The following is a 71,859-nucleotide window of genomic DNA, read 5'->3' on the forward strand; positions in this document are numbered from 1 at the left end:
ACATTCCCAGGACATGTGGAGGTATGTGCCTGTGGAGGTGCAGTCTCTCCAAAATTTTGGTGAGGTTCCTGGGCATATCAGCACCAGTTTATGTGGTGTTAAGTACCACCTGCAGGTGAGTTTCGGAGTGAGTGCCCTTCTTTTGGCTGAGATGGATTTAAAGGGAGGTTTAGACCACATTCTAGTCAATTGAGTGGGGTTAATTTCATAACTTATGTCCTGAAACTAATATGCCGTAAGGGAAATTAAACACAGCACAACTGCCCCTCAACCCTCTGCAAAAGCCTGGACAAAAAGGAGCATCTTTGCCTGCCGACAATGTCAGATTTAGATGCACTGCATAGACAGCAACCCACAGTCTCTCCCACCCTATGGTCCAATGGAATGTTGCCCCCTCTGCCTCCCAGGAAGAACATCATGGCAGGGGAAGACCAGACTGGCTCCATCCATTGGCTAAAAAAGGAGCAGCGTGGCAGGAAAGTTGTTCTCCCTATGCTTTCCAGGGTACTCTGATCATCATTGTAATAAACAAAATCTGCCCTTATTCCCTTAAGGGGCATACAAGAGCCCTTGTAGAGTCCTTTGGAGGTTCTCCATCGGTAGGAGAAAATAACAGAGGCCAACCAGAGAATATTGAGAAGCAAAGCAGCTAATAAGCTTGATTTTTATAGACTGTTGCAACAGGGTGTTCTCTCTCACACAGGAGAAAGGAGAAGGACCCAGAACAAAAGTGTGCCTGCCCTTATACAGTATAGACATTAAAAATTGCCTACCCTCCAGTCCAAGGCCACCCCCAGAAGCATCATACATACATCACAGAAGGGGTGTAGCCCAAGACCACCACCCCCCAGACACTCATACCTGCATCACAGAAAAGGGTGGTCTACAGCAGAAATCTGAATACCTTGTTTATCTCCTGTCTGGCAGTTTACCTGTTAAGGTTGGATTACCTGGGAGCCTGGCCACTCTTTTGTTATTCTAACTACTCACTATTCAATTCCGGAATCCAGGTCCCAGGTCCCAAGCTCACCCCATTGAAACCTTAAATGTGCCCTTCAGGCAGGAGAGCACAGAGACAATGGAGAGGTTTTTCCATTTCCTCCCTCCTTACAGAGAAACCCCGGTCAGCCTGGGAGAGTCAAAATGGTTTCAGGACTGTTTTCCTGTATGTGTTTGCTTGGTACATTTATGAACATTATTTCATCATCATAATTTTATTATTTATACTCTGCCCATCTGGCTGGGTTTCCCCAGCCACTCTAGGGAGCTTACAGCACCATAGTAAAACATCAAACGTTAAAAACTTCCCAATACAGGGCTGCCTTCAGACGTCTTCTAAAAGTTGTGTACGTCTTTATCTCCTTGACATCTTATGGGAGGAGAGGGACAATTGGGAAGCAGGACAGAAGGGAAGCTCACTTGGGCCCGTCCAGAGGTGGGGTTGTCGGGGTGGAAGACCTGTTACTCTTTCTGCAGCAGGATCCCCGTCTCCAGTGTCCTCAAGCTGCCCTATCAGCACAAACGAGGATATTTTTTGTCACTGAGAAGTCTTCTCACCCTTTGGGTTGACTGGAGATGAGTCAGCCACAGAGGACTGGCTACTAGAGTCACTCTGGAGAAAGATGTACTATGCGCCAAAGCTAAGCATTTAGGGACACTGAAAACACAAGCTGCTTTGGTTTCAAGAGAATTATGTGCAAGTGGAACTTCAAGGAACACCCAACTTAAGTCACTCTGAAAGATGTTTGAGCACTCCAAATCCTTTGTAAAAGATTTGGATTATCATAAAAGATGCAGGAGGAAATAATTAACAATAGGACCCACAAAGGGGAGGGGGGGAAGTCCAGGAGATCTTTGGAATCTTGTTTTTATGTTGCATGTTGAATATGTGATTCAACATCTGAAAACCAAATTAACAAATAATAACAAAAAATTTCACGTCAAAAACGTGTAAATTTGTTTGCGCAGGTAAGATACGCTTTAGGGGGCTGCAACCAGCCCTTCCTTGCAGAAAACAGCAGAGCTTCTTCAATCCATAAAAACTGAGAGCGTATTGTTGCTTATTTAAAAACAGGAAGAGAAGCGAAGGTAAAAGTCCATATCTTTTTTGGAATAGCAGCAGAGAGAAAGCGGATCCCCTGCTCACCCACGGGCAAGTGAGCCGGCGCAGGCGTACTCCGACTTCCAGGAGGGAGGGAGGCGAGCGCGCTCTCGCGCCGGGCCAGACAGACGGCCGAGGCTCCGGCTCTCCTGTCGCAGTTCAGCGGGCGCAGTGCGCCTGCGCGGCCGCAGCAGCAGGACGGCGGGAGGCGGGGCCGCGCGTTTCGGAGCGGCTCACTATTTGGCAGGAAGGCGCGGAGGCCTCTCTCCTGGCAGCGGCGGCCGCGCAAGGCTGAGGGGAGGCTCCCAATGTGGCAAGGGAGAGGAGGAGGAGGGCTGAGCAGCGGCGGCGGCGGAGGAGGAGGGGGCCGAGCGAGACAAGGGGAGCCGCCGCAGCAGCAACCGCCGCCGCCGAGGAGCTGAGCGGCCTGGCCGGGCGAGCAGGGGGTTGGCAGAGCCTCTGCAGCACTGGCACCCCCGCCGACGCCGCACCCCCGCCGGGCACCTCGCGCCCGCCCGGGTGCAGGCGGAGGCGGCGGAGGCAACGACGGCGGACAAGGAGGCTCGGGCAGCAGCAGCAGGTGAGGGAGCGGCGGTGAGCGGCGAGAGGAGGGGGGGAAGGGAAGGGGAAAGGGAGCGGGAAAAGGAGCCGCCGCCGCGCCGCCCTTGGCCCGGCCGGGCAGTACCGGCCACCGCCGGTGGGAGTCGCTGTGCGGGAGCCGCTCCCTTGGCCTGGCCCCTCCCGCCCCGCGTCCCTCGGGGCTGGCGTTATTTATTATTCATCCGAGGAGGGCGCGCGATCCCCCCCCCCGGCAACTCGCTCTCGCGCGCCAGGCTTTTTTTTTCTCCTCCTCTCCCTCCCCCCCGGAAGCTGTTGCTAGGATGAAACGGGGGGGGGGTAGCGAGGCCAGAGGGGGCTGCCCGGGGGGGGACCCTCTTTCCCCCTCTCCTCCTCCTGCTCCTGTTGGGTGGAAGGAGCGAGAGGGAGACGCTCGTGGTCTTCAACTCCCCCCCCCCCAAGTCTTCCTTATACACACACTGCTTCCTCCCCCGCTATTTTTTTTTTGTGTGTGTGTCGGGGGTGGGGCTGGGGCCTTTCTCCTCATCCCGCAAAAAAAAAAAATTCCCCTTATCGGAAACAGAGCCACGAGGGAGTGGGGGGCGGGGGTAGGTGAGGGGGGAAAGTGTGTGTGTGTGTTGGTGAATGGGGGTGGGGGGAGTGATGGATCTGTTGTTGCTAGTGGTGCCCGTGAGAATGTGGCAAGCCTCCTCTCTCTCACACGCAGACTCTTGCACACACAAAACACACACTCACACCAGACACACACTCTCAATCACACACAATCTCAGACAGACACACACAGGCACAGGATCTCACACAGGCACACTCTCAATCACACACAGGCACACACTCACTCAATCACACACTCACAATCTTACACACACACTCCAGAAACTTCCCACTAGGTAACGAAAATGGCCAAGGAGAGAGGCAAACAAAGCTGCCCCAATCCTGCCACAGCAGCTGTGTGTGTGTGTGTGTGTGTGTGTGTGTGTGTGTGTGTGTGTGTCTTGTCAGGCTTTGCTGGGTTCCTTTGTCTGCTGTTGCTGCCTGTCTCTCCTCCCTTCTCTCCTTTCTTTCTGCTTTTCTCCCCTTCTCTTTCTCCTTCTCCTCGCCCTCTCCCCCTCCTTTCCCCCCTTTTCCCTCTTGCCATTCCCTCTCCCTCCCCTCCTCCCTCCCTCTTCCTTCACAGACTCCAAGAGCTGCTGCAGCTGCAGGTTTGTAAATACTGGACTCACACACACACACACAAGCAAAACATGGCTGACGCTCTGTCCCCCCCCCCCCCCCAGGGCTCATTTTCTCTCTGCTTCTTGGGTCTTTCATCCACTTGTGCTTTGCCTCCCCCTCTTTTATTTTCCCCTCCCCCCAACCCACCCAAAAGGAAGGAAACTGCTGTGTGTGTGTGTGTGTGTGTGTGTGTGAGAGAGAGAGAGAGAGAGAGAGAGAGAGAGAGAGAGAGAGAGAGAGAGAGAGACTTTGATGGGATATAAAGGGAAGGGTCTTTGCTCTGGAGCTTTCTTTTCTTTTTTGTACAGTGCGGTAAATGAAAAGTCCAAAAGATTATTGCAAGCTTAGGGAGGCCTGGGGAGGGGGAGGGGGGTGAGTGGTGCCGACCTCTGCTGAGAGGCTTGACTGGAATGTGCGTATCTGTCTTCCTAGGCATGGGGGGAAGGGAGGCTGATGCACCAAAAAAATGTTGGCTGTGATTAAGGTTATTAAATAGGTGTTATGTTAGCAGGATGCTCAGGGCCATTCCTTTTATTTTGGGATATGCCTCATTACCTGCCATCATACAGTATGTTAGCTCCGAACACAGGGTGGCAATTCCCCACCCCCCCAGTCTGATTCATCCTTTTTTTAGTGCATGTGCTTTTCCAGAATCTGAAGTAATTGTTGAGCTGTGAGAGTTAAAACATGCATATGGTGATGGTAGTTCAGTTTTACACAATAACTTTTCTTCATAACGACAAGATAAGTGCATACAAGGAAGGGTTGTGCCTCATTCTTTAGGGTTTCAGTGACTACACAGATCTAAAAAAGCACCCAAGACTTTTCAACTCCCCCCCCCCAAAAGATCTTGGCCAGCTACCAGCACCTCCTTCTGGCTTGACAAAACTTCATAAAACAGTTTTGAACTACACACACACCTCTTTAGTTGACAAGCCCCCCCCCACCCCTTTGCAGTTTCTTCTCATGTAAAATGACCTTGGGCATATTTGCATGCTTTTCTTGAAAGGAGGATCCTGCACAAGAGTTTTCTTTGGTTCTGTGCTGCCTGTGGGTGACTGGTTGCTAACAAGAGAGATCCCCCCCCCCTCTTGTGGATTTTTACTTCTGAGGATGTTACTAATGTTTAGAATGCTGGCTTTGTACTACTATTCTTTTGTCCACAGAATAATTTTGTGGCCTTTGAATAATTTATCTCCAGCAAAGTTAGTAGTATTTTTCAAAAATACATAATGTAACCAATTAGAACTTAAATGCTTGGTGCTGATTGGTAAAATCGATTTTGAAATTGCAGAGCAGATGGGTAGAATAATAGAATATTTAGTCAAGCTTTGGGTATTGGAGCTGCCACATTACAAAATTATATAGATGCATAGTTTGGAACCTTTGTTTGAAATATTTATGTTAAGTGGTACGGATATAGATTGTATAACTGAAAATAATTCTAAGTGGCTTACAAGAAAGAATACAATAATAAAAGCACAGAGCTAACATATTCCATATTATGTATACAGGTACGTTATCAAATATGTTCAGTATTCCTGAATGAAGAATTGCACCTGTACTGAAATGAAGCTTTCATTAGTTTCTGCCTACCAATGGGACCAAGGAAAATCGGTTGCAACCCAGGTTTTACAATTGGGAACCTTTTGTTCAGTTTTTGTTGGGCTTTGCATGCAGCATTCTTGTTACAGTTGACTTGTTGATCAGCAAATGATGCCCTGCATCCTGTTCTCAGACCAGTTAATAGGGCAGTCTCCATGGCGGCACACCACTATAGAGTGAAAGTATATAAATATTTAGCCATACTGTATTTGTATTGACTTGTTTTTTCTAAACTTTGCTAAGTCTAGATGTGGAGGAAACAAGAGTCAAAGGATGTTCATGAGGGGAAGTTTCTGAGAAGACTGTAGAACCTGAACTCTTTAGGACATTAGAGAAAAGACTGGCCTCAAAGCTTAAAACAGAGGATAAAAAAAAGACATTTAAATGGACGTTCTGATGTAGGAACCTTATCAACCCCTACAGACAAAGAATAATGGAAATTCAAAGGGTTCTGGAGTGGGTTGTGAAGTTATGAGCTCAAACACATGTGAGGGAGCGAAATTAAGGCCTTTAAGATCATCCTCTTATAGGGACTACTTTCTGCATTGTGGCAGTTTGAGGAATCTGTGTCTTCTAACTTGATTATATGTTGATAGTGATTAATTGTAAGTTGGCTTTCCAGGGGAGGGAGTAGAAGTATGAACAGAAAACAAACAGCAAGTTTCGTCAGGAAGGTCCTGGTTCTTTGGCCAGGGTTGTTCAGTTCCATAGGGAAGGGCTGAAGCAGAAAGCTGAACTTAATGGCCATTGCTTTGCTGTTTGTAAGAAGGGGTAGGAGTGATAGTTACAGTGGTACCTCTGATTACAAACTGAATTCGTTCCAGAGGTCCGTTCTTAACCTGAGGTACCACTTTAGCTAATGGGGCCTCCCACTGCTGCCGCCGTGGCGTGATTTCTGTTCTCATCCTGAGGTAAAGCTCTTAACCCGAGGTACTATACCTCGGGTTAGCAGAGTCTGTAACCCGAGGTGTTTGTAACCTGAGGTACCACTGTATATGCAGTCGGTATGCTGTAGGTGATTAGGCATATAGATGAGGCTTTTTGCAAATTGAAATTCCCTTTGTCAGTCCAAGTCAAACTTTATGTTAACTTTGGTTAACCTGGTGCTGTTTATTCCATCTGAAACAATTTGAATCTGTACTTTGGAATAATGTGAGCAACTTCCAAGACTTCCCATTGGAACTCATACAGTGGACATATGTCTCCTGTATGCTACACTCTTCCTTCACTACTGCACTTGAGTGTTACCTGAAATGATCTTGCTGTGCACCCACCCAACCTGTTATGAACTGTGCCACAGTATTGAGGCACAGATGTAAAGGGTTCTCAGTTTTTGCTGTGGCCTCAGCATGTTTCAGTTAAGCCATACCTCAGGCAAGCAGTCATTCATTTAGAGCAGGATTCCTCAACTTTTTGCCCGGCAAGTATTTTGGACTACAACAATATCAAGGGAATGCTGAATATAGTCTATCTTGATTTCAGCAAGGCCTTTGACAAGGTGCCCCATGATATTCTTGTAAAGAAGCTGGTAAAATGTGGGCTGGACAATGCTACCATTCAGTGGATTTGTAACTGGCTGACATCAATGGCTCCTCTTCATCCTGGAGAGTAGTGACTAGTGGAGTGCCACAGGGTTCTGTCTTGGGCCCAGTCTTATTCAACATCTTTATCAATGACTTGGATGATGGGCTTGAGGGCACCCTGAGCAAGTTTGCAGATGACCCCCAAATTGGGAGGGGTGGCTAATACCCCAGAGGACAGAATCACACTTCAAAATGACCTTAATAGATTAGACAACTGGGCCAAAGCAAACAAGGAGAAATGTAAAGTACTACACTTGGGCAAAAAAAATGAAAGGCACAAATACAGGATGGGGACACCTGGCTTGAGAGCAGTACATGTGAAAAGGATCTAGGAGCCCTGGTAGACCACAAACTTGACATGAGTCAACAGTGTGATGCAGCAGCTAAAAAAGCCAATGCAATTCTGGGCTGCATCAATAGGAGTATAGCGTCTAGATCAAGGGAAGTAATAGTACCACTGTATTCTGCTCTAGTCAGACCTCACCTGGAGTACTGCGTCCAGTTCTGGGCACCACAGTTCAAGAAGGATACTGACAAGCTGGAACGTGTCCAGAGGAGGGCAACCAAAATGGTCAAAGGCCTGGAAACAATGCCTTATGAGGAACGGCTTAGGGAGCTGGGTATGTTTAGCCTGGAGAAGAGAAGGTTAAGGGGTGATATGATACCCATGTTCAAATATATAAAAGGATGTCATATAGAGGAGGGTGAAAGGTTGTTTTCTGCTGCTCCAGAGAAGCGGACACGGAGCAATGGATTCAAACTACAAGAAAGAAGATTCCACCTAAACATTAGGAAGAACGTCCTGACAGTAAGAGCTGTTCAGCAGTGGAATTTGCTGCCAAGAAGTGTGGTGGAGTCTCCTTCTTTGGAGGTCTTTTAAGCAGAGGCTTGACAGACATATGTCAAGAATGCTTTGATGGTGTTTCCTGCTTGGCAGGGGGTTGGACTGGATGGCCCTTGTGGTCTCTTCCAACTCTATGATTCTATGATTCCTATCAGCGCCAGTACGGTTGGTGGTCAGGGATACTAAGGAGTTGCAGTCCAACAACATCTGAAAGTGTGCCATGTTGTGGAAGGCTGATTTAGAGGGATTGGAAATTTTGATAGTTAATAATTGCAATGACTTTGCTGTTTAGATCTGAATAAGGAAGGCAGAGGTGGTTGAGTCATGCTAACTTGACAGCTTCCATAGCTGCTAGAACTTTAACTCATGGAAAGGTCTTGTATTAAATATGCCAGGTTTGCATCTCCAGCTGTATTCTAAATCAGAGCTAAAAAGTAGTTTCTAGTTGGCATAGTTCAATCAGACACAAGCTCAAGGCCATTCTCAAGTTAATCCTTATCACTTGGTAGGTTTATTTCACAAAACGTAGCCAAGTAATTTCCCAGGATATTTCTGGTTATCAGTAAATAAGGAGGAGCCAGAACAGTGGCTGGATAACCCTTCCGCAGAGCAATTCCTCAGACCCGAGGTGGCCATTGTGGCACTTTTTAGGTGCAGTGGCACCCTTGGGATCTAAAGTTGGTGCTCACAAGGTGCACTCCCTTGCAATGATGACAAAGAGGTGGGGCTCCTTCTTCTCCCAGAGAACAAAGGAGATCTGGGTGGTTAGAGGGAAGAAAATGTAGTTGTTGGGGTGCAGGGAGAAGGACGAGAGGGCGATCTGGCTGCGACATCTGTCACCCCATTGATCGGCAGGGAAGGAGATGGGGTGCTACAGAAGTCAGGAGAGAATGAAGTACAGTCATACCTCGGTTTAAGTACACTTCGGTTTGAGTACTTTCGGTTTAAGTACTCCGCGGACCCGTCTGGAACGGATTAATCCACTTTCCATTATTTTCAATGTGAAAGTTCGCTTCAGGTTAAGTACGGACTTCCAGAACCAATTACACTCATACTTCAGGTTAAGTACGCTTCAGGTTGAGTACTCCGCGGACCCGTCTGGAATGGATTAATCCACTTTCCATTACTTTCAATGGGAAAGTTCGCTTCAGGTTAAGTACGCTTCAGGTTAAGTACGGACTTACGGAACCAATTACACTCATACTTCGGGTTAAGTATGCTTCAGGTTGAGTACTCCATGGACCCGTCTGGAACAGATTAATCCACTTTCCATTACTTTCAATGGGAAAGTTCGCTTCAGGTTAAGTACGCTTCAGGTTAAGTACAGACTTCTGGAACCAATTGTGTACTTAAACCGAGGTACCATTGTACCAGATACAGAGAAGGCTTGCATGTGTTTGCACGTGCACACTAGATCTTGTGGAACGAATGCTATTCAAAGTCCATGATTTTTTTCACAACTTCCCTCTCCCCCAAATCTACATCAATTTCTGTCTCCATTGACGGAATAATAAAAAGGTGCATAATCATGGATCTAATGCAGGGGTCCTTATGTATTATGAGTTTTACAAGGGATCATCTCAAAACTGCTATCAAACTATAACAGGTTAGCTCTGTGTACATTGATGTGTTATGTTATTTGTTTTTTGTCCTATGAGGAGGATTGTTGCCTTGGATCAATATTTTCGTTGTGCTGGCAAATTCCAGATTTACATATTTTTTACTGTGCAGTTTAACACTTTCATTTGATAGTGGGTTTGTTTGTTTTTAAACCTTGCATATGCAAAAGAATCTGTTTTAAGTCTGCTGGAACTGACTTTTACCCAGGTGCCATAGAAAGAGTGTGCACATGCTTTCTGTCTAGTGAGATGCCAACCTGGAGAAAGGAACAACCCAAGATAGTAGTGCTTATGGCACTCACTGAAAATTCTGAATGGACCAACAAAGGTTGCCTAATTATCTAATGGGGGAGCCTGTAAGGCCATCTTAGTCTGGCCAGTTGATAAAAAATAATAATCTGTTCTTTGAAATTGTGCTATGACATCCTTTTCCTTGTTCTCCCAAGTATATCTTCCATCTTCTCTATTCTTATCAACCCATTATCTACATTTTTCCTGCCTTTGTTGTTAAGCATTATAATCTACCTTCATCTGTGACTTGCCAACTTCTGTAAATTATCACTTGCTGGAAACACCCCCACCCCCACTTAGTTGTAATTTTTATTGATGTTATTCAAAATATCAGTAAAGTTTGTTAAAACTCTAACCTGATTCAAGAAGACTAATTTTTGGTACTCTGTGGGCCAATAATGTAGTGAGGAAACGAGCAAATTGATTGTTTGGGATGTCTACTTGATCCTAGTGGTGAGGCCAAAGCCACTTAAATCAACAGCAGAGGTGTAAATGATATTTTTATGATAGAAAACAATTAAAATGAATGTCAGATAGCTTTTGTGCTTTGGAACAAACAGAAAACTCATTTCACTGTTCAGTTATGTGAGATGTGGTGAGGCATCAAACTGCCTTAATCTTGTGAAGTGGAAGAGACCAGGTAAATCTTTGTATTCGGACCAGTCTAAGTCATATGGGCAAGGGTAGCAGATGAGTCAAGGAGACAAACATACAAGAGAGTAACTCATACTGCATTTTAAATAATACACTATCCTGGTGTTGGAAAGCTAGAAAACAAAGGGATATGCTCTAATTTGGAAGGGAAGAAAGAGACTATAAATGCATGCCTTTGTCTCATTGTAGCATGTTTGCTAGTAGTTATACATCTCCTGTTTCATTCTTACAATTGGTTTCTTCCACTTTTCATTCTGACCATATATGCCTACACACATGTCATCCAGAGAATTTTCCTGAAGAATTGTGTGGGTTAGAAGTGCCTTGGGTCAAATATGTGCTGCTACTCTTCCTTTGAACCCTGTCCATTTTTGGCTTAGGGCTCTTTTACAGGGTTCTTGAGTAGAGAGCATGCAGGTGGAAAGCAGAAATATGAATTAAGCCTCACACCTGTGTTTTTTTTGGCTGCTCATTATAACCCATGAAGGGGCCCTTATATTCTGATACATGCTTTTAGATTCATAATTACAATATTTTGTGCCTTATGCAGAAATCGCTTTAGTACAATACAAAGACATATTTATTTGCTTTATAAATGTGAAATAATAATACTTGTTCATGTTAGACTTATCAACACATGATCAGAGTTGCATGGTGAAAAGGCTACTCGAGCCTATAGCTTATGTTCTAAGGACCCGGGAAGCGCTGTGGTCTAAACCACCGAGCCTCTTGGGTTTGCCGATTGTCAGGTCGGCAGTTCAAATCCGCATGACAGGGTGAGCTCCCATTGCTTTGTTCAGCTTCTGCCAACCTAGCAGTTTGAAAGCATACCAGCACAAGTAGATAAATAGGTACTGCTTTGGTGGGAAGGTAAACTGCGTTTCCATGCCCTCTGGTTTCCGTCACGGTATTTTGTGTGCCAGAGGCGGTTTAGTCATGCTGGCCACATGACCTGAAAAGCTGTTTGCAGACAAACGCCAGCTCCCTTGGCCTGAAAGCGGAGATGAGCGCCGCGCCCCATAGTTGAATTTGACTGGACTTAACCGCCATGGGGTCCTTTACCTTTCTAAGTACATTCTCTAGCCTAAGAAATTAGTAATAGGGGTATTATAACATGCTTATAGTCCATTTTGCCATGTTTAATAACACTAAAGACAACTTACAGTACAGTGTTCCCTCGACTTACAAACTTAATCCGTTCCAAATGCACATTCGTAAGTCGAAAAGCGGTTTCCCATAGGAAAAAAAAATTTGGAAAAATTCGTAAGTCGAGGAAACCGCATTTAATATTTGTAAGTTGAGGAAACCGCATTTAAAACTGCCAACGGTTTCCATTCGGATGTAGAAAATCGTAAGCGTGTGGCCATTTGTCCCGTTCGTAAGTCGAAAACTTTGAATGTCGAGTAATTTGTAAGTCGAGGGGCCACTGTATATTCTTTTTGAATGTCAACATTTATTTTTTAAAACATGGCAAGACAGCAGATAAAAATAATTTTAAAAAATCATTCTTCAGGTAACTGGCAGTATAGCTTTAGCTTGACAAGCAAAAGTTTGGAAGCAAAAGTCTTGGCTAGCAAAGGTTTGTGCAACTCAAACCTCTCTAGGTAGGCCATTGCATAGCCTAGGAACTACCACAAAGTGGCTTTCCCTTGTCCCCACTAGTAGACACTTCAACTACTGATGGAAAGCAGAGAAAAGCCCCTCTGCTAGATTTTATGAAAAAAAAGACTCAGAGCTTTAAAGGCAAAAAACAGGTGGTTGTTGTCTTAATTGTCCCCATAAACAGGCCAGAAGCCAGTGTAGCTGTTGTAATAGCATACTCCCAAGAAATTATTCCAGTCAATACTCAAGTTGCTGCATTCTAGACCAGCTGAAGTTCCTGGACATTTTAGAGGCAGCTCTATGGAGACGGCATTGCAGCAATTCCCTCTAGGTGGTAATTAAGGCATGTTATCTTGGCCAGATATGATCTCTCTAGGAATGGATGGAGCTGGCACACCAACTGAAACTGTGCAAAAGCATTCTTGGCAACAGCTGCTCCCCAAGAACCCAGGAGGAAAACTGGATCTGGAAATGTGAGCCTGAGCTTTCACAGGGAGTTCTGCCTGTCTGAGTGGCTGATTTCCAATACCATCAATTAATCCTAGTTCAATTTCCCTGCCGTCTGCATAAGATTTCATAAAAAGTGGTATTGGGTTATTATTATTATTTTATATATTGTGATCTTTTCTGTGAACCGCCCCGAGACCTCTTATAGGGCAGTACTGTATATAAATTGAATAAATAACAATTACTGCTACTACCCATTCATTTATCTAGGGACTTTCATGTGCACTCCTGAATTTAGAAAACGAACCCGAAACAATTTTGTATGGTACCAAGTCCTCTCTCTTACTTGAATGCATAGGACAAGTAAATTTGGATCCTCAACAACTCCCAATAATCGCAAGTTTGAGAAACACTGACATATAGCCTGTTGTACAGTGGTCATCTAAACCAACCCCACCTTGTTTAGTAGTATTGACTTTGTCATTTCTTCCCAAGCTCTTCAGAATGTTTCTATTTCATATTAACGGCTTACATTGGATATTGTGCTGAACTACAGTAAATTGGCAAGCTCAACACTCCCTTGGTCACAGCAAATCTGATAAACCAGTCTGAGGGTTGAGGCAACTGGATAATCCCAGTCAATTTTTTCACAGAATTGTAGCGCCACTCTATATTGTAAAGTACTGACAAACTTGAAACTTTAGCACTTTATTCATTTCTATGAAGATACAATGCAGAGAGCTTTGGGTCATTTTCTCTAGAGTAGCTGACTTTGCCATGTGGGGTTTTTATTCAGTCTGTACAAAAATAGTATTGGAACTCTCAGAAATACCGGTAACTTGTTACTTTACCTATACAGTGGAACCTCGGTTTATGAACACCTCAGTTTACGAATTTTCGGTTTACGAACGCTGCGGACCCATCTGGAACGGATTAATTCACTTTCCATTACTTTCAATGGGAAAGTTCGCTTCAGTTTATGAACGCTTCAGTTTATGAACAGACTTCCAGAACCAATTACACCCATGCTTCGGGTTAAGTATGCTTCAGGTTGAGTACTCCGTGGACCTGTCTGGAACGGATTAATCCACTTTCCATTACTTTCAATGGGAAAGTTCGCTTCAGTTTATGAACGCTTCAGTTTATGAACAGACTTTTGGAACCAATTGTGTCCATAAACTGAGGTACCACTGTAGTTATAAAGAAACCTGTGTGTCTCCTGGATGTCATGAGTGCAAAACCTCAGGGTTTTTTTTACCCAAACTTGATGATTTGAATACTAAAGAATACTAAAGGCTAAGGTAAAGATGTTTACTGACAAGAACATTTGCCATGCCTGATCATGCATAATAAGGTGAGCCAAGTTGGCTACTTCTGATAGGTCAGTGAAATAGCCATTACTTAGAGGCAAATTGTGCTAAAACAAATTGTTTGGCTTTATTAGCAGCACTTTACATTTCCAGGATGGAATTCGTAAATGGGGCATTTCTCAGATGGAGAGGGATATTCTTTTTAATTCATAAATAATGAATTTATAGCACGTTTTGAAAACAATTGCCAATATAAAATGATTTAGGTAAATAAGTATTTTCAAGTCTCTCTGTGTGTGTGTGTGCTGCTAGAATAGGCAGATTGTAGAGTCTGACTGAATTGCATTGTAAATCCTATGGGAGGAATTGTACTAAAGTAATAATAATAAATAAATAAATAAATTGTTATTTATACCCCGCCCATCTGGCTGGGTTTCCCCAGCCACTCTGGGCGGCTTCCAACAGAAAAGTAAAATAAAATAATCAATGAAACATTAAAAGCCTCCCTAAACAGGGCTGCCTTCAGATGTCTTCTAAAAATCTCGTAGCTGTTTTTCTCTTTGACATCTGATGGGAGGGCATTCCACAGGGCAGGTGCCACTACCGAGAAGGCCCTCTGCCTGGTTCCCTGCAACTTGGCTTCTCGCAACGAGGGAACTGCCAGAAGGCCCTCGGTACTGGACCTCAGTGTCCGGGCAGAATGATGGGGATGTGAAAGTTACATCAGTGCAAGCAATTCAGCTTGCCTGATGGACTGTTCTCATTTCTATTCCTTGTGCTCTGTTCTAGGGGGTTCTCCTGACCACCCCCCATCCTGGGAACCAATTGCAGGAGCACACGGGGAGGTAACACTGTAGCACTGGTAAAAGTATTTCCATAGGCTTCTACTAGTGGGATTAATTCATTGAATCTGGTCTTAAGTGTACAGAATGATATTTCCCCCCCCCCCATTGTATCTTGCATGTATGAATGGTAGACAAATATATCCCATAACTTGTCATGAAGTAGTGATCCTGTGAGCAAGTACCACTGGGTGGGGCAGGTGGTAACAATTAGTCCCCAAAGTGGGAGCATGTGATGGGGCTGGCTGGTTGCAAGCATTCCCCACCCCCTATAAATATTTGAGTTAAGCTGCTGGGGGAGAGAGAGAACCTGCCATGTTTTAGACTTGCTGTTTGATGTTCTGTAGCTGGTGCCAGAAAATAAGCCAATAAAGCCTGGTAACCCGTTTGGTGCCTGCATGTGATTGATTAGTAGCTTGGAGGGAGGACTCAGGAAAGCGGCCCCCTCCTTGACATTTCTAGTCCAAAACAGCTCTCTTTCTTCACCTCAAGATACTAAAGTCTTCAACTTCTATAATTTGAGTTGCAAAATAGTTTATTCTGGTTCTTGCAGGGCTATCTAAGCTTGTGAGTACACCCTACAGTTCTGTCTGGTAGTGTTGCCTTGAGACTTTTACCTAGCTCTACCCTTTATTAGATGTATCCATGTTTTTTCCTCTATTCTTCCTAGAAGCAGCAAACTTCAACAGCCATGGTAGGGTATGCTATCATAACTTGAGTTTATAAATAACTTCCTAGGCTGTACACAGGCTGCTTACATTCCATTGCCCTCAAGGAGATTTAAGTAGCCTGTGTTCAGAATTGGAAAATAATTAGTTACTACATGCTAGAAGGAAATGCACCATACTAAGATCTGGCACCTGGGTCACTTCCGGCACCCTTAGTGAGCAGCATGAACCATTTTACTCTCACAAAAATGTGTTCCTTCCTTGTTTGTGAAACAAAAGATAAAATCTCATCTTCTCTGTTTGCTAAAGGTGCTAAATGTCCCTGAAGGCTAGACTTTGGTGTGTATAACAAAATTTGTATGCTGTTCACTTGTCTTTATCTCCCGGACATAATAGGATCAGCACCAGTGATGGATGCTGGTAGGTGCTAAGTGAACAAGTACATTTTGTTGCTGTGCCAGCACATAGGAAATTGGAAGTAGTAATAGTAATATTTAGGATTACCACTTCAAGATGATGATGATTATAAAACAAAATTTCCAAATGCAGTAAATAAATCAAACAGAAATACTTCATACTAATAGTCATAAAAGAACACCATCGGATATAGTCCATGGTGGGATGCAAGGTTCAAATTTATACAGAGTAAACATTTGCCAGATATAATCATATTTTAGTAGGAATATGCCAACCATGATATGGTTTGGTTATATATATAACAAACCACCCCCATATTACAAGTCTATCATGGGTCATTTTTTCAGAGATGGCAGTAAACATGTCTCTTTAAAGCCATAAGACCAAAGAGTATCAAGATGATGCCTTCCATGCTTGACAGATAACTAAACAAGCAGTGACCAGCAGATATAAAATTAGCTGTTGACTAATAATATCAGCATTAACACCATCAAAAATGGATAAAACACACGTAACATAGCATCCAAAGTGACCTGTTTCTCAATAATAATACTAATTTCTGTTGCAGAATTTGTTGTATCCCCACCACATATGCCAGCATGTTCCTCATACCATACAACCCTGCCAGCATTAGGGGGAATTAGATCTTACAGTACAAGCTAGTCTGGGGTTAAGAACCATTGGTGGACCACCTTCAAAATATCCTCCCAAATGTTAGCAGACATTGACCTAGAGTGGGTGAGTGGACCAGATCTCAAGCCTTTGAGAATCTTTCAGTTTGCCTGTAGGGTCCATCTCCCACATTGATTTCCAAGTAGCATGTGGAGAGAACTGGGATTGTAACAGTAACAGGTACTGTATATCAATGAGAGACCCTGCTTTTTGGACCACTTGCTACATCCAGATGTTCATAACATCGTTTTGTGGCTAGACAATGCACCACAGGATCTTTCAAGCTGATGTTAATCTTGTGCAGGGGTCCCCAGTCCTCTTTTATCCTGCCCACGACGACCCCCGCCGCCCACTCTTAGCATGCGCCGGAAATAGCTGTGCACATGCGCAAGCGTCATTTCCGGGTCAGAGAAGGCCTGTGTGCATGCGCACGAGCTATTTCTGGTGCTCCTCCGACCCAGAAGTGTGCTGGAAATAGCGTGTGCGCATGCATATGGGTGCGCTCTCACGCGCGCTCTGGCCCGCCACACGATCGGTGCTGCGGGCACCGGCCTGAAGCCAGGTAAGTTTGGGGGCCCCTGATCTTGTGGATGTGTAGCCAGTCTAAGCCTGAATCTTTCAAACTTTCCAAGAGTTGTGGCACATTTTTAAAATAACAGTCTTGCAAGTGGTGAATTCCCACTTTATAAAGAATAATAGATATAACAGATTTATTTTGGGTCTGAACGTGTGCTATACAGGGAAGTGGGATTAAAGTTGAGGGTGTGGAGGCTAATTTCTAAAACCATCTGTTCCACATCTCAATAGTACATTGTGTTGAAAGGATTGGAAAGAGACTTCCTTGTCAACCTCATCTGGGGCAAAGGTGGAGGTCACAGTTAAGAGCAGGTATCCCCAAACTGCCCTCCAGATGTTTTGGGACTACAACTCCCATCATCCCTAGCTAACAGGACCAGTGGGTCAGGGGTGATGGCAATTGTATTCCCAAAACATCTGGAGGGCCGAGTTTGGGGGTGCCTGCTTAAGAGGGGGGAAAGAGGAGTCTCATGCCTCCAGCATGATCCAGGATGTTCCTAGATCTAAAATCATAGGAATGATTTGCTGAAGTTGGAAGGCATTTTGGTTTGGCATAGAATCATAGAGTTGGAAGAGACCAGAAGGGCCATCCAGTCCAACCTCCTGCCAAGCAGGAAACACGATCAAAGCATTCTTGACATATGCCTGTCAAGCCTCTGCTTAAAGACCTCCAAAGAAGGAGACTCCACCACACTCCTTGGCAGCAAATTCCACTGCCGAACAGCTCTTACTGTCAGGACTTTCTTCCTAATGTTTAGGTGGAATCTTCTTGTAGTTTGAATCCATTGCTCCGTGTCCGCTTCTCTGGAGTAGCAGAAAACAACCTTTCTCCCTCTATATGACATTCTTTTATATATTTGAACATGGCTATCATATCACCCCTTAACCTTCTCTTCTCCAGGCTAAATATACCCAGCTCCCTAAGCCGTTCCTCATAAGGCATTGTTTCCAGGCCTTTGACCATTTTGCTTGCCCTCTTCTGGACATGTTCCAGTTTGTCAGTAAAGACAGTTTGGGGATGCCTGGGCTATATCCACAGCATTCCCTTCATCTACCAGGCTTGTAATTCTGTCAAAAAATGAGATCAGATTAGTCTGACATGACCTATCTTTCAGAAACCCAAGCTGACTTTTAGTGATCACAGCGTTCCTTTCTAGGTGCTCACAGACCGTTTGCTTAATGATCTGCTCTAGAATATTTCCTGGTATTGATGTCAGGCTGACTGGGCGGTAATTGTTTGGGTCCTCTCTTTTCCCCTTTTTGAAAATAGGGACAACATTTGCCCTCCTCCAGTCTGCTGGAACTTCACCTGTTCTCCAGGAATTTCCAAGGTTATTGCCAGTGGTTCTGAAATCACCTCTGCCAGTTCTTTTAATACTCTTGGATTAGTTCATCTGGCCCTGGAGACTTGAATACATCTAAACTAGCCAAGTATTCTTGTACTACCGGTACCTCCTTACTTATTCTGGGCTGTTTCCCCTGCTGAATCATCTGTTCCATATTCTTCAGGTCGGGCATTGTTTTCTTTTTTGGAGAAGACTGAGGCAAAGAAGGCATTGAGGAGTTCTGCCCTTTCTCTGTCCCCTGTTCGCATTTCACCATCTTCTCCTCTAAGTGACCCCACTGTTTCCTTGTTCTTCCTTTTGCTACGGACATACCCATAAAAGCCCTTTTTGTTGCTTTTCACCCCTCTAGCAAGCCTGAGTTCATTCTGTGCTTTAGCTTTTCTGACTTTCTACACGTGCTGGCTATATGTTTGAATTCCTCGCTGGTGATTTCCCCCCTTTTCCATTTTTTGTACATATCCCTTTTAAATCTTAACTCAGTTAAAGGTTCTTTAGATAGCCACCCTGGCTTCTTTAGGCACCTTCCATGTTTCCGTCTCATTGGTATTGCCTGAAGTTGTGCTTTTAATACCTCCCTTTTAACAAACTCCCAGCCACCATGAACTCCCTTCCCTTTTAGTATTTCTGTCCATGGGATCTCACCCAGCATTTCCCTAAGTTTTCTGAAGTCGGCTTTCTTAAAGTCTAGGATTTGAGTCTTAGTATGCTTGGTTGTTTCTTTCCGCTGAATAATAAACTCCAGAAGAGCATGATTACTCCAACCTAATGATCCTGCCACTTCTACCCCACTAACCAGGTCATCACTATTGGTTAGAACCAGATCTAAAATGGCTGATCCTCTTGTTGCTTCTCCCACTTTCTGGACAATGAAATTGTCTGCAAGGCCAATGAGGAATCTGTTCGACCTTATGCTCTAGGCTGAGTTTGACATCCAACAAATATCAGGATAGTGGAAATTCCCCCATTACTACTATCTCACTTCCTTTTGAATGCTTGGTCATCTGTTCCAGGAAGGCATCATCTGTGTCCTCAGTTTCGCTTGGGGATCTATAGTAAACTCCCACAATGGGATCACTGTTATTTTTCTCTCCCTTAATTTTGACCCAGATACTCTTAATTTGGCTTTGAAGTTTTAAATCGACGACCCAGGTTCCAGGAGCCTTTTGGCAAATAGTTTCTAACACTGCATTAGAGGCATAGCTGCCAAGTTATCCCTTTTTACAGGGATTTTCCCTTATGCTGAATAGGCTTCCTCGCGAGAAAAGTGAAAACTTGGCAGCTATGATTAGAGGTGTCTCAAAATGTATACTTTACGAAGCAGAAGTGGATAGAGATAAGCCTTTTCCCTCTCATATTATGCTAGAACTTAGGGTTATCCAGTGAAGCTGAAACATGGGCGATTCAGTACAGGAAAAAAGGATGTGCTGCTTCACATAAAGGTAAAGGTACCCCTCCCTGACTGTTAGGTCCAGTCGCGGATGACTCTGGGGTTGCACACTCATCTCGCTCAATAGGCCGAGGGAGCCGGTGTTTGCCCGCAGACAGCTTCCGGGTCATGTGGCCAGCATGACTAAGCCACTTCTGGCGAACCAGAGCAGTGCACGGAAATGACATTTACCTTCCCGCCAGAGCGGTACCTATTTATCTACTTGCACTTGACATGCTTTCGAACTTCTAGGTGGGCAGGAGCTGGGACCGAACAACAGGAGCTCACCCCGTTGCAGGGATTCGAACTGCCAACCTTCCGATCGGCAAGCCCTAGGCATAATGCATAGTTAAACTACAGAATTCACTCATGACTTTAAAAAGAAGTTAGATTGATTCCTGGATGAAAAAGCAATCAAATCTTGATGGTTATGTACTCCTTGCAGGATCAGAAGCATGTGTCTTTGAAAATCAGTTGCTGAGGAACAACAGCTGGAGAGGGCCAATCCCTTCATGTCTTGCTTGTAGGCTTTCCATAGGCATCTGGTCCCGGGGGTGGTGGAATGGAATGCAGGACTAGATGAGCCTTTGCTCTGATCCAGCAGAGCTCTTTCAATGTTCTTATTATCTAGGGCAATTGTCAATCCATGAAGTTTTTCCATCCTAGGAGAGGTTCTATTTCTACCTCCCTCTGACATTTGGATGTAGATTAAAAGAGTCCACATCTTAACTTCCTTCCATGACACTTAAGATATGATTCAGAAGGTCTGGGGTGGAGTGTAGACTTGCCTAGGTGGACTTTCAGCTACAGCTTGGAGTCAGTTATATGTATTTGTAATGGTATGAAAAAAAGCTGGTTCGGATGAAGCTCCACAGGCTATCAACATTTTCATAAGCAGGTCTTTGTGTTGTCAGGGTCGGCCGACACCCACACCTACACCAGGGAAGAAGGAGTGAGTGAAGATCTACATCAGGAACAAGATGGGGGGGGATCAAATCAACCCCATTGAATGGCTGAAGTGGGAATCAAAGCCACCTCACCTTGCCCTATGGACGGGCCAGCCCTGTATGGAGTGGTTATGGCTGGAAAGTCATACAAGTAGATATGACTGCAGTCAGCAAAAAGAGCTTCACAGATTTGCTCATCATGAAATGTATGTGGCCTACTTTCACTGTGGCCCAAGAAACGGCTGTGCCACTGGTTTCTGGTTAACTGGCAGATGTGTATGAGAAACCATGAAGCGAAAGCTGCTCCTTTTTTGAAATTGTGAAGAAAATGTTTCCTTCCATTAACATGAAAGCTGGCCCTTGGATATGGGCTACTTCATAGCAATTGGATATGATGTCATTGGGTTAAGGTGCCTGTGTTATCTAGGTTTACTGTGCTTTAATATTAGGGTTGCCAGACTCAATAGAGGACAGGACTTCTGTGCCTTTAATTGCCCTGCTCTCTTTTGAGTCTGGAAACCTTAAAGAGAAATCAGCAGACCCTTTGTTTAATTTCCAAGCAAAGGGTCTGCTGGTTTTTCTTTAAGGGCCAAAGTACCAGAAAGTTCTAACATCAAAACCTTCTGATTGGTTCTGGGGAGTCACCCTACTTATTATCCTTTGTACAATAAAGCTAAGCTTACTCCTGTTCTGTTTGGACTCCTTTTATTACATTGTCTCTGCGAGATCTTACCTTTCCTGATACGGATTATAATTGGTAGATGTCAATGCCCTGCAATTTGTATAGGGTTGGGAGAAATTAGCTTTGTTATTTTATTTGGGTTTATAATTTCTAACCACTTTGTGAATTTGATTTTCTAACGGTAGTTTTTATGTTGGGTCCCATTTTGTGCTGCTATCTTTAGTTTTGCTATTTACCTTGTTTAAAAATATTATTTATTATTTAGTAGGTATCTCTCTACTTGGTACTAAATCTTGTTCCTAACTTCCTTGCTCACTTGCTAATAAATATGATTGTGACCCTGAGACTCGGGGAGCAGAAAGCCTTGTTTTTGGCTCTTGTTTCTCTGGAATCTTACTGGTTTCTAGTAATGTCTGAGAGCCTCTTGACACAGGTTGTTTGGACAGAAGGAGTGGTAGCAGTGTAAGTTGCAGGGTTGATGTTGCCGGACAAAGTGGCTGAATCACCAAGATCTGGATTCTGGGTTTGGGGAACTGGCCTTGACAATAATCAATTGCATAACCTGAGAAGAGTATTTCTTCATAAAAGGAAAGTATATGGGCTTTTCTTTTGGTGAGGGGGAGGTGATTTGAAGTAAATGATTCACAAGATTTTGGAGAGGGTTTTTTATTTTAAAAATAACTCTTTATAGTGCTGAATGGGGACCACTAGAAAGGGCCACAGTGAATTCAAAGTTGCTTGTGCAGATCAGTATCGAGAAGGTCTGTGACTACATTGGTGCTTGAGCATAGAACAGCTATATGAGAAATACAGGTAAATTGTGGCTTAAAAGAGGTACTAGGGGCTCTTGTGGCAGCTCAGTGGTATCTCTTGAGCAAGTTAAGGAGAATAGAAGTACAGTAGAATGGAGCACACGTGAAAATGGTGAACTTTTCGATAATAATCTGCTTCCTCCCAGCCACAACAAAGGTGTAAAGAGCCTTGGAGAGGAATGGCTGGCTCAGAGAATGCTTGTCAAAGATGGTAAGGAAAGCTCACCATGCAGGAAGGTGAAGTGGCTGGAAGGACTAAAATGGTTAAGTTGTTAGGATATCTGTAGAGTCTGCCACAAGAGGGTGTTAAAGTGCTTATTTCCTGGTGCCAGTTGCATCAAGCATACTTGCAGTGTGTAAAACCTTTTATTTATACTAATCCTTTTTAGGAAACTTTAAATCGGCTCCAACTACCAAAATCATGCGCCATCCATTAGCTGATTTCCGTGGTCATAGAATTTTAACACTTACTACTAGGGCTTGCCGATCAGAAGGTTGGCGGTTTGAATCCCCGCGCCGGGGTGACCTCCCGTTGCTTGGTCCCAGCTCCTGCCAACCTAGCAGTTCGAAAGCACGTCAAAGTGCAAGTAGATAAATAGGTACCGCTCCTGCGGGAAGGTAAATGGTGTTTCCGTCAGGGTAGATTTGATTTAAATCAAACTGATTTAAATCACGATTTAAATCACGATTTAAATCACTAGTCAGTAAGGCTTGATTTAAATCATAGTTGATTTAAATCATAAAGACTAATTCTTGCTGGTATAACTTTATTATGCAAGTAGGTGAAGATTTTTAGAATAACAACTTTTCATATTAGTTTTTTTATCCCCAGTTTAATAGGTTAATCATTCATATTTGGACAACTTTACTGTTCTACTTAGGAAGGAGAAAAATAATCATTACCTTAATAATAACAATTTAAATAGATTTATTCAACTGAAACAATAACATTTCAGCAAATGTTATTTGCTTAAACAAACATCCATGTTTGTTAACTAATTTGGCTAAACAAAAACAATATATATATATTTTAAGAAACTTAGACTGTCAGCCCAGCCTACACATGAAAAACTTAAATACTGTCCACTCCAAACAATCAGAAAAATATTGTTTCTATTCTATTCACTGAACTTCTTGAAACTTAGCACTGAAGGGGTTGCTTCTGTATTCATAGGTTTGTAGAACAATAGGATTAAGGTCTTTTTCTCAACTCTGTTCATGTTATAACATTTTTGCTGTGAAGAAGAGGCATGTGATCTCTGTTGAGTCAAATTCAGTTTTGAGAACTGCAAAAGTAAACCAAGCACCTGTGATAATATCTTGTAGGCAGAGAAACTGCCCAATAATCTTACAAAAACCTCTGGAAGAGGTGAATGGATTAATGGAATTTATTTACCCCAAAAATTAAACATATACAACCTTATACTACATAATTAAAAAACTAATCTTTATTTCATGATGGAATAACCTTTGGATGGTAATATGTTTTCCTTAAAAAGCATTTTATTTAAAAAAATCCAATTTAAATCAAAAAAATCGATTTAAATCAAAAAAATCCGATTTTTTTGATTTTTTTAAAAAAATCATTGATTTTTATCCACCCTGGTTTCCGTGCGCTGCTCTGGTTCACCAGAAGTGGCTTAGTCATGCTGGCCACATGACCCGGAAGCTGTACGCCGGCTCCCTCGGCTAGTAAAGCAAGATGAGCACTGCAACCCCAGAGTCGTCCACAACTGGACCTAAAGGTCAGGGGACCCTTTACCTTTACTACTAGCAACATTCGCCAAAAGTGGTATTCAGGTACTAGTCAGAACTTCGTATTTTAATATACTTAATACAAATCAATGCATCAGAGCTGTTAAAAATAAAACAATTTGAGCAAACATAGTAAGATTAAGTGTATAAGATCAGTAGAAAGTTTGTGAACATTTTTTTTTAATAGAAGGTATATAGCACGGGTGTCAAACTCAAGGCCCGGGGGCCAAATCCGGCCCGCCAGGCCTCGTCATGTGGCCCGCCGAGCGCCCCAGCCAGCGGGACCCAGCCAGCAGGACCTTGCTGCTGAAGCACCGCGCCGACAAAGCACCGACAAACAGCTGGGGCCTGGGGGAGATAGAAAGGCGGCCGGAGCAGCGCTGCGTGGAGCGCCCCGAGCCACAGCAGGAGAAGGAGGTGGCAGCTTGCCGGGTCAGCGCCCAGCAGTGCCGCACGAAGAGTCCCGAGCCTCTGCGACGCAGCAGTGCTCTGTAGCACTTTGAATCCTCCTCCTCCTGCCACGGCTCGGCGCCTGGAAACGGCGGCTGCTGCTGCTGAATCACAGACAAAGCACCCAGCAGCACCGCGTGGAGGAGGAGGAGGATTCAAAGTGCTACAGAGCACTGCTGCGTCCCAGAGGCTCGGCACTCTCCGTACGGTGCTGCCGGGCACCGACCCGACAAGCCTCCTCCTCCTCCTCTTACCTCACCTCCTCCTCCTCCTGCCGCGGCTCAGCCTCATGAACGTGAGCTCAGCAGCGGCTCAGCCTCATGAACGTGCAATTCTGAGGCTTTACGCACGTCTGCTAAAATGGACACCTGCTGCCTCACGCTGCACGGGAAATGCTTTTTGCCCCTGGGTCCCTTCGCGCTCTTTTCTGGCGCTGAATCAAGGCGGCGACCCCCCCCTTCCCTTTCTTTCTTCCTCTCTCTTGTTCTTATTCTTTCTTTCCCTCTCCTTCCTTCTTTATCTCTGTCTTCTCTCCGTCTTTCTTTTTCTTTCCTTCTTTATTCCCTTCCTTCTTTCCTACTCTTCTTTCTCTCCCCTCTTTCCTTCCTCTCTCCCTCCTACTCCCTCTTTTCTTCCTTCCTTCCTTCCTTCCTTCCTTCCTTCCTTCCTTCCTTCCTTCCTTCCTTCCTTCCCATCTTTCTTCCTCTCCCTCATTCTTATTCTTTCTTTCCCTCTCTACTTCCTTCCTTCTTTCTCCCTTTCTGTCTTTTCTCCCTCTTTCTTTTTCTTTCCTTCTTTATTCCCTTCCTTATTTCCTACTCTTCTTTCTCTCCCCTATTTCCTTCCTTCCTCTCTCCCTCCCACTCCCTCTTTTCTTCCTTCCTTCCTTCCTCCCTCCCTCCCTCCCCTCCCCTCCCTCTCCCTCTCCCTCTCCTCAGAAACATAGGATGCTGCTTTATACTTCTGGCCCTTAAACCCTGGAACCAGGAGAGCAGCTCCAGTGAGTCAACCTCAGCCAGTCCCTTTGGTGAAGGGTGGTGGCTCACTGGCAGAACATTTGTCCTGCATGCAGAAGGACCCCAGCATCTCCAGGTACCAGTAGCTCTGCAAAGCTCCTGCATGAAACCCTAGCGAGCCTCCACCACCCAGTGCAGTTACCAAAAATCATTTTTCAATAAATTGTACAATAATTGTACATTTGAATATCTACTTGCCATTATTCTGACTATGTTTCTGCTTTCAGAGCTAGTTATTACTTACATTATTACAAAAAAGTAATAATTGAATGCAGTGACAATAATTTATGATAATAAAGAGTGGACACATAGTCCTACAGATACAACCGGCCCTTTGAGGGTGACCAAACTGCTGATGCGGCCCCCGGTGAATTTGAGTTTGACACCCCTGGTATATAGGAACTGCTTAAAGACCAGAAGAGGCAATGGGGCTTGGCAAAGATGTCAGGAGGGAATTGAGGTATGAGACACCACTGAAAAGATCCTCCTATCTTTGGCACCTGTCAATGGACTAGACATTTACAGTAGGGACTGTAGATAGTGATCTGCCCGTGACAGTGGAGTCATAACACCCTCAAACCCTATTTACAAGTACCTTCTCGTCCCCCCCTCCTCCCCTTGGCCTTCCTGATCAGAACAGAAAAACCAAGTCAATTGCATGTCTTGCCACATGTTTTGTACTAGATGTCAGTGGCAACAGGCCCATGGTTGCCATAGAGACCATGAATTCCTGAGCAGCTCCAGGCAGAAAGACTTCAGCATGGAAGTATTTGAAGATGATAAACTCTGAAGATCTCAGGACCACTGTAAGACCATCTCAGCCTGATCATGCAGAGAGACTGTTAGGCAGTTGTGCATTAACAGAGTCCCAATTAGGTCTTGAGAGCCCAGTACCAGATACAGTTTTGAAACTGAGAGACATGAAACTGGTTTTTTTTTAAATACAGTGGTGCCTCGCTAGATGAATGCCCTGTAAGATGAATTTTTCGCTAGACGAATGGGTTTTGCGATCGGAGGTTGCTTCGCAAGATGAATTCGTTTTGTGAAAAATTTGTCTAGCGAATCACGGTTTCCCATAGGAATGCATTGAAATTCAATTAATGCGTTCCTATAGGCAAAAATTTTTTAGAAATTCAATGCATTCCTATGGGATTTGCTAGACAAATTTTTAGCAAAATGAATTGACTCACAGAACAAATTAAATTTGTCTTGCGAGGCACCACTGTTATCTTTATTGAACATACAACACAAACTTGCACAAAAATATGCCATATTAAAAGTTGTACAAACTACATATACTTTACAAAGAAAGAAAAGGAAAAGGGAGATGATAAAAGTTAAAAGATAAAGGATGAAAACAAAATAAAATAAACTTCTGATTGTTCTCATTGTACTACATCTCATTTTTTATTTTATGCACAGTATCTTCTTCTTCTTCTTCCTCTTCTTCTTCTTCTTCTTCTTCTTCTTCTTCTTCTTCTTCTTCTTCTTCTTCTTCTTCTTCTTTCCCCTGGTTCATTTTAAAAAAAATATATTATTTATCACCTAAATGTTACAAGAATCAATCAAGGTCTGCCAGATGGTTTTTGCTATCACAATAATTTTTCAAATACTCTTTAAATACAATCCATTCTTTATTCACCTGTGAAACTGAGAGACTTCTGAGTGGGATATGTGGAGAGAAGAAATGTATCCTTGTGGACAACAATAGCCACTCCTCACTCATAGATCACCCAGTTGATTTAAGAATTACTCTGTTTTTAAGCATATTTAACTGAGAGGGGATTTTGTGCCTTGGAGGCACCCAGCCAAATGAGGGAAATGAAAATATTCTGTTGCTGACTTGGATACCAAGAAAGAGGAGAGGTACTGCCTTTTCCTCCAGGTAAGTATGGAAGAGATGGTAATGTAACTCTTCAAGCCAAACAGAAATGAGGCAACAATATGACAGTAATGCTAGAATTGGGACATGGGAGGAAAAGAAGTTGTTGGGAGGTTGTCATGGTAAGGAGAGAAAATGCAGGCTAGGAAGAAGCTCTTCCCTGGCTAAACAGGGTGCATAGAGTTTCTGGGCATTGTTGTTTACATTGCTCATTAGCAGTCCTTAAAATTTCGCTCTCTTTTTCTCTTGCAGAGTATTATAATTGAAGGAGCATCTGTTACACTTGTGGGGAAACATACTTCATATTTGGATTATTATAGTTACTGCTTCAAGACGTAGGAGGACTTCACAACACCACCCAGAACTGGATTTTCACCCTAGTTCAGCAGCTTTGCTGCTCACTTAAATACAGATGAATGAAGACCCCATTTGGAAAGGCACCAGGTCAGCGGTCCAGAGCTGATCCAGGTAAGTAGTGCCTCTACACATCCCACAGGTGGATAAGAAATCTTGGTGACTGCAAAAACCCCACTCCTTTGGCATATCAGGCACACCTCTTTGGGAAGTCCATGTGCATAGAAACCTGTGCAACCTGCACAGGATTGGTACATTCACATATTTGGTCTACAGACTATTATGTGCTTGTGCCATCCAGCTTGTGGATGGTGGGCGTTCTGATTGGGATGGGGGGGGGGTCAGTTGATGGAATTGCAATTGCAAGTCCGCTTAACCACCAGGCATAGGTAATATTTCTGTAATACTAGCATACATCTGTTTTCAATGTGCCTGCTACCCTCCAAACTGAACTACTCTGGTATGGCAAATCTGATATTTATTATACAGTGCCTCAAATGTGCTTTTCATAGATGAGAGCACAACGGGGCTTGCCCACAGTGGTCTAGGCAAAAATAAATAAAAATATACTTGCTTGTATTCAGTGCTGCCTGTCTGTGCATGAGCAAAGTGGAGTTTTGCTCATGCAACAGGACTCCAGTTTCCTCCCCCCCCCCCCCCGTGTGCCCTCAGAATTGCTCCAGAGAGTTGAAGGAGCCTCTGGAGCAGGTTTTTGGGACATGGGCAGGGTCACAGGGGGGAAGTTGAGGAAAGCAAAGTCTGTTACCGCTTTCACAACATTAGATTCTGCCCAGTATTCTAAACTCTGTGAAGGCTGCATATTCACATTAGTAGTGGACAAGGTGTATAAAAATCAATGATTTAAAGAAAGTATTTTAATTTAAATTGGATTTTTAAAATAAAATGCTTTTGGAGGAAAAATATTTCTAAAGATTTACTATTTAAGTTACATTATAGTCCAAAGGCTATTCATCAGGAAATAAGGATTTGTTTTAAGTTTTTCATGTGTGCTAAAACTCTGTTGTTGTTTTTTTTAAAAAAGGTTTAACCACATCAGTTTACAAACATGGATACATGTGCTATAATGTTATTGTTTTAGTTAAATAAATTGTTTAAATTGTTATTAAGGAAATGATTATTTTTCTACTTCCCATTAAGTACAGCAGAAAAGTTTTCCAAATATAAACAGTTAACTTATTAAACCTCATCATAATTTCATAATTATCTATGTATTTCTAATAGTATAACCAAATCAGTAATTTTTGATATAACTGTAAAAACTACTCTGAAAATGCATTATTCCAAAAATGAAACCTCCCTCTGGTTGTCAATATTAAGATGATACCAGCAAGAATGAGTCTTTCTGTAAAAAAAATGATTTATATCAAATCTTACTGACTAATGATTTAAATCATGATTTAAATTGATTTGATTTAACTCAAATCCACCCTGGTAGTGGAACATAGCAGACTCGCTACTTCATCTATCAAAAAACTGGTCCAGCATTAATTTAGGCTAACTAGAGTGCTTTGGCAGTAAATCTGTTGTTTAGTTTTGGTGTAGCTGACAAAAAACATTCCTAATAACTGAATCAGAGTACTGCTTTGTGCAGAATTGAAGTAGTAATTCCAAAATTCACTATATTTGTTGAGCTAAGGCAAATATACAGTATTGCTTTGCCTTTAGATACCAAGTTTAAGTTGGGGAAGTTGCACACATGGTAAGCAAAGATACCAAAGGAGCTTTTAGTGATGTGCTGGCATTTAAAGTGTATGTTTCGAGGTGGGTGGGTTGTGAACTGGGAGGAGTGAATGTATGCTTGGGTGTTCTAATTTTCCAGAAACTACTTAAAATGAAAACACTTCTTCTAAAGCTTCTATCACAGTAGAACTGAAATAGGCCTAGGTAGGGGACGAACATTGCATTAACTTGGTTCCTTTGGTTTATATTGGGGTATGTCCCAATTATTTGGACCCTTTCAAAGCATAGTGAAGAGAAGCCCCTGGGTGCATCATTTGTTGCCAAACAAATTTACCATAATTGCAACAGTGGAAACCCCTCCTACATGAGTAAGATTTCCTCATTTATATGTAATTTAACATCTTGCTATCTTGTGCATTAATTCAGCTGCTAGTCTTCAGTTCTAATAAGTCAACAGGAAAAACAGCTTGCTGATTCTCAAGGTTGGAAATCTGAGTTGATATCCACTCCTACTCCACAACCTAGGGTGAGCTCTCTAGTCTGAAACTTTTCCATCCGTAAAGCATAGATAAGTGTCTTGTCTTGAAAAGAATACTGTGAGAATTTAATGTCAAGGCATCCGTTTGCACAGAGCATGAGTGTCATCGGCACTTTTCTAGAAGTTCTGGGTCCTTCACAACACTAGCCTTGATGCTGTTGCATGTTTCGTTAATACTGAAAAAATATTACAAGTCAGAGATATACCTAAGATTTCTATCAGTGACTGACTGCTCCATCTGGAGCACTGAACTAATTAACTTGTTCAGATTAAGATTTGTGATCACCCTCTTTGTAATAGGATCTTCAGTTTTTAACTAAAAGAATCTTCCTCTGGGTTTTACCACAAATATGTTTTGATGCCACTGCAGGGTATTATTTCTACTCTCAAGTAAGAATAACTTTTGGGTAAAGGTCTTAACACAGTGTACCCAGAGTGCATGTCTGTTACTCTCCCACTCTCAAAAAGTCTTCAAGCTTATTTATTTTCTGGGTTCATCTTAATATTATCATTCATCATTTATTTATTAATGCCTTCAGGTGCCCGTGATTGGCTTTATCTGCAGTTTTTAGTTTATTGAAGATTGGAGAATGACTTTAAAAAAAATAATTATTCTTACTATCCTTGGGTGCTGTGTGCAGAAAGTTGGGAAGTTGATATAATAAATAATAAAGACTACTTGAATATCAAAACATATGCATATCATCTCGCAGAACTGTAATAGTTCAGCGTATGAGGATTTCCCTCGCTCAGAAAACACACAAAAAAAAAACCAGACAAGGATCAACAAGTGTAGCAGTTATAAAAAAGAAGCCAAAATTATAAATTTTTACACTGACAGCCTGTGTGCCAGTTCCCCCAAAAAACCTAAGGTACTAGGCAGAAAGTCAGTATTCCCTTATTGATTTCACACTGTTAACCTCTGGGCAGGTGTGGTTCCAGCCAATGAAAAAGTTCAATTTTGAAGCTGCCTCTTCAATGATGCTGCCTCTATTGGGTTGCAGATATTTCTATTTAGACAGGCACTTATCACAATGCTACACATTGGATAGATTGAAAGTACTGGTCTTGAGAGATAATGGGAGTAATCCATCTCTCTAGGGCACACAAATGGTTTCCTTGAATATGCACATATGGCCGTCTTGAAGCTAATTTTTATAGCTAATCGGCCTGATCTTACAAAGATCAGGGGCTTTTCCTGTGTCTATGATACAAGATGTGCCTCATCTCCGAACATCTGTGTGTGTAGCCTTTGATAGCCAGGCTTTGGGCAATATGGTTACCAAATCTGGGAAACGGTGGGAAAGCTACTGTGCAAAAAAGGCACCTTGTCAAGAGTCTCCTAGTGTACTAGTTCTGAGTATGCTTGAAGTTGCAAAGCATATTGATGGTCTCAATAAATTGGACAGAAGCAAGGCCTGATGCACACTTCCTTTGCATGCTAATAATTGGGTGACATATGATCTGTATCTGGGGGTTTTCAGTTCTTATCTCAGTGGCCAGATGAATGTGAAACTGTGATAAACAAGGTTTGGCATTTTTCTCCGTATTGTGCAGTGTATGAAAGAGATGGTGCATTTTAACTGTTTTTAATTTTGATTTTTATGTTGTTGTAACCTGCCCTGGGATCTGCTGATGCATGGGTAATAAACTGATAAGAATGGTCTGTACCACCACACTCAGCATCTCTCTTCTGTTTCTGTACCCCAGGCCAGCCTAACTCAGTAATCGAACACCTAAGGTGACTGAACTTGGTTTTGGTGGCATTAAGCACTTACCTATGATGACTTAAAGTGGGCAAAGAAGCAATTTTGGCTGGAGGGCTGCACACCATCCCATCAGCTGACTTTCCATGAATCCAGTCCTGGCTGAAACACTGCTGGTTAAATTTGGCACCAAATGCAAGCTGCGCTTGGATCTGCTCAGCAAGTCTCAAGTGGATAAAAAGCCCTGGCAGAAAAGCAGCACAGCTTGCATTTGATGCCAAATATAAGTACTGCTTGCAAAGGATGCAGTGTGGTTTGCAAGCACAGCGTGCATTCAGGGCTATTTAAATTTGGCACTAAATGCTAGTTGCACTGCTTTCTGCCAGGGTCATATCCACTCAGGAGCTTTTGAGTGGATACAAGTGCAGCTTGCTTGCCTTCCCTGCCAAATTTGCACAGCACTGAATGCGAGCTGTGCTTGCAAAGTAACCATTCAGAAGCACACAATAAGGCTCCTGGTTCTTCCTTTGCAGCTGTAGCTTTACCTGTCCCATATCTGATATCATCACATCAGATGAGCGACAGGTGGTTGTCATTATTTATTGGTCTTATTTATTGACAAACCCCACCCCTCTTCATCCTAAGGTCCCAGATTGGGATACAAAATTAGAATACAGCATTAAAAATAGAACAATTTGCAATCCTTAAAATAAGGTGGGCATTATCAGGGGGAAATGGGCTTCTGGGCCACATTTAAGAGGCATGGCAGGTCTGATTAGTCCTCGAGGCTTCCCATCTGTGGCATGAAGCTTGGTTGAACAGGGTGGATGCAATTCATTTCTGTTAGCGTTTTTAATAGGTTTGGTCCGTGTGGTGCAGGCATCCCCAAACTGCGGCCCTCCAGATGTTTTGGCCTACAACTCCCATGATCCCTAGCTAACAGGACTAGTGGTCAGGGATGATGGGAATTGTAGTCCAAAACATCTGGAGGGCCGAAGTTTGGGGATGCCTGGTGTGGTGTGTTAAAGTGAATGTCAATACAGTAAACAAATGCTGCATGAAATAACAATTAAGCCTGTGAGGTTAAAACTTCAGACACCTGTTCCTGGTGACTTAGTCACTGTTGACATCTTCCTTGTAGGGCATGCAGGTGTGTCTGCCAGCGTGATGAAGAAGAGAGCTTCCCACAAGTAAGTGGCTTGGTAATTCTTAAAATCCCATGCTTGGCAGCTTTCTGTGAGGACTGTATTTTTGTGTCCACTTTACAAAGGCATTTTGTTACATCAGCTGTGTGAATTTTCTGTTCCCAGAAATTCTAGTGAAGGTCAATGGGCTTGCAGCCCCAACATGTGCAGCACTCAGTAACTGTTTCTGTACAAAGTCAGAGGTCTTGAAAGTAACAAATGGAATTTCAGAAACCAAGGACACCTGTAGAACTTTCCTTGGGCCCCGGAACCAAAAAATATCTGATACCAGTACATCAGCTTGAGCTTGCAGAGTCCTCACTCAAATGAGATGTTGCCATTCATGCAACATCTATGAAAAATCAAACCTCTAAACTGCAGTATCCTAAGATGTGCTTCAAGCCTCAGGACACAAATGTTCCACAGCCAAGATTTTGGATCCTTTTTTTGGCTCCACTATTATGTTTCAATTGTGAAAATACACACCAATGACAGCGGGTGGTCCTGGACCAGATCCAGGTGCTGGTGGAGGAAACCCATTTTCTAGATCTATTTCAGTCTGGGTTTTGGCCCAGAAACTACTTTGGTTACTTTGCATGATGAGTTCTGTCGAGAAAGAGACAGGGGGCCCTGTTAATTCTCATTTACAGCTTCTGTTGTCTATGCTCTGGTAACCTCTAGGTTAGTTTACTGCAAAGTATTATATGTAGGGCTGTCTCTGACGATGGTTCGGAAACCTCAGCTGGTGTAGAATTCGTCAACCAGAATGCTTACCAGGGCAGGACAGTTTAAGCGTATAACACCAATCCTGACCTGACTGCACTGGTTGCAAATTAGTTTCTGAGCCCAATTCAAAGTGCTGGTTTTGACCTCTAAAGTTGTAAACTGCTCAGGACCGCAGTATCTCAAGGACCACCTCTCCTCATGGACTGACATGGACCCTGCAATCATTAGCTGAAGCCCTTCTTCATGTGTCCCTTCCACAAGAGATGTGCTGGGCAGCAACATGATAACAGGCCTTCTGTGGCTCCCCGTTTGTGTAATGCTTTCCACAGGGAGGTTCGCCTGATGCCTTCAATGCAGATCTTTAGGCGCCAGGTGAAAACGTTACTCTTCTCCACCCCCTTTTAAACGGGTTGGTGGTGGTACTGTTTTTGTTTGTTACTATGTTAATGTATTTTTTGTATTGTAAACTTCCCTGTGATCCTTGAATGAAGGGTGGCGTGGAAATTAAATAAATAAACAATTAGTTCACGTTTGAAATATAATATAAAAGTGCAGTAGAAATATTTTGGAATTTAGTAGAACTAAAAGGAAATAGCATAATTGAAATTTTCCATACTCCTGTATAAACTTGGCCTTAGGACTTGTCTGATTAGTTAAGGCTTTTTCGGTTATTAAGCATTTCATAATAAAACTTGCCTTTAGTAGCTCTTTATCTGTTTCGCTGTGGCTTGGATCTCAAGTCCCATATGCTCATAGAAAGGAACCTCCATTCAGGCACACTAGGGTGGCCAATTCCTTCAAAACCCCTGGCTGCTGCCACACAAGCATAACGGCTGCTCCAGATGGTTCCCCAGCGTAAGAGAGAAATCTCTTGGAAGATTCTGCTGAAAACTGGGGAGGGAGAAGCTTTCTTGCATGAGGCAAAGCAGCTCCATGTCACTTTGGGTCACACCCCCTTTCTCACCAGGTGGGCAAAAGAAGGGCTATGCTACAGCAGAGCTTTCCAAACTTTTCATATTGGTGACACACTTTTTAGACGTGGATCATTTCACAACACAGCAATTCAGTTTTACTAGCAAACCAGAAGTTAAATTAACCCCTTTCTAGCCCTGGGAGGAGTGCGGGGAGCATTCACTCGACACACTTGCACTCTGCAGCCGGCACACTAATGTGTCGCGACACACAGTTTGGAAAGATCTGTGCTGAAGCTTTGGGGATAGCGAAGAGTACAGACTCTACTAGAAAATATTTTCTCACATAATTTATTAGCAGTTTAAGACTACCAGTATAAAAATAAACATTTTCATAAACTACAAAACAGCAAATCAAAATATGAAAAACGTTTCTGGAATGTTTCAGAGAATATACAGACAGATATGTACACATTTATTAATCGGTAAGGCGTACACGCATTTGCAGCTCTGTAGGCACTGGTGAGCAAAAAAACACAATATGAAAATGAGTGTTAAGAAATAAGCTGCCATATATGTGTTTGACTTAGACTACTTTTCAGGCAAAATATGTCTCCAAAGTGATTTACAAACTATATATCAACATTAAAAAAAATTCCTTCAGTAGCACCTTAAAGACCAACTAAGTTTTAATTTTGGTACGAGCTTTCGTGTGCATCATGCACACTTCAAACTATATTATTAGAGCCATTTAAAGCACTTAAACATAAATTTCCTTCAAAACATTTATCAAAAGCTAACAAACAGCCAGCAAAATGCTAATGATTACAGTTCCAGTTCTACAACCCAGGTCACAGTTAACTTCTACAGGTCTTGGTGAAAAGATGGGTCTTAAAAGTATTGAGGAGTGGTGATCAAATTCCATATTTCTGGTGCCATTGCCCTGGTTTCTTTGGCTAAACTATAGCTCTTAGTTAGAACGGAAGTATTCATGGATTGCTCCCAGATCCACTGTTGCTTCTGTGGGTTCTGGACCAATTCTGGAAATACGAAACGTGGCTGTATCTGGAAACCTCAGGCAGGAGAGGGGGCAGCAATACCATTCACTTAGGATGCCACAATTCAGAAGGGGAGGTCAAACATGCCTGGGCACACCCTGAAAATAAGCTTGGTTTAAATCTCCTCTCACTTTGAGGTGGCTTCATTCTATAAACTATTTAATGCTTTAATAGTTATGCTTGTGTATCTATAAACACAGAAAGCATCGAAACAACGTGGGACCAAGCAAACCAATGTCGCAACCTAGAAGAAATATTGTAGGCTGCAGAATACAGCATGGATGGAAAGAAGGGAGTGGACCCGTGACACAATGGAAAGGCACTGTCCTAGACCAGGTTCCTGTAAATCCCTCCCTCTACCTTATCAAATATGATGGATTTGATTGTGTCTATGGACTAGAACTGCACAAAGACGAAAGGGTTTCAGCACTCGAAGTCCTTCCAGATAGAGTTGGTAAGTGTCTCAATGGGGCTGAATTTGTGTGTGTTATTTAAGTCCCATATACCCCAAGTTTCATTCCAATAAAAAAACTCAAGGTAGCTCACAATAAATTTAAAATGATCAATTTCAAAAATATTTTAAACCCCCAAAGAACCATTGAGAACAGCATTACATCAGCGAATTAAAGCCAATACAAGCTAAAAGGAAGGTTTTGACTAATTCCCAGAACATGGTTAGAAGTGATGTGCTCTCCCCCCCCCCATTAATTTAATATTTATTCAACCTTTTAAAATAATGAATACAGGGACCAGGATCCATTGTGGTGGTGTGGTTAGAGATAGGATCTGGGGAACCAGGGTTAAAATCCCCACTTTGCCATGAAGCTCACTGGGTGACCTTGGGCCAGTCACGACCTCTCAGCCTAACCCACCCTGCAAATAAATAAATAAAATCCAGTGAGCCACTGTCAGTGCTCCCTAGGGCTTATGCATGCATTTTCCATTTTAATAAAATACCATGTTGTCACATTGCTAACATTTGCCTCTCTTAGTTGGCAGTAAGTATCTTAGAAATAGGACAATGGTATCCATGTTTCCCATAATGTTAAAAATTCAGTAAAGGGACTTTGGCCACTCTCTCAATATCGTTATCTCTTAAAAACAACAACAGAGATCGTTAGGACACCTTAAAGATTATCAATTTTATTATGACTAGAGACCACTTCATAAAAAGCAGGAAAAACAGAGGCTTATTCAGTACATGGTGCCTGAGTTTATCTTGGTGTGTCTAATTAGAATTGTGCCCTTTAGTTTCCAAAGGATAATGGTTGAAATAGGGGGACATATGGATGCCATGGTTAGAAATTGTTCCACATGTAGTCATGGATAGGAAAAAACCTATACCTCAGTGTGGATTAAACCAGAAGAATGATGTAGCTTTGAATTCAGGGCAATACCTTTAGTCTTGCATTAGGCACACTATTTTCCTGGCCTCCTTTAAGATGTAGTAGCCATGCTTCTACCAAAATGTTAATCAGATATTGGTGTTTCTCTTCCAGCTTCGTCTCGAATCAGTGATGCCCACCTGGCAGACACAATGATTGGCAAAGCAGTGGAGCATATGTTTGAAACTGAAGATGGTTCAAAAGATGAGTGGAGGGGAATGGTCTTGGCTCGGGCACCAATAATGAACACATGGTTTTATATTACCTATGAGAAGGATCCTGTCTTGTACATGTACCAGCTCTTAGATGACTATAAAGAAGGTGATCTCCGTATTATGCCTGATTCCAGTAAGTTGACCAGTATTTGATCCTCTATGTAAAGAAATAAAATACGATTAAAATGTCTGACATTGAGCATTGAGAGTTTGTAGAAGAATTGGAGCACTGTTTGCCACTTGTTGTTTGAAGTGAGACAAACCAAGAAAAAGCTTCAGCTACAGTGAAGTTTGCAGTGAGACAAACTATGAGCCATGGTTTGGCTTTAACACTAAACCAAACCATTGCTTAGCCCCAAGTAGCACAGCAACAGGATTGGTGGAATAATGCTGCAGCTGGGATCATCAGTTGTGGAACATGAAGGTTTGCGCCAAGTCATGGCTTGGCTTAGCGCTACATGAGAATCTGGTCACTCAACCTGTCATGATTTCTTTTAGCTACAAATCGTGGTTCAGGAATTGATCGTGAGCTGTTGGGTTTGACCCTCAGTTCTATGGAGCCACTGACATAAACAGTATGTCTGAAGTGGTATTCTGCAGGCTTCTGACGAGTATTTTGTGGTGCCTAATTACAGTGTGATCGTCCAACCTGGAAGAGGTGACGGAAAAGGCACCCTTTCCTATTCTTGCTTTTAAAGGGTTATTTATAAAGCGATCTCCTTTGTTGTGGAGCATAAGGCCAAAAGAAGTACTATTTGAGGCAATTTGAGGTTTGGAGGAGATCCCAGAAATGCTAGGCTTACCATACTAACTTTTTCCCTTAATTGACTATTTGGAGTCTAGGAAGATAAGATTTTGAGGGAGTTATTCTAACTGATACTGTAATGCTCAACAGCACCAACTACAAAAGTTTTTTTTAAAAAAAAAAATACTTTGTGGGTTCTGATACTTGGAACATGTTGTAGAGCAAATATAAATGAACAGGCAAAGAAACTTCAGCATGGCTTTCACATTCCAACTTAGACTTGCTTTTAATTCAGGTTAAATGTGCAGCTTAACGACTCATCTGAACAGGTTGATATGTAGTCAAATCAGTAGTATAGCCAACAGCTGATAAACCTCCAGGAATATGCAACAGTCATTCTGTCTGTCCTTACCATAATCTGTATTTAAGATGGTTACTGTGAAATGGAGACAAACTGGATAAGAGGAATATCAGATATTTATATCCAGTTGTTTATTTTCCCTGGGTTAGAAGACAAAACCATTGTGATCCGAAATACATTGCCATGAACATTTAATTGTTGAAGCACTTAGTAAACTATTACTCGGTGAGCCGACTATGAGCATCTGTTCTATAAAATTCTGCTGCATTTTAACTCAAACGTTGTGTTCACAGATGATTCACCTCCAGCAGAACGGGAGCCTGGCGAAGTTGTGGACAGCCTAGTGGGGAAACAAGTGGAATATGCCAAAGAAGATGGCTCAAAAAGGACTGGCATGGTCATTCATCAGGTGGAAGCCAAACCCTCAGTCTATTTCATCAAGTTTGATGATGATTTCCATATTTATGTCTATGATTTGGTGAAGACATCTTAGACACCACCATGCAAACTTTTGCCAAACTTGTGGAACTTCAATGTAAAATTTGTAGACACAAAGACTTAAGTGCTTTCCAGTTTATTTGAAAGCTTAAATGTCCCTGCGAGCCCACAATCTCTGCCAGGAAAACTATTCCATTGTGAACTATACAAATAGACTTTTATGTGAACATGACACATTTTGTGTAAGGGAACTCCCTTTCTTGGAGGAAGTCTTCTGGTGGGTATGTGGATGAAGTTAGAGAGAACGGCAGCTGCAAATTCAAGCTGTGTAAAGTGGATCCAGCAACATAATCATTAATCTGATTTCCCCCCACTCCCCAAATATAACTTTCCCTCACCGTCTCACATAACTATTCAACTGCCACATGCAAGTCTAGCTTGATATTATTACTTTCATGTATGTATTAAGTTTTCTTGTCTGGCAGTCCTTGTTTTCACAGGGTTTGGGGCAAAGATGACTATACTATGTTTAAAGCAGTGTTAAGGAGTGCCTAACCCAATTTAACATCGGTGTACTGTGTTCAGGTTAACTGTTGAGCTACTATCACATGAGAATTTTGTACATTTTAGTTGCAGGAAAATAGAACATGGCAGACATGTAATGCAGCTGAATGCAGAGTAAGAGCCCATATTTGCAACTGTAGGACCTGGTCAAAACATTCAAAGCAAGGATGCCTTCAGTTCTCAATGTCGTAGGCCTTTTTTTTGTTTTGTTAACTTTTAGCAGAATCCAGGTGCTTGGTGCCCTAGCAGTCTAGAACTTCATGTTAATGTTAAATACTCCGCAGCAACTACTGGGTGTCTCAGTATCAAAACTAGCAACCTAGATTCTTGTGTGTGGACTTAAATCTGTTACGTGTAAAGACAAACCTCACAAGAGAAGAGTCCTCGTACATTAAAGGCTTGTGTTGCAGAGGAGGAAAATCATTTGTTGCCTTCTACTTTGATCTGCTGCATTCCTTCTCATTTTACTGTGTTTTGTTCAGGAAGGCACCTACTCCCCCCCCCCTTTTTCTGGCCTTTCTTCTTGGGGTTTACCCAGACAAGACATTATACAAACTCAAACCTGTTGTCGCCTTTTGTGCTGTACGTTGTATTTTGCTTGAAGTATGCTGTTTTAACGTGAACTTCGTTAAAAGGACACTGGGGTTCTGCATGCTAGTGGGGGTACTGCCTAACAAAAGCTAGGCAGTCTCCGTGGTCCAGTCATCTGCAGCAGATTGTGGATGTAAATAAGCAGCCCACAGCCACAAAATTTTCTTCTTCTCCTCCTCTCTCTCTCTCTCTCTTTCTCTTTCTCTCTCCCCCCTATTCTTTCTTTTTTCTTTTTTTAATTTGTAAGGTAGTAGATTGGTGTGGCAGCTTTTTAAAGTAATCAGTGGGAAAATATCAAACAGCAGCAAAGCTGAAGCAGGGCATTGCAGTCTGCTTTGCACATGTAAATGAGAAGCAAGCACCATTGTTTATATATAGCTAGGAGGTAAAAAACAAACAAACGAGTGTTGCTGATCAGCCTTTTGAGGTCCAAATTACCTCGGGTGTGGGTCTACATATTAAACTCCATGTGGTTTAAACTTCCTTTTTTAATTTTGCCTGATTTCATATTGTAGCCTTAAGGCTTGTGCCTCATTAATGCTCTTTAATGGTAATAAATACCGTATAAATACAGTATCTTAAACTTTTCCTGTCCCATCGCTGCTGTTGCATTGTGTACAGTATTTCATCATGGGCAACCCCAAGGCAGGCTGTAGTCTTTTCCATGAAGAGCTTCTCAAATGCAGTCCTGAAGCCCTAAGTACCTGAGTCATAAATGTTCCTGTGTTCTTGAACCAAGTGAGCAGATTTGCAACCCAGTGGGTTTTTTTGTTTGTTTGTTTGTTTGTTTGTTTTGTTTCCTCCTTCATTCTGCAGATCTGTATGTTTTCTATTGACTCTTTAGAGTCCTGCATGTAAATCTCAAAGCTGAGCCTGGCTCCATGAGCCCAAGTTAATATTTGTGGCACAAGAATGAGTGAGTGTATTGCACCCACACACAAGATACATAAAACATAGTACTTTGAATTGTGGGCTACGTTAACAGTGAATCCAAGGTGTGCCTCAAGGATTGCTGAGGATTAGGTAGACAGAAAATGTTGCATTCAAAGAGCTTGCAAGTGGAGGTTTTCTCCAATACACCACATTCTGCCAGTTGAGAGTGATCTATATTCTGTATAAATTTTATGGTTTTTAAAGTGTCCACATTGTCTGCTTTTTTGATAGCTTAATCCACCTTTTTTTGAGGCTTGAGACTTGATTCTACTCCCTGCCAATCTGCTTTGGGCTTTGTTTTAGGCTCACGTTTCAGATCTGCATGTAGTGCTTGTTACCCTGGTAACTAAATGTTGGTTCCTTTTCTTAGGGGTTCAACATGATTTTCCCAGTTATCACGGGGCTTGTGGTGGCACAAGCTATGGATCTGTGTATAAAAAGTTACTGGCCTTTCTCTCCATTTACCTGCTGTAGTATTGTATATTGTGTGTTTTGCGTGATGTCAGGCTGCCCTGTAAAATTTTAAAAAGACAAACTTAAAATGCAGACCACCCCTTTTTTGCATGCTTAGAAGGTAGAATGTTCAATGTAACAAACTTAAAAGTTGCATGTTTAAAAAATGTTTAGGTTTTTAGTTTCAGGGTTTTTTTTAATTTTGTGTTCTTTGTGAATTTGCTTATTGTGCTGTTTTTAATGGTGGTTAGTAGGATAAATGCACTGGTGAGGCAAACATAGTGCCAACAGGAGGTAACTTTCCAGTTGTATGTGTCAAGCAGCGTTTGAAGGGACCATGTACTTTGCTCAAAATGAAATAAAAAACCAATAAAATTCAACAGTATGCTTTTTTGTGCCAAATCCTAAATTAAGTTGAAGTAGAATCATATTACGACACTCCCCCTCCCCAAATAATGATGGAAAAAGCCTTTTTTCACTGAATTGCTTAGCCTTCTTAAATTGGTACATTTGAAAAATAAAGGCTTCTCCAGAGATACATTAATTGCAACCATTTCAGAGAACCCAAAAAAAGAGAAAAAGCTTCGATGATTTGTGGTTCCTTGGAAATGCTGTGCTTTTTTGTATTTTACATCATTAGTGCAATTTGGATGGTTCTTGGTATGTGTATAGTTCAAAGGTCTTCATGTTCACACTTTAAAATTAGGTAAATGACTTCATCTCTAGAGCTTGGTTTCATTTTTTTTATTTTTTAACAATGTAGACAGTTCCCTGTTCTCTGCATTTAGAAGTATAAACACTTTAAATCTGTTACTTAATTCTGTAAGTAATTTTTATAATTATGATGTAACTCTATCCTTAAAACATTTAAAATAAACCCTTTATGTGCAACTTACGACTGTAAATCTTGTTCTCATAAGGAAAATGTAGTGATGTGTTTAAAACTGAATAGGATTTTTTTCCATTTTTATAATTAAAATTATTTAAACAATGAGCATTTATGCTGATATAGACTTGCCTAAGCAGCTATGCTTATCGGGCAATACTTTTGGCCAAGAATTGTAACTTTAGAATCATCCATTTAAAATGGATAGAATTCTTTGGCATTGAAACAGCTTTATTGTACTTTCAACCCCCAAAAACCAAAAGGACAACATCTAAGGAAGTAAGGTAAGTACTTCCCCCAAAATATTTTGGTATACTGTCCCCTGTATATACACTTTATCCAGAATTTAGAAGTAGTGGCCTTGGAAAGCAAATTTCAGAAATTACAATATTTGCTTTGAATGCCTGATAAAAAACTGTTGAATATGGTGATGACTAATAGCATACAACTTTCATGTATCAATCATGGTCCTTCAAAATTTCAAAATATATCCAATTTTGCCTTTTAAAACTGAAAGACTTCTTGAGTGGCAGGGGTAAGGCAAAGTATCTGTAAAGAATCCTAAATACAAGATGATTTCAATAGAATTTACATGCAAGTAATTCGAGTTTGATATCTGGCTGTCACTTACGCTAGGATTTACCTTAGTCCCACTGTTCTAAGTAGCTGAAGAAGTTGACATACTAGATCCCTTCCTAAAGCTTTTGGAGAAAATGACAATGTCCCTCTTCCTGCCAATTTGACATGTAGCATGTGCTGGCAAAGACAACAATTATGCATGTAATGGTCTTCCAGTACAGTACTTAACATTTCCTACCCATTGAAACATGCTCTCCCTCCCTCATTAATGTGACAGTTTTATTTCATAAATTATAAATACTTATATCTTACCTCTTCCACCAGTGATGTGTAAGGCAATCACAACAAACCAGGGGGGGGGAAACAAAATAAACTAAATATATTTTAATATTTTTAGTAGATACATATATGTTTATTCCATTAATGTTTAATTGTTTTTTTAAAAAATGTTTTAGGTGTTCTTATTTTATTTGTAAGCCGTCTTAAGTCCCTGTCTGGGAAAAAGGCAATGGAACAGAAAAACACCAGACAGTTCTAGGTAGGGTCAGTCCCTTTGCTGATCATGTTCAGGTCTGCAGCTTATATAGGATACCTACAGTTGTAATATTCTGAGCTTCCAGCAGCAAACGGTCTCATTGCAGCATCCCAAGAGCAAATTTGCCTCAAGCACAGGTGTCTATAGTTTTGCCAAGTTGCTCTCATGCTTAACCAGGTGCAGGACGAAAACACCCAAAATTAAGCACACCTAACTTAAACCCTTTCTTGCCCTTTTCCCTCTGCAAGCAGAAACCCCCTTATACATTAACACAACAAGAGAGGTAAGATGACTCTCTAGGGAGGGCCCTCAAAGTACTTGGGGCTGAATCCACACTGATCTTTTTAACGTCATTAGAACAATATTGGATACATCCTCCTACAATGTCACAGGACATACCTGAAAATTGAAGGCACTTTATTTCCCTGCTGCTGGTTCCTCTGCAGGGCCCTATGGTGTCACATTTTAATAACACATTATGAATGTTAAAAGCAGGATGTTATGTCTCCCATCTGTGCTATGAAAACCATTCCTTGACCCTTAACGTTGCAAACCATGAGTGTCGATCCGCCCTGGGTGTGGCTGCCAAAAGTCCTTTACCCGTGTCTCAAGTGTAACTTTACAGAATGCGGGTCTTCTCCAGAAGATGTTGAACCCGTTTTCTGAGCTGCAAAGAAGCGGTGGAAAACTGCAGGCCTGGGACCCAAACGTTGCTTCCCATGCCTTTGGGACCCAAGCAACAATTCTCCATGGGCCATGGCCTCACCAACCCTGCTCTGCACTTCTCCTGGGGGGTCTTTGCCTGACCGGCATATGTCCTTGAACTACGACGATGCCTCCTCTCGCTAGCACGGATGAGGATGGGTAGGGCATGCAAAAACTTCAGATTGTGTAGCCAGAATATCTCTGCAATATGCATGCCCCCTGGATGAAAAGGTGGGAAATAAACGCAAAATAACAATAATGCTGGCATAGGTTATCCATCACTGTTGCCAAGGTACATAAAGGAAGGAAGAGTTCTATCTGGGCTCTTTGTGCGTCTTACTGAGGCTACGTGTTTTAAACTTGAAAGGCAAAAGGGTGCACTCTCAATGTGGCCCCCATTAGCTTCCTGCGCACGCTTCCTGTTGGTGCTCAAGTCCTGTGATGATTGGCCATTTATAAGGTCAGCTCCATGGTTACACATACAATTGAAAAATTAACATGGGCTTTCGTAATCTAACGGTCTCTCCCTGGGCGCGGTATGGAAACCACATCAGAAGTGTGAACCAGTTTTCCCTTTAAAACTACAGTATTGAAGAGCTCAAGAGGCATCACATGACCAGCACAACACTAAAATTCTAAACTGCCTAATGGGGTGTTTCTCTTTTAAAGGCTGGAAGGTTTCAAGCAAGATAACGGGTACATTTAAAAGGTTGCAGCCAGTGCGTGTGTGTCATGTACGTACAACAGTCAAACTGATAAGGTCAAAACAGCTGCCCAAGATGACAGAGTGACATATCAGAAGTACTGGGATCAGATAATCAACAGGATATGGGGTGCCTTGAATGAGCATCAGGTATGTTGTTGTGGGGAACACGGGTGGCGCTGTGGTGTAAACCACAGAACCTAGGCCCTAGGGCTTGCCGATCAGAAGGTTGGCGGTTCGAATCCCCACGACGGGGTGAGCTCCTGTTGTTCAGTCCCAGCTCCTGCCCACCTAGCAGTTCGAAAGCACGTCAAGTGCAAGTAGGTAAATAGGTACTTCTCCGGTGGGAAGGTAAACTGCATTTCCGTGCGCTGCTCTGGTTTCGCCAGAAGTGGCTTTAGTCATGCTGGCCACATGACCTGGAAGCTGTGACTCACTGAAATGCAGCAAATTGCCCCAAAACATTTTGTTCCCATATAGCATGTATATTAGATCCAATTGCACATTGATTTTATTTAGCATATCTGATAGAAGACTTCATAGAAGTTAAGTTTCTCAAAACAAAAACTTTGTTTTTATTTATTAAGTATCTATCCCACCCTTCATCCAAGGATCAAAGGTCGGTTTACAATTTGGGGTCAGAACTCTGGGTTCTGGGAAGAATAGCTTTGGGTGTAGTCCTGTAACACTTACCTGGGAGTAAATGCTATTAGAGGAAATGCTATTGGTTCTACTAACTTACTTCTGAGTAGAAAGCCCTGGGATTGTGCTGTTGGTCTTTTCATGGATTTTGTCAGCCATTTGAATCTCTTTGCAATTTGTTTCCTTTTTTGTCTAGCTTGGGATGCTAAGATGTTTCTGTGCCATGTCACTGGAGGGAAATCCCCATATGTGGGGATCAAAGGATGTTAACAAAACCACACTTTACATAGTGTGAGCTTCTTGAAAAACAAAAAAGCTATTTTCTTCCATCAAAGGAAATATGTAACTCCCCCTTTTGAAGAGGCTCATGAATTGTGCTTCATGTTAATTGCATGTTCTGAAATTGCTGCTCTTACCTGGTCAACAATGGACACCTTTCTTCTAAAGGACTCCCCAAAGGAAATATGTGGCAGTTGGTACTGAATTTATGATTACTGCCATTTTCAGCTGCAATTAAAGCCATTTTCAATTTGGAAAGGCCTCAGTGTTGCAAAATGCAAAATATACAATGGTTCGCAAAAGCATGATAGCGCAAGAGAGCCATTAATGCACAATATATTCATACAGAAGGAATCCAATTCCTACAGAGTTGTACAGTTACTTTTCATAGAGGATGTTCACTCGGTAGTAGAAAGTAAACACAGGCTGCAGGTCCTCCATTGGTCTTCCAACTCCCCCCCCCCCTCAATAGGTAAAGGTAAAGGGACCCCTGACCGTTAGGTCCAGTCGCGGACGGCTCTGGGGTTGCGGCACTCATCTCGCTTTACTGGCTGAGGGAGCCGGCGTACAGCTTCCGGGTCATGTGGCCAGCATGACAAAGCCGCTTCTGGCAAACCAGAGCAGCACACAGAAATGCTGTTTACCTTCCTGCTGGAACGGTACCTATTTATCTACTTGCACTTTGATGTGCTTTCTAACTGCTAGGTTGGCAGGAGCCGGGACCGAGCAATAGGAGGTCACCCCGTTGCGGGGATTCGAACCGCCGATCTTCTGATCGTTAAGCCCTAGGCTCTGTGGTTTAACCCACAGCGCCACCCACGTCCCCCCTAAATAGGAGTGGGGGAAAGCAGGTTTCCAGAAGGTATATGAATTCCCTGGCCTGTGAACATCAAATGTGCCGCATTTCAGTGAGTCACATACCAGGGACGTGTGTGGTGCTCTGGTCTACACCACTGAGCCTCTTGGGCTTCCCGATCGGAAGGTTGGCGGTTCGAATCATGAGCTCCCATTGCTCTGTCCCAGTTCCTGCCAACCTAGAGTCACATATCTACAGAAAAGCAGACTTCAGCCTGGAAATGTCTTTCATGTTGTGCCCCATTAATGCTGCTAGGAATGTGTGATTTTGAAAATGTTGAAGGGGAAGCTGATTTAATAAATATAAAAATTCAGTTCCATAGTAACTGGGTTGTTCTATTGTACCCTAGCTAGTTTTTCTCTTAGTTAATAAGTTGCAACCCCAACATTTTGGATTATGTCACTGAGAGAATAGAAAGGCAAAACAAGAGTGTATATTCCATATATACAAAACAGGCAATTTCTTGGCTTATCGGCAGCAGAGGCTACAACCAGCTAATGTTTGCTGGATTAACTCGAAACAAAAAAGAACTGTGCTATGAGAAATGTATTTTATTAGTCGTTCAAAGTTTTTCCTAAGATCATACATGGGTGGGGAAGTAATAATAATAATAATTTTATTATTTATATGCCGCCCAGCTGAATGGGTTGCATGAGCCGAACTCTGGGCAGCTTCCAACAAAGTATTAAAACACGAAAAACCTCAAACATTAAAAAACATCCCTGTACAGAAGACCTAATGAGGGGTAGAATAGAATCATAGAATCATAGAGTTGGCAGAGACCACAAGGGCCATCCAGTCCAACCCCCTGCCAAGCAGGAAACACCATCAAAGCATTCCTGACAGATGGCTGTCAAGCCTCTGCTTAAAGACCTCCAAACAAGGAGAATCCACCACACTGTCGAACAGCTCTTACTGTCAGGAAGTTCTTCCTAAGGTGGAATCTTCTTTGTTGTAGTTTGAACCCATTGCTCAGTGTCCGCTTCTCTGGAGCAACCAGGGTAGGCAAACTAAGGCCTGTGGACCGGATGCGGTCCAATCACCTTCTCAAACTGGCCCACGGACGGTCCGGGAATCAGTGTGTTTTTACATGAGTAGAATGTGTGCTTTTATTTAAAATGCATCTCTGGGTTATTTGTGGGGCATAGGAATTTGTTCATCCCCCCCCCCAAAAAAATAGTCTGACCCCCACATGATCTGAGGGACGGTGGAACGGCCCATGGCTGAAAAAGGTTGCTGACCCCTGACCTAATGAAAGAAAAGCAAATATCTTGAAGTGCAGCCTATAAATGGAATTAAATGACAGGCTTTGGACTTCTTAAATTTACAGCAAAGGCAGATATATGATACACCCTCCCAAAATCATGATCTGGGGTTGCACACTTTGATTACCTGCAGAGACTCAGATCAAGGGACCAGTGAGAACAGACAAAGTAGGGAATCTGGTTTGAGTAGCTGTCTGTCAGGGATTGGACTCAAGAGGATGAGACAGAGGAGGAGTGGGGGAGATCACACACACACACACACACACACCCCTCCTGACATTGCAGGAGAAGAGGAATGTAGCATTGATTTACAGCAGGGGGGTGGAGGGAGGTTACGACTCAAGAGATAGACGAACAAAATATTTGGGCAGTTTTAGAAGGGGGTGGATTTTGACAGGGCAGCCAGTTGACACGTTGTCACTGGAGAGTGTTTCAGACCCACCCACCCCTTCCCCCCAGAACTCGGCGTTCATTAAGGGTGCAAGAACAACAGGATCAGAGACTTTTGGCCCCAAGCAGGCACCGTAAAGGGAGATGTTGCTGTTAGGAATGTGGAAGGTAGAGCCCAGTTTGGAGCAACGTCAATGTTAAGGCTGGAAACGTTCTTTTGTCTCTCGCTATTAAGATGGAATAAAACGTCTTAAAAAGGACTTAACCTTGTTATCTCTGCTCTTGCCGCAACCGGGAAAGGAATAGCTTTCCAGAAGCCTTAATACTATCTTTTGTTAGCTTTGTTTCAGCAAACTTAGGAAAGCGGTTGCTTGTGTGTTAGGTATGGAAAGTTAACCACAAATAGTTGTGTGAGTAGGGAATGAACTGCACAGATTCTCCATTCCTAGTGCGGACACTTCTGAGCTAAGCAGACCAGTGGTTGACTTGGTACAAAATGCCTATTGAAAACTCTGTTCTTCCTTTATCCTTTGTGGGCAAGTAAATGTCTTTCCTAGGATTGCAAAATAAACACGCAACCACTGTTGAAAATACAAAGAAAGACACACACGTATTCTCTAATCACACGATAAATAGATGATGTGTGTTTTCGTTGACTGAAAAGGCTGCCAGTTGGTAGTAGCCAAGCCATGTTTATCAGTTGTCTAATATACAGTGCCATCTTGGTGTCAAGTTAAAGTTAATTTGCTCCCTTGACGGAAGATCAGGGACTCTGTATAAATAGAGGCATGACAACAAACCTCAGAGCACCTTGCAGACAAGTATGGTAAATAAATACACCTGAAGAAGTAAATACGCATAGGCTATGTTGCTGTGACCAAAAGAGATGTATCTCCAAAATGTAGCAAAGTCTTTGGCATTTTCTCTACGAACTCTTTAATAACTGTTTACACATGTAAAGGTAAAGGGGCCCCTGACCATCAGGTCCAGTTGTATCTGACTCTGGGGTTGCGGCGCTCATCTCGCTCTATAGGCCAAGGGAGCCGGCGTTTGTCCGCAGACAGCTTCCGGGTCATGTGGCCAGCATGACAAAGCTGCTTCTGGTAAACCAGAGCAGCGCATGGAAACGCCGTTTACCTTCCCACTAGAGCAGTCCCTATTTATCTACTTGCACTTGATGTGCTTTCGAACAGCTAGGTGGGCAGGAGCTGGGACCGAGCAATGGGAGCTCACCCCGATGCAGGGATTCGAACCGCCGACCTTCTGATCAGCAAGCCCTAGACTCTGTGATTTAACCCACAGCGCCACCTGTAGTTCTCTGCAAATATCATGCAGCTCTCTATGAATTGTGCATGGTTTCTGGTTGAGTCGCAGAGGCCCAACACTGGAAACAGAAAGGTTTCCACTGCAGCTAGGGCACTATTGGGAAGTTTGCAAAGCGCTGACTACAAATGTACAACATTTAGAATAGAATCACAGAGTTGGAAGAGACCACAAAGGCCATCCAGTCCAACCCCCTGCCAAGCAGGATCTTCTCTTTATATGACCTTCTCTCTGTTATTGCAATGCCCATTTGTGAACTATAGCTTCCGTCCTCCCTGTTTAAAAATCTGCGCCACTAAAGTTGGTATTTGCTTATATCACAGTGAACTGCCATAACATTTATCAAGTATAACTTGGATGTAGCTGTTACAGATTACCATCCCAGGAAGTAGACACTATGGTAAAATCGTCAGGTGGTAAACCCATACTGTGTCCTTAGTGGAAAAGCCTGAACTGGGTTTGAAAAGCCATATAATGATTTAGAACGAAGATCTGAAACAAGAAGTTGCAAAGTGGAGTCTCGCTCCTGTTCAGAAGATGCCATTCCATTCACCACCGCTAGCCACCCAGCATTCCGTGTCTACTGAGCATGCTCAGTCCTCACTGAGCTGAGTCCACGTCCACCAATATGCTTCTGTACTTCTGCAAACCTTAGGGTTCCTCTGAGTTTACTCTGTCTTGCATTCAGATGATGCTGTTTTGACTACGTAAGTAATGAGGACTGCTTTTAAGCATATAGGATACTGCTCTGAAAGTTTGACTGCAAAAAGCATTGTGTGTCAACAGGAAAGATGGTCAAAGACTAGAGCTGCCTCGAAGTTGAAGTGCTGTGGTAATGATGGCTTTATGTAAAACATCATTCAGGTTTACACTCCACCCAGGCGGCTATGTGAACACCAATATATGCCCCCAGACCTCTTGAGGGGGCAAGCTGTCCTTCCATTCCAAGGAATAGCTCCACTGGGACTGTCATTGTTAATGTTAACGGGGACTCCATTTTTATCTGGATTTGAAACCAGTTTCAGACGCTGGTTCCAAAATTCAGCTTGTCTAAAGCTGATCTGGCACACTGAAAAATATTGATTTCTAACATGTTCATGTTTCAGTAGCAGCCAGTGTGCTGGAGGAGAGTTTTGGATCTGGTGTTATTGCCTGAGGCGAAATGGGAAGGTGCCGTCTCACTTACTGGGGTCTCAGGCAAAGTTGTGTGAGGCCTTCAAGTGGAGTCTGCCTCATGGATGGGTCGGCCCTGTGTGTCCCTGTAGCTCACCTGGATGGGGGTAGAACCACAACCAATCTGGGATTCCCACTGGACGTACTCATGGCTTTGAACAGCAAGGAGAGAATAGGGAATATTGGTTGGAAATACACGTAAAAGAAATGGGTTGTTGGAAGTTTCTGATTGAGGTAGGTCCTTTGGCTGTCAATCATGTAGGTTGCGCTGTGCTATAGAGAACCAGAATAAAAGCATCTGTAAATAAGGTTTAATCATTTAAACTGCTTTAAAAAATGGAAATTAAAATAATTCTGGGCACTGCAGCTCACCCCCACTAACCCTTCACAAACTACAGTGCCTAAACTTCTTTGAAGAAAAGAAGGCACTTTCAATGTGCTTTACAGGTAAACACAGCCTTTGGCTTAACGTCTAGCCTGAAGAAGAATTCTCATGAACTGGACAACTTGTCCACGACTCTCTGCGTTATTGCGCAACTGTCGGTTGTCGGTGTAAGCCGCAAAGCAGGATTTTATAACTCCTTCCCCAAATCCTCTCCTTATTTTTCTTTTTCTTTTTCTTTTTTGTTTTCTTTTCTTCTTTTTTTGCAGGACTGCGAGCAATAGTGCCTTTCTCTCGCCTGCCGACTTGATGCTCCTACGACCGGCCCGAGGACCAGCTGAGCAGACCTGTTACTTCGCCTCCTGCGCAAAGAAACCCGCCCCCTTGCGCAATCGGATCTCGGGATGCTCAGAGCAGTAGCTTTCCAACCTCGCCCGGCTCGGGAGGGCTATTTTTAGCGAGCTCATTCCATTTACATCCGTGGCAAACAAAGGCACCGGCCTTAAGAAGCTCCACGGCTTGGATAAACCCGACCCCCTGCAGATCTTCCTCCTCTCGCCTGCCGCTGCCTCTCCAAAGCCACGCGTAAATTCGTTTCTCTCCCGGACGTTTGGGGTCGCGGACGGATCCAGCACGCGTTGCGCCTTCATTCCGCTTCCTTCTCCTTAGGTTCCTCGCTGCTAATTTCCCTCTGAAGCAGAAACATTTGCTCCATCCAAACTTTAGACAGTGCGCGCGGCGGATCGCCTGAGAAATCCAGATCCCCGCTAGCACGTGGCTTCCCTACCCCCCCCCCCGGCGCGCCCTCAATTTGGGAGATCGGCAACCGGGAAAAGGATCCCCAACAAAACCGCCACTCCCGGATCCTCGTCGCGCCGGTGAGAAAGAATGGTGGACATTTTCACTGGGCATTTCCTGGTGAACCGGGACGGCCAAGTCGTGGATCCCGAGCAAGCGCTGCAGAACAAGATCGTGGGCTTGTACTTCTCGGCCGCCTGGTGCTCCCTGTGCCGGGATTTCACGCCGATCCTGTGCGACTTCTACAGCGAGTTGGTGGAGGATGCGCCCTCGCCGGCGCCCTTCGAGATCGTGTTCGTCTCGTCGGACCGCAGCCGAGAAGAGATGGTGGATTACATGCAGAACACGCACGGGGAGTGGCTGGCGGTGCCTTTCCACGACACCTTTAAGCAGTGAGTAGGAGAAGGGAGCGGGGTGGGGGTGGGGGTGGAACACGTGTGTGGGAATGCAGAATCCCGCGCAGAGGAGTGGGAGGCAAAGGAAGACCTCCGTCCCTCCCCCGCGTATGTAGATCTGCTTCCCCTCCGCCCACTCCGTGGTTAATCCCCCCTCTAATTCCAGGTGTGTACAGGAATGGAGGAGGGCATCCTCCGGTGCTGCCAGGTAGGGGCAAAGCTCTGTTGAGCATTTATAGAGGTGCCTATGGTCCTTTGCTGGTTTTATGTCATAAAATCTGTACGCCGCTTGATTGTAAAACATTTTCCCATTTTAAAGTTCTGAATAGAGTAGTTGCTTTGGAAGACGATCATCAGGCATCCGCACAACATGACCAGTCCAACGAAGTTGATGTTGAAGAATCCTTGCTTCGACACTGGCAATCTTTGCTTCTTCCAGTATACTGGTAGCAGTTTGCCTGTCTTCCCAAGTGATGTGTAAAAATGTTCACGTCAATAGGCAGGGAGTTCCAAAGTTTAAGTGCTGCCACAATCATGAAAGATTAAGTCCTTACAAATTTGGAAGGGGTGTTCTGTGGCCTTCCAACAATTGTAAGGTTTTAAACCACTTGTACCTGTTGGTTTGAGACAGGCATGGGGGAGGGGACAAGTCTGTGGTCCTACAGATGTTCGGATGACAACCCTGAGCTAGGTTAAGAGCTGTGAGAAGTTATAGTAGAAAAGTTAAAGAAGAAGGATAGAAGAAGTGGACACTCCACACCTATACAGTGGTACCTCGGGTTACAAACGCCTCAGGTTACAAACGCTTCAGGTTACAAACTCCGCTAACCTGGAAGAGTTACCTCGAGTTGAGAACTTTGCCCCAGGATGAGAATGGAAATCGTTTGCCGGCAGCGCAGCGGGAAGCACGCCTCAAGTTAAGAACAGTTTCAGGTTAAGAACGGACCTCCGGAACGAATTAAGTTCGTAACTAGAGGTACCACTGTATTCAATTCCAGCCTCTTTTCCTTAATGGTGACTGCTTCTGCTCAGGATGCAAAGAAAAAGCATTTTTGGTTCCTGAAATCCGTTTCAATCATATAGATAAAATATAGCTGATAGAATTGTACAGGATATTAGTGATTGAAAACCGTCCCAATCCATGTCATCAGATATTGAATCTCTGTGTGTAAACTTGCTCTTTTTCGAAATCTCCCATTTTGAATTGACACTTTAGTCTAAGCAGGTTTGGCTGCTTACCTGCAACACCTGAACCCATCCTTTCTCGAAGTAGCAGCATACAAGGGGATGTCTCCTTTTTCTGTCACAACAGCCCCTTGATGTATTTTAAGAGAAACTGCTCTTAGGTGAATCATAGAATCCTAGAGTTGGAAGGGGCCCAAGGGTCATCTAGTCCACCCCGCCTGCAATGCAGGAATCTCAGCTAAAGCATCCATGACAGATGGCCATCCAAGCTCTGCTTAAAAACCTCCAAGGAAGGGGAGCCCACCACCTCTCATGGGAAACTGTTCCACTGCCGAACAGCTCTTGCTATGAGAAAGTTTTTCCGAATGTTTAGTCGCAGTCTCATTTCTTGTAACTTTAAGCCATTGAATCGAGTCCTACTCTCCAAAGCAGGAGAAAACAAGCTTGTTCTTTTCTATGTGAGAGCCCTTAAGATATTTGAAGATGGCTATCATATCTCCTCTCGCTCTCCTCTTTTCCAGGCTAAACATACCCAGCTCCTTCAACTGCTCCTCATAAGGCTTAGTTTCCAGACCCTGGCCTTGATCATCTTGGTTGCCCTCCTCTGCACACATTCCAGCTTATCAATATCCTTCTTAAATTGTGGTGTCCAGAACTGGATACAGTATTCCAGGTGTGGTCTGACCAAGGCAGAATAGTGGTACTATTACTTCCCTTGATCTGGGCACTAGACTTCTGTTGACTTGCCCAATGAGCTGAATGCCTAAGCAAGGATTTGAACGAAGTCCTCCCAGGTACATCCTATTCTGTCCCCCATGCACCCCTACCCCCCCCAGAGGTGATTCACATCAAAGCAAGCACTTCAGATTTGTTTGTTTATTTAACAAAACCCAAACCAGGCTAATTATGCTATTGAGTTGAGAAAGCTTTGCTTTAGGAGGAATAGGTGTGCTGAGGGATTGGAGTCGGGAAAGTTGTCACTTAGAATCATAGAATTGTAGAGTTCGAAGGAACAATGGAGGTGAACTATTCCAACCCCCCTGCAATGCAGGAATTGGAGGAACAACTAGTGATGTGATAGGCACTCTAATGAGTAAGTTTACCTGTTACCTGGTGTGACCACATAACTGCACCAATGGTTTATACCACTAACATTGGCATAAAGATTTAGAGCTAATACATCGCTGTATGGAAAGGAGCCAATTTGCTTACAGCTAAGGCAGAGAGCTTGAAATCTGGATGATTATCTTCGCCCTTGCACAAGGTCTTACAAGAGATAATGTTCAGTGGTTAGGTGGTTCCCATGTCTGGAAGACAGACCGGTTATCTGTTCTGGATGGGGTTGCATTGCATCTTAAGGAGCAAGTATGTAGCCTCAGGGTACTCCTGGATACAAGGATGCGGGTGGCACTGTGGTCTAAACCACTGAGCCTCTTGAGCTTGCTGATCAGAAGGTTGGCGGTTCGAATCCCAGCGACAGGGTGAGCTCCCTTTGCTTTGTCCCAGCTCTTGCCAACCTAGCAGTTTGAAAGCACACCAGTGGGTTTGAGCCCTGCATTTGGCAAAAGATTCCTGCATTGTAAGGGGTTGGGCTAGATGACCCTCATGGTCCCTGCAAAACTAGATTATCTGATTCTATTAAACCAATATCCCCTGTCCCATTGGTTCCATCTATTCATGAATAGATATCACATATCACATTCGTGAACATGCAAACACCATTCTGCCTCAACCACATTTGAACCTCCCATTTACTCATACATATACCAGCTGACATCCAAAAAATTTGACATTCATTCACATTTGTACCCTGGCTTCAATCCACAAATATCCACTGGCTTCTGTTGACTATCTTCCAAAGGTGAACTTCCATCAGTGACATCCACAAACATCAGTCTGCTTTAGCCTTGTAGCCTCCACCAACTTCCGAATCCAAAAGCCACTGGCTTCCATCCACCAACATCTGCCAGCTTCTCTTAGGTCCATCATGAGACGTCTATCAGCTTCCAACTACAGATACCAGCAGCCTTCAAGCAAGCAAACTTGCCTTATTATCGCTCCCTAGCATCCCACTGCCAGAGGATTGCCTCCTTCCATTCACCAGTTTGCCTCCTCCAAGTGGAAGAAACCTGGGCAGTGCTGAATGTCACATCCATTGCCAGATGTGTCCTGTTGGAAATAAAAAAGGGCTTTCCCCTTGGCCTGCCTTTATATCCACTCAGTTGCCAAGTGCTTTTGTGACATCACAAGAAACCCACAGCCAATGGCAACAGCTGGGGAGGCATAATCTTCATTGCTGTGAGCCTCACAATGGCGAGTAGACCTATCAGTGATTGTGTGCTTGTTTATTCAGGACACAGGTGACACTGTGGTCTAAACCAGTGAGCCTCTTGGGCTTGCCGATCAGAAGGTCACCAGTTCAAATCCCCGTGACAGGGTGGGCTCCCATTGCTCTGTCCCAGCTCCTGCCAACTTAGCAGTTTGAAAGCAGACCAGTGCAAGTAGATAAACAGGTACCGCTGCGGCGAGAAGGTAAATGGTGTTTCCGTGTGCTCTGGTTTCCATCTGAAGCCCTTTAGTCATGCTGGCCACATAACATGGAAAGCTGTCTGTGGACAAATGCTGGCTCCCTCAGCCTGAAAGCGAGATGAGTGCCCCAACCCCATAGTCTCCTTTGACTGGACGTAACCATCCAGGGGTCCTTTACCTTTACCTTACCTGGATACCCCTGGTGCATTAGACACCCATGACCTTGGTGGTTAGGAGTGCTTTTTACCAGCTTCATCTGGTACATCAGCCACGTCCGTATCCGGATGGGGATAACTTGGCCACTGTAAAAATAATCAGTGCAAAACTGATTATTGCAACACACTTTATGCGGGTTGTCTTGTCCTGTAGCACCAGCAGCTAGACTCCTGGCGGGGTCAGACGGCCCATGGCATGTGATACCTCTGCTAAAACATCAGCATTGGCTGCCCAAATGCCACACAAGGCTCTTGTGTTGATATACAAAGCCCAAAACAACTTGGGCTCATGATACTTTAACGGGCCATTATATCCCAGCTCAATCACTGATATCATCTGTTAGTTGTCCCTCATACAGTCTTCAAAATTCGCCTGGCTCATTTTGTACCTACCCATCAACCACTTGTGACCAAGTGAATATGCCTGGGTGCTAGGATGGCAGCTGGCATCTCCAACATCTGGGTATAATTGAATCTGGACTGTTTTCAATCACTAATATCCTGTAGAATTCTATCAGCTATATTTTATCTATACGATTGGAATGGATTTCAGGAACCAAAATGCTTTTTCTTTGCAGCCTGAGCAGAAGCAGTCACCATTTAGAAAAAGAGGCTGGAATTCAATACAGCGGTACCTCTAGTTACGAACTTAATTCGTTCCAGAGGTCCGTTCTTAACCTGAAACTGTTCTTAACCAGAGGCGTGCTTTCCCTAATGGGGCCTCTTGCTGCCGCTGTGCAGCCGGCACACAATTTCCGTTCTCATCCTGGGGCAAAGTTCTCAACTTGATGTAACTCTTCCAGGTTAGCGGAGTTTGTAACCTGAGGTGTTTGTAACCTGAGGCGCTTGTAACTCGAGGTACCACTGTATATGTGTGGAGTGTCCCATTTCGTCTTTTCTTCAACTTTTCTACTATAGCTTCTCACAGCTCTGAACCTAGCTCGAGGTTGTCATCCAAACTAGCCAGATGTTCAACTGAGAATCCACCACAGAATCAATCATTTGAAAAATAAGACTTTAGAGCTGTGTCTTCCCCCAAAATGGCAGCTAGACATTCCATTTTGGTGACTGCAACCTTGGAGCCATTTGGTGCCTAGTTTATATTATCTGGGTTTCCAGCACTGCTCTCATATTATATGTTACGGAGGCCTGACTGGTCCCAACTACAAATTGAGCGTTTGGTGTCACTAATCCTATGCTGTGAGACAATCTTCCAGCAGAGATTCAGCAGGCATCCTTGGGGAGAGAGGTATATACCGTAAGAACTTTTATAAATGAATAAATAAAATAAAATAGTTCCTGAATTTGTTTCATCCCCGAGTTTGTCTGTTTAATCCAGAGGCCATCCTGAGATTGGAACAAATTCACAGCATCGGGATAAGCATTGCAGTATTCTCTCTCTCTCCTTTGATCTGACTCTCTGTCTTGATATAAATAAGCATGTAAACAGCATGCAACATTATTTCCGATGGATGCAGTCCATTGTTTTGTACCACCCAATCACTTTGAATGTGCCAGAGTCTCAATGAGATGACTTTACTGACTGACCTTGCATGACCTCCTCCTTACCCAGAGGAGGAGTCTGGCTGTTTTCAAAACAATAATGCCTAAATCATTTCTCACACTCCATACACCTGTAATTGGGTTGGAAAACTGCATGGGCGGAATCTAAATTATTCTAAGCTTGATAACCCAACACCCAGAAAGCCCCTAATTTAAGAAAAAAGATTATGCTCTTACAAGCTCACTCATACAAGCTCGATCATGCTCCAGAAAGCATGGAAATTTTTAGTTAAGGCTTCTGCATTCATTTTGGTTTCAGTGCTGTGCATCTGGCAACAAGCTCTGCCAAATGTAGTGGAAGTGAGTTCTGTATAAGTATTAATGGGAGTGTGTTATTGATGTAACATCTTGTTCTGGTTTGAAGAGCGCTTAAAAAATTTCAGAATATTGTCTGTGTGTGTTATAGAAAGTACTTCTGTTTGTTGAATTAGCACTTTAAACCAGGTGATTTTTAAAGAGACAATAAATTGTGTGCGTGTTTTTTTTAAAAAAATAGCAACCCTATTATAATTTTTTTAACCAACTTTAAATAAATATATATATATTTAATCATGCTGAATCCACTCTTATTTTCTCGTGCATTTTACACCAGTGTGTCCCTCTTTTCCTGCCCCCTCTTTTTCTTTGCAGTGAGCTGAAGAAGAGATACAACATCACAGCCATTCCTAAACTTGTGATTGTTAAACAAACTGGAGAAGTCATCACCGATAAAGGAAGGAAACAGATAAGGGAACGGGGACTCAACTGCTTCCGAAACTGGCTGGAAGGGGCAGACGTCTTTCAGAATTTCTGCAGCTGAACCAGTGGTGGGATTTGCAGACAAAGTTAGCTTAGCTAAATCCTTTGTACATTCAGAATTCCCACCTTCACAACTAGGCCAAGCAGAGAAATGGCTTTTTCTTCGGATGGTATCTAAACCAAGTCATACCCACGGCAGTCCCATTGAAATGAATGGACGCGACTAACTGTGGTCCATTGCTTTCAGTGGATCTACTCTGAGTACAACTTAGTTGGATACACTCCTTTGTTTGAATGTCCTTTTGCTTTATTTAGAATTCTGTGTGACTGGAAGAGTTAAGCATAGCTGGGTCCAATGCACTCTTCCATCTGTTTTGTATTATTTATGCTTTTATTACATAGAATATAACCAAAGCTGAAGAATTTGGTAAAGGCTAGCTTTATCTAGGAAAGAGGATTTTGGCAGTCAGAAAGAGTGCCCTCTCAGATCTCTGCAAGCCTGTTAGTTTTACAAAGGTAAAAACTCTACAGGGAAAACTATATTTCTTGGCAAGAAGACTTTTTTGGAGTATTGGTTTATAATTTATATTACTAAAATAAGAGAGTATTTGCTTTAATAAATCCATTTATAGCTTACTTGACTCCTTTACTGCATACCAAATTGAAAACGAAAACTAGATGGTGTGTTATCTAATGCTTCTCAAAGCTATTAGTTCATGCTTTTTCTCTCTATTAATATATTTCCCTCTGGAGTTTTTTTTGGGTTGCTTCTTATTCCACCCTGGTCTCTTCACTGCTAACAGGTGTTGGCCATGCAAATGCTGTACAACTATACAACACCGAGCCAATCACAGCCCACCACTCATGGATGGCAGCCTATCATGAGCTTGATAAACCTCCCTGTTTTTGCTCGGTTGTGTGGGCGCCATCAAGAGAAGAAGATGCAACCTCTGTGCTTGTAGAGCAGGCTTCCTCAACCTTGGCCCTCCAGGTGTTTTGAGACTACAATTCCCACCATCCCTGACCACTAGTCCTAGCTAGGGACCATGGGAGTTGTAGGCCAAAACATCTGGAGGGCCGAGGTTGAGGAAGCCTGTTGTAGAGTCGTCACACCCACTGGGGACAAGAGAGAGAGCCACTTTGGCCAAGAGATCAGGGAAATGAATATGGAAGAGGCACTCATTACGGTCCATGGATGATGGTCTAGGGCAGGGTTATCCAACCTTTCAGATGTTGTTGAACTGCAATTCCCAGCAGCCCCGGACAGCATGGCTGAAGGGGAGAGACTATGGAAGCCGTACTGTAGCAACACCTGGAGGATGTGACATTGGCTACCCCTAGTCAGGTGAGTTGATTCTTGCTCTGTGTGAGAGAAGTTCTGGATTCAATTCCCAGACAAGCCCAGGGAAAAGAGGGGCTACAGATTTAGGGTTGAGGGGGTCTTAGTTCAGTGATTTTGCATGCCAAAGCATTTATCCCTGGAGATTGCGATGGGGCTTTCAAGCCAGAAAATAGATGACGCCTGGGCATTAGAAAATGTGTGTATGACAGGGATGGGACACCTGTGGCCGCTTAATTTTATGTGGCCGTCAACCTCATTTCAAAAGCCCTCTGTAAGTGGTAAGTTCAGACTTCTGCCAACACCATCTCTCCCTCTCCAGCAGCCTGCTGGCTGCGGAAGAGGAGTGGGAGAGGCTGAGAAAAGGGGTAGCCTTGCCCACTTCGGATTCTGCCTCACCTGCCAATTATTATTATTATTATTATTATTATTAGAATTTATATACCGCCCTATACCCGGGGGTTTCAGGGCGCTTCACAGAATAAAATCAAGAGAGAAAATCACAAAAAACATAATAAAAATAAAAACAACAACCCAATAGCTCCCCCCCCAAAAGACACAACATGAAGCAGATGTATCATGAGGTATGACTGTATTGAAAATTAAAGTAACAACAACTTTTGTTGTCAAAAACCCCAAACACCACATTTTAAAAAGGCATAGGATGTAAATCAGATCAACCAAAGACCTGTTTAAAAAGGAATGTTTTTTTGCTGGTGCCTAAAGGTGTATAATGGAGGCGCCAGGCGAACTTCCCTGGGGAGGGCATTCCACAGATCGGAAGCCACTGCAGAGAAGGCCCCGTTCTCGTGTTGCATTCAACATTATCCCAAAGCGACCCACAACAGAAAACAGGGTGCCCACCCAGGTGTGCAGAATAACATGCAGTGTGGATGGAAAGAGGCCACCTGGATCCAACATCAATGTTAGGACTCTCTGTGATGTTTCCAAAGCCTACAATTAAGCTAGAGCTCTATAGTTTTTTCCTCCCCCTCCTGTCTTTCTTCAAGGGCAATGTGAATTTGATACAGTGGAGCAAGGAATGGACTGCCCACCTTCACCACCTTGATTTCTTTATCACTGGTAGTCCAAGAAGCAGCTCACTTTTTACAACCCGCAAGCTGTGCATTTGATAAGTAAGATGCCTTTAAGAGGCTCCCTCCTCTGTGCAGATATGAACCTCTGGAGGCTTAATTGATAGGGATGTGGCTTCTGGTTAGCAACAGCCATCTGTGCTGTGGGAACAAAAGGCTCATATTTCTCTTGTAAAGTTCAACTCTGATATTGTTGTTGATCAGAGGCACTACAACCAGATACACTGCGTAACCCATAAGATACCCTTCTGCATAGAAGGATGTGCCTAGCTTTTAGGGCATCTCCAGACTGGGGGGTGTTGTTTTTATCGGTATATTCTGCACCATATTCATTGACGCAGTAACAGTGCACCAGTGGTGAATGTTTAGTGGATCATCATTTTTCTTTATTAGCTGTTCTGTGATGCTTCTCCAGTGTTACTGCATCATCGCCAGCTGGAGGGGCACTCCTGTGCTACAATGCAAGAAAAAGGACAAAAACCAAACACCCAAGAACAGATTTTTTAAAAAAAATTATTATTATTGCAAAACAGTTTACATAAAACAACACAGACACACACAAAAAAGAACAGCACATCAGTAGCAACCTCCTTACGGGGTCCCGGCCGCGGGATCACATTCATCCAGTGCTTTACCAGCTGCACTGGCTCCCGGTGGAGTACAGGATCAGGTTTAAGGTACTGGTTTTGACCTTTAAAGCCCTATGCGGCTTGGGACCCTCGTACCTACGGGACCGCCTCTCCTGATATGCCCCGCGGAGGACCTTAGGGTCCACAAACAACAATATTCTGGAGATCCCGAGCCATAAGGTGGCTAGATTGGCCTCTACTAGGGCCAGGGCCTTTTCAGTATTGGCCCCAACTTGGTGGAACGCTCTTTCACAGGAGACCAGGGCCTTGCGAGATTTGTCACCTTTCCACAGGGCCTGCAAGACAGAGCTGTTCCGCCTGGCCTTTGGGTTGGACTTAGTCTGACCCCTGTGTTTTCCTCCCTCATGGTTTGGATTTATGGACTACTTAAAATGAGGCTGCATTTTAAATTTTAACATTGTATTTTAATCTGTATTTAATTAATTGCTTTTTATGTTTTGTTGTAATTTTATTGGTGTTAGCTGCCCTGAGCCTGGTTTTGACTGGGGAGGGCAGGGTATAAATAAAAATTTATTATTATTATTATTATTATTACACACACACACTGACAACAATTTTTTTAACTTCACACACATTTTGGACTTCCGATTCACCTTACTGTGCTTTCTACATATCCTTAGCCTATAAGCTCTTCCTGATATATCCATTGCATATCGCAAAGAAATTGTTAAGTTTCTAGCATTCCTTAATATTCAAGATTCAATCCAAACCTGTCAGGAGATCTGCCTTTTTAACAATATTGTTTTATATATTTTTTAAACTATTATCCACTTGTTACTCACTTTCTGATTTGTGTTTCCTCTTATTCTCCCAGTCTTTTTTGCAAGTCCCAAGTATTCTATCATCTCCACCTGCCAATCAAAGAACAGATTTTAATGGGGCGCACACCCATTGCAAACAAAGCAGCATGCCATTTGCAAAACATTTGCAGACACAATCGGTGCTGAAAGCATTATTGTGTAATGACTGCCCCAGTTAGCATCATGAAGACAAATCATGATGAATGCTGTATTTTAAAAAGGATATCTGGAGGGGCATTGAGATCTTTGAAATTGACTGAACTGGCAATGTTAACAATTTTAAGCATTGTACCCATATTTCAAGAAGTAAAAATCTGGACACAAAAAGTTGAGCTTTTGTTGGGGAAGTTGTTGAGCTTTTGGGTGATTTTCCAAAATCCCCCCTGGATGCTAATTCAATCATTGGAATCCAATACATGTCTGGGAAAACCTGGACATATGGCAGTCCTATACACAAGCTTAATAAAGTTGTTGATATGGAAAGAGAACACTTTAAACCCTGCTTGGCTGGTGGGCCACTATGGCTAGGATCCAAGGAGTTTCTTCATAACATGTAAGGGACTTGCCGTAGTGTGGAAATGTTGACCCTTTCCCCTTTTGACATCACCAACAGTTTTAAAAAAACATTGGTTTCAAAAGCAATTGGTTGTGCAATATCCAGGACCGTTGATGAGAAGAGTAAATCTAAAGGACACACTTTGGGCTCAAAAGTATGAGGGGACCGCCAGTGACTCCTCTCCAAGGCACTGTTGCCCATTTGCCGGCTCTCTTTTTCTCGACCCAGTCCATACAATTGTGTGAAAGTACTAGCTCGGGTCAGCAAACTTTTTCAGCGGGGGGCCGGTCCACTGTCCCTCCGACCTTGTGGGGGGCTGGACTATATTTTGAAGAAAAAGAAGAAAAAAGAACGGATTCCTATGCCTCACAAATAACCCAGAGAAGCATTTTAAATAAAAGCACACATTCTACTCGTAAAAACACCAGGCAGGCCCCACAAATAACCCAGAGATGCATTTTAAATAAATGGACACATTCTACTCGTAAAAACACCAGGCAGGCCCCACAAATAACCCAGAGATGCATTTTAAATAAATGGACACATTCTACTCGTAAAAACACCAGGCAGGCCTCACAAATAACTCGGAGATGCATTTTAAATCAGAGGGCACATTCTACTCATGTAAAAACACCAGGCAGGCCCCACAAATAACCCAGAGATGCATTTTAAATAAATGGACACATTCTACTCGTAAAAACACCAGGCAGGTCCCACAAATAACCAGGAGATGCATTTTAAATCAGAGGGCACATTCTACTCATGTAAAAACACCAGGCATGCCCCACAAATAACCCAGAGATGCATTTTAAATAAAAGGACACATTCTACTCGTAAAAACACCAGGCAGGCCCCACAAATAACCTGGAGATGCATTTTAAATCAGAGGGCGCATTCTACTCATGTAAAAACACCAGGCAGGCCCCACAAATAACCCAGAGATGCATTTTAAATCAAAGGGCGCATTCTACTCATGTAAAAACACACTGATTCCCGGACCGTCCACGGGCCGGATTTAGAAGGCAATTGGGCCGCATCTGGCCCCCGGGCCTTAGTTTGCCTACCCATCGACTAACCACTCCATCTCCTCATTGCTTTCAAGAGAGGGCAGGTGAACAGGTGGTGATAGCAAGGAAGAAGAGCTATAGAACCAGGAGACTCCAGAGAGAATGGCAGTGGCAGGATAAATCACGGTTGCATGAACACCATACATTTAAATCACATGAGTTTCCCCAAAGAATCCTAGGAGCTGTACAGTAGTTCATTAAGAGTGCTGGGAATTGTATCTCTGAGGGATAAACTGCAGTTCCCAATAGTCTTTTTTTGTGGGGGGGGGGGACGTACGTCTGGTTTAAATACACTTTGAATGTATGTTATGCACACTACCAGGACAAAATAAAGTTTACTACACATTACGGAGGAGGTCCTGTGTACTGTGGCTTCCTGGTGCTTGCAATAATGTGCATTTCTGTCTCCAGCTTTTGGAAGAAGAGTTTTAAAATATTAGTGGTGATGGCAGGAACAGTAAGGGTATAGTTTCCAGAATTGACTTGCGTCAAGGCGCTCAATCTGAGAAGAAAATACTCTTGACTTTCTGCTGGGTCTTGAAAATATATATGTTATTATTTGCAATCGTAGCTTCAGCTGGCTCATATTGCTTTTATTAATTTGCAGGATGGCATTAAAGAAGGTCAGTTCAGACAGATGTTTGTACTGAGCAGGTTCAAGTTGAGGTTTCCCATAGTTTGGGGGTGTGTGGGTGGTTGCAGATTCTCTGATGTCGACTGCTATGAAGACAAATATACAGAACATTGAATCCTCCTAACAGAAGGATTTATTGTAGTCCTCTTTCTCCTTGTTTTACTATGCAGTATATTTAACATAAGCGTCTCTGACATAAAACATGGTTTATGATTGGTTTTTTTTTTTTTGGCTTTGGGAAACGAGGGGCATATTTTAGAACTCTAAAATCCAGAGTGAAGAGGTTGCTATGGAAAATACCCCCTTCCCAGAAGGTGAAGCACAGCAGGCTGTTTCTGTGTCATAGAAATGTTAAATTATTTCAGACAGGTAGCCAAGCTTTGGTCTGAAGCAAAGCCAAACTGAAGTCCCGGAGCCCCTTAAGAGACTAGCATTTTTATTGTGGCATATAGCACAATAAAATTGCTAGTCTTGAAAGTGCCACTGGTTGCTGTATTTTTGTTCTTAAATGATGGCATTCAGAGGTGTGTATACGTGCTAGGAGAGGGTATATTTTTAAGATACTAACTTTCCTTCTGCACGTTTGTGAGCTCAGCAGAGTTGCTTCCATTGCAGCTGCTTGTGTAGGTTAGTTTTAGCCTTTTAATTTAAGTAATCCAGGGTGCTTTAAGGCAGACTGGATTTTCTTGGTATTTCCCCCTTTCCTCCCACTTCAAACAATAATCACCCAAACAGTCTTGTAAAGGTAAAAATAACATTTACTCATCTCAGGGTTTAAAATGGTAATTCCTTTACAAAGACATGCTTAAGGCTAGCGTAAGACATAGCTGACAAGTACCCCGTTTTGCCCAGGAAACCCCCGTATTTTCTTACCATTTCCCCCTGGTCTCCCAAATGGATTTATCTCCCGTAAATCCCCCAGAAAGCAGCTTCTGCCGGCGGCCATGTTTCTGGTGCCGCTCTGCCCATTTCCAAAATGGCCGCGGCGCCAGAAGTCGCTTCTACGCATGTCCGGAAGTGCGTAGAAGCGACTTCCGGTGCTGCGCTGCTGCTGGTCCCGGATTTTTCAATCCGGAACTTGGCAGCTATGGCGTAAGAGGGTGTCTGAACAATGGAGCTCAGACGTGCAGATTGTTCTCACGTTTCTGGCTTGGCAATGAGATGAAGAAGAGTAAAGAGAGCCAAAGGAGGATATGCCCAGGCAGGTGAGGAGAATACGGTATATACATGGCTATGCCCTCTCCCCATCAGGGCACAGTGGGAGTGACTCTCACAGAGTTCTGGCAAACTTTCAGGAAAACTCTGTGAGCTTCACCTCCTATCATGTGTCCATCTAGCAAACAATGAATCATTGGTTTGACTGCCCTTTGACTACCCCACACTATGTGAGCCCTCCATTGGTTGCCAGTTCATTTCTGGGTCTAATTTAAGGTGCTCATGCTAGTGTTTAAAGAACTACTGTATGGGCTTTGAAGATGCTCAAACTCAGGACAAAAGGGAGAAACGTGCTAAGAGGAAGGCACGCTTGGCAAACCCTCACCGTGATCAACTCCCACCTGGAAACCTATATCCCCACTGTGGAAGGACGTGTGGATCCAGAATTGGCCTCCAGAGTCACTGTCAGAACTGTGTTTATGGAAGACTATCTTACTCAGCTATGAGTGATCGAAGAAGAAGAAGAAGAAGAAGAAGAAGAAGAAGAAGAAGAAGAAGAAGAAGAAGAAGAAGAAGAAGAAGATATGATTGAGGTCCCCAAATATCTCTAATAACGCAATCTTTCCCTAAGGACCCTCTTGGGTGTTAAGATTGGCAGAGGGGGCTCTCTTTGCAGTTCCATCAACCTCAGAAGCTCAGGGGTGGTGGCCTAGGAGAGGGCATCCTCTGTGGCAGCCCCTACGTTGTGGAACATTCATGAAAAGTTCCTGATGTGTACTGAAGATGCACCTCTACCTTGGCCTTTGAGGTACGTGTTAGCAGGACCCGCCCTATTCCCGTGACTAATTTGTCTTAACTTGAATTTTAAACTGCTGTAAGCCACCCACCCTTGGACCTGCTGGTGGAGGGTAAGTAAACACAAACAAAGAAACAAGCAAAAATAGGTGCTGAAATCCCACGGGAACAGAAAAGACTATTTATGTATGTGACCACGGCTTTGTGGATGTTATTGGCTCAGAGATGGAAAGAAGATAAAGTCCCTACCAGGGAAGAATGGGAGATGAAATGGATGAACCATGCCGAAATGGGTAAAATGAGCAGAAGAATCAGAAATCAGGAAGACCAAATCTTTAATAAGGAATGGAGAAAATGTATAACTTATCTTAAAAATCATTGTAAACAGTTAGAATCGTTAGTAGGACTAGAACAGGCATAAGCAAACTCCGCTCCTCCAGATGTTTGGGACTACAATTCCCATCATCCCTAGCTAAAAGGACCAGTGGTCAGGCATGATGAGAATTGTAGTCCCAAACATCTGAAGAGCCAAAGTTTGCCTATGCCTGGACTAGAATATCACTTGTAGTTTAATGGTTGACACAATGGAGATGAGAAAGATTTGGATTATCATAAAAGATGCAGGAGGAAATGATTCACAATAGGACCCACAAAGGGGAGGATGGAAGTGTAGGAGATCCCTTGGAATCTTGTTTTTATATTTATGTTTGATATATGACTGTAAATTTTTAATCTGAAAAACAAACAAACAAACTACAAATAATGTGATTGGTTTTCAGCTCAGCCTTCTGAGCTGAATGGCTTGGGGCATTATATAAACTTCCTGGGTCAGCTCAGCCCTTGACCTTGACCTGTCACCGTGTACAAGGTAGTGCTGCCAGAAGATTAAAAGAGATCAGTGGTAGAGAGCTGTGGATCTTCAGGAACACATTCGAGATAATATTGCCTGTCTGATTTCTGCATTTCCTGTTCATCCTACAACATTGAATTTTTTTTTAATGTCCAGTGGCACCTTAGAGACCAACTAAGTTTGTCCTGGGTATAAGCTTTTGTGTGCATGCACACTTCTTCAGCTACACTGAAACAGAAGCCGCCACACCCTTATATATATATAGTGGGAGGGTGGGGAGGGGTTTTTCTCAGGAGGGTAGCTGGAGATGGGTGATTGACTCAATTGCTATGGTAAACCTGTTGATGACTGCTAACGACTGCAATTAGTCCTATAGGAAAAAGCAAGTGATACTATGCAGGTGGTTAGCATATGTATTGAGACAGGAATCCAATATCTCTCTTCAGACCAGGTCTCTCCATAGTTTTCAGTTTAGTGATAAGTTGTAATCCAGCAACTTCTCTTTCAAGTCTGTTTCTGAAATCCTACAACATTGTTTATGAGTAGTTCATAAACCTACACAGAACAGCATTGGGGTAACTTCAGGCAATGGAGAGTCTTACAAGGAAATGAGCATTCCCCCAACCCCCCAAGAAGCGAGGTTTTTTGGTGGTTGTTGTTGTTTTTGTTAAATACATCATTACAATAAATATGCAAACTGTAAATATTGCAGAGAGAATTCCGGCTCGAGGACTATTCTCTCTTGTTGTGTGAACTGATTTAACTGTTGAGGGAATTCGCACGGCTCTGTTAGTTATTGAGGAGTATTTCACTCGAGACTCTGTTTCTTCAAGGATCACAAAACAGATGATTTTAATCTCAGGAGGCAGGCTCTTTAAACAGCAAATGCTTCTCTTCAGCTAATGTAAAGATTTTCACTGGGGTCAGCAATCATCAAAAAGTGTTCCTCTCCCCCATTACTTCTCAGTATTTGTTTTTCTTTTAAGCCTTGTCATAGTGCCAGCCCCTCCAAGTTGTACAGCCTTTGCCATCACAGAAACTTACTTTAGATCAGTGGTTCCCAACAGGTGGTCCGCGGACCCCCAGGGGTCCGCGAGCTATGCCAGAGGGGTCCACAAGATGCTATTAGAATAAAAAAATATATTAAATATATTTTGTATGATAACAGATTTTTTGTTTTGGCCGCTTCCTGCATGAGCAGAGTCTAGCGCAGAGTCTGTTTTGCAAAGAGGCAGCGCACGCATTCTACTAATGCTCACCTCCCCAAGATGCTTTGCGCGCGTTGGCTTCATTTGTGTGCTACTGCGCAGGTACCCTGTCTTCTCCATTCCCCTCCCTCCTCCCTGGCGCGCGCTGCCTCTTTGCAAAACAGTAGTGTGTGTAAACAAAGCAAGCATTTTCTTCCATGTGTTTCATGAAAAACAAATATAGGAATCGGCTCGACATGCGGTCGGATTTCAGAGTGAAAGTTTCAAGTTTGGAACCTAATATTTCAGAAATAATGGACTCAAAGGACAGATTTAACTCATCTCATTAAGAACTGAAAATTAAAACTAACTGTATACTGATGGAGTACTCTGTTGTAACTGTAAAAAACGTATAAATATAAAATATAAAAAGACTCTTAATTTGGCTCTCACTTTTTAATTTTAGGATTAGGAATTAATGGGGGTCCTTGTCACAATAGCGGCTCGATGAGGGGTCCTCGAGAAAATTTTGTTGGGAACCCCTGCTTTAGATCACTGGGCAAAGGGTTAGGGTTAGGGTGCTACCCTAATGTTTCAAACATTAGGGAGAACTTCCTGACAGTAAGAGCTGTTCAACAGTGGAATTTGCTACCAAGGAGTGTGGTGGAGTCTCCTTCTTTGGGGGTCTTTAAGCGGAGGCTTGACAGGCATATGTCAAGAATGCTTTGATGGTGTTTCCTGCTTGGCAGGGGGTTGGACTGGATGGCCCTTGTGGTCTCTTCCAACTCTATGATTCTATGATTCTACCATGGCAGGCAATTCTGTGAAAATAGTACTGGGGGCAGAGGATCCCCATCACTGCAGAGGACAGGTACAAGAACAGAGGGGATATTCTGGCCTTTGGGTTTGGAGTCTTGGCAACTGTGCAAGCATGCCAGCTCTTCAAATCACAGCTATCAGCGAGCCTCTGGATCTCCCCATCTGTTGGGGGGGGGCCTGTTACTTTGAAATCCATTAAAATACACCTCATTCCACACACACACACACACACACACACACACACAAATACCCACCTTTGAATTTCCAGAGAGGATAAGAAAGCAAAACACATCTGTCACAGACAGGCTTGTGAGATTGATAAGAACCCACCAATGGGCACACACACAGCTGAAACAGTCCACAGAAGCCTTTGAAGTTCAAAGTTGGCATTGTTTCTTTGAAGGTAAATGTTCTAGGGGTAGCAGATTATTATTTCCAGATGTCCTGCTAATTAACCTGGGGGGGGGGGACGGGGGACGACTGTGAGGCAATTACTAATTTGAGCATGCAGAATTGTCCAACTGGAGACTGTAATTGGATATGGAAATTTGTTACCTAGAAACATCGGCAATTAATACACGTAAATCTGCATCTGTGGAAAAACACGATCACAAGCAAACAGGGAGAACATTCTAGCGTTGTCAACAATGCCTCTTCGCAATATATATACTGTGTTTCATTTGACATTGAGTTGCTGTTCAGTCTTTTTAATCTCCCGTTTTAGCCTGCCGCTTTTATTGTAACTGAGGTCCATAAACCGTACCAAAAATAAATATTAAATATTAAATCAAGATATAGTGCAGTGATTCCCAACCTTTTTTTTGGCCATGCCCCACCTAAGCATCTCTAAAATCCTGATGCCCACCACATATAATTCTTATTATTCAAAAAGCGAACCCCTATTCACATGGAGGAAACCTAAAAGGCCATGAACTTGGTCTAAACAAGCTTCCACTGAACATGGCATCCATGAAAGAGAAAAATAAAAGAACGAAAGGACAGTTGAAGTACTGAGGAAGAAATCACTAAGAAATTAATAATAATAATAATAATAATAATAATAATAAATATGAAGAGATATGAAAAAACAGCAAATAAAGTTTCAAAACATATAATGCAAAACTGAAATGCATAAATATAAAATAATTTTAATGGAAGCTTTTTCTGCAATACTTTGATCATTTTAATTACTACACAACAAAACAAAGGTACTGAACAAATTCATTCCCTCTCTTTCTGTAGTTCCTTAAATTTATTTTTTAATATCTTCTGCATATCCAAAGTAACTTAATTTGCTCATTTTTTCATCTACTTTAAATATATACTCTTATCGAACTGCAGGTTATTACAATAACAATATTACAATCTGTTTGCAATTTGTCTGTAAATATTCAATAAACAATTTCCATTCTTTTATAAAAAAGTTTCTTATTCTTCTGGTAAGTTTTGCCATTTCTGCATACAGTGGACGCTCACTCGGGTTGTGAACATGATCCATGCGGGAGGCACACTCGCAACCCGCAGCATTTGCAACCCGCGTCTGTCCACATGCAGGTTGCGATTCAGTGCTTCTGCACATGTGCAAAGCGCGTATTAGTGGTGTTGTGCATGTGCGCGCGCCAAAACCCAGAAGTAACCCGTCCTGGTACTTCTGGGTTCGGTGCGGAGTGCAACCCGAAAAGACGCAACCTGAAGCGGCTGTAACCCGAGGTATGACTGTATTCCATAAGTTTTTGTATCCATTCTTCCTTTCCTGGGACTTCTGATTCTTTCCATTTTGGGGCAAGTAACATTGTTGCCACTTTAGCAGCGTACATGAATAAGTTTCTATACAGTTTCGGTAATTTAAATATGACTCGGAAACCCCATCCCACTATCTTTTGTGAAACTGCTAAGTAGAAAAGAGGAACATCTTTTTCTTCAGAAGTTTTTTTCTTAAGTTTCCCAAAAATTCACACATACATTTCAATACAGAATAACGTCTGACTTCTCACTCCCTTTTCCATGGTGATTCTATTTTTCTACCTCTTCAATCTTTTCAACCTTAACAGAACTACAATAATCTTTAATCCCTTCTGTTGCTCGTAGTTCAAATCCTGCTCATGTGTTCATCATATAATAATGTTTCTTCAAATAATCTGAAAATTCTTCCCCAAACCTTCGGCATTAGGTTCTCTTATTTGAGCTTCTAGCCTTGCCAATTCTGCATAATCCACCACCTGACTTATCCATCATTCTTTGCTGAGTATTTCTGCTTCCATTTTTGTGCATAGAGAATCCTAGCTGAAAAGAGGAACATATTCTTTTGTGCACCCGGAAATTGCCATTCCAGGATCACGGCATTCTCTTGCACTTTCTAAGGCTACAACTGTCTCGGACGCCTGGGTCGCATCTTTGCAGATGGGATTCTGTGAGCTGCGATGCGGATAGATACAATGCTTTCTGCATTTTTGCTATTCTCCATTGTAAGTCTGTTCTTGCATCTCTGAATTCCTGCACTCCAGGAGACTCCAGGAAAGGTATTGTTGCGATGAACTCAGTCTGCCTGACTGGAATGCCATACTGAGTAAC

At 43.0% G+C, this 71,859-nt stretch overlaps 2 protein-coding genes and 1 pseudogene across 3 annotated transcripts; all 3 read left to right on the top strand.

Moving 5' to 3' along the window:
* The first annotated feature begins 2,290 nt into the window (after positions 1-2,290).
* Positions 2,291-42,096, top strand: SPIN1 (spindlin 1). Of its 2 annotated transcripts, XM_060280119.2 has the most exons (7): positions 2,364-2,681; positions 27,591-27,806; positions 29,820-29,919; positions 32,779-32,827; positions 35,717-35,970; positions 37,016-37,249; positions 38,516-42,096. In XM_060280119.2, exons 4-7 carry the CDS (start codon positions 32,805-32,807, stop codon positions 38,713-38,715), a joined length of 711 nt encoding a protein of 236 aa, XP_060136102.1. In that variant the 5' UTR covers positions 2,364-2,681; positions 27,591-27,806; positions 29,820-29,919; positions 32,779-32,804; the 3' UTR covers positions 38,716-42,096. The 2 variants fall into 2 exon arrangements, with proteins under 2 accessions (XP_034955687.1, XP_060136102.1); XM_035099796.3 differs by lacking the exon at positions 29,820-29,919 and having other exon boundaries at positions 2,291-2,681.
* Positions 42,097-51,187: 9,091 nt separating this feature from the next.
* Positions 51,188-58,978, top strand: NXNL2 (nucleoredoxin like 2). The gene is made up of 2 exons (XM_035100330.3): positions 51,188-52,109; positions 58,235-58,978. The coding sequence occupies exons 1-2, from the start codon at positions 51,808-51,810 to the stop codon at positions 58,401-58,403; spliced, it is 471 nt and encodes a 156-aa protein (XP_034956221.1). The 5' UTR covers positions 51,188-51,807; the 3' UTR covers positions 58,404-58,978.
* Positions 58,979-66,721: 7,743 nt separating this feature from the next.
* Positions 66,722-71,859, top strand: part of LOC148684364 (spermidine synthase-like) — a 24,385-nt pseudogene continuing 19,247 nt past the window's right edge.

This window comes from Zootoca vivipara, chromosome 10 (assembly GCF_965207765.1).
Source record: "Zootoca vivipara chromosome 10, rZooViv2.hap1.1, whole genome shotgun sequence".
NCBI lineage: Eukaryota > Metazoa > Chordata > Lepidosauria > Squamata > Lacertidae > Zootoca > Zootoca vivipara.

Bases quoted from the DNA above. Each gene is read 5' to 3' on its own strand.
- SPIN1 (XM_035099796.3), top strand. From the start codon at position 27,755: ATGAAGACCCCATTTGGAAAGGCACCAGGTCAGCGGTCCAGAGCTGAT. The intron at 27,807-32,778 runs GTAAGTAGTGCC...TCTTCCTTGTAG, and splicing joins GCGGTCCAGAGCTGATCCAG to GGCATGCAGGTGTGTCTGCC. The intron at 32,828-35,716 runs GTAAGTGGCTTG...CTATAAACACAG, and splicing joins AAGAAGAGAGCTTCCCACAA to AAAGCATCGAAACAACGTGG.
- NXNL2 (XM_035100330.3), top strand. From the start codon at position 51,808: ATGGTGGACATTTTCACTGGGCATTTCCTGGTGAACCGGGACGGCCAA. The intron at 52,110-58,234 runs GTGAGTAGGAGA...TTTTCTTTGCAG, and splicing joins TTCCACGACACCTTTAAGCA to TGAGCTGAAGAAGAGATACA.